The sequence below is a fragment of the Loxodonta africana genome, chromosome 2 (assembly GCF_030014295.1).
Source record: "Loxodonta africana isolate mLoxAfr1 chromosome 2, mLoxAfr1.hap2, whole genome shotgun sequence".
NCBI classification, from domain to species: Eukaryota; Metazoa; Chordata; class Mammalia; order Proboscidea; family Elephantidae; genus Loxodonta; species Loxodonta africana.
The window spans coordinates 112,794,269-112,866,357 of record NC_087343.1 but is presented as its reverse complement, the minus strand read 5'-3'; positions in this window follow the sequence as shown (position 1 = coordinate 112,866,357).

Here is a 72,089-nt window from a genome sequence, read left to right as displayed (position 1 = left end):
GTTTTTACATCTTAAAAGCTGATGCGTACAAGGAATAAAGACAATTGTTTTTATTCTACCGTTCTTACAGATTTTAGAAGTGGCATGTCTTGGAAATTCACCATTTACCTTCTTCTCTTCTATGTATGGCTCAAGAAACTAAGGATTTAGAAGATAAAATTATTTGCTCAAATCAATTGAGACAATTGTGTTATTGTTGTTGTTAGGTTCTGTCAAGTCACCTCTAACTCATAGTGAATTTATTTATGTACAATAGAGGGAAACACTGCCTGGTTATATACCATCCTCACAATCCTTGCTATGTTTGAACTCATTGTTGCAGCCACTGAGTCAACCCATTTCATTGAGGGTCTTCCTCTTTTTCACTGACCTTCTACCAAGCATGATGTTTATCTTCAGGGTCTGGTCCATCATGACAACCTGTCCAAAATATTTGAGACAAAGTCTCACCATCCTCCTTTTTAAGGAGCATTCTGACTGTATTTCCAAAACAGATTTATTCTTTCTTCTGGCAGCCCACAGTATATTCAATATTTTTCACCAAAACCACAGTTTGAAGGCATCACATTCTTCTTTGGTCTTCCTTATTCATTGTCCAGCTTTCACATGCATATGAGGCCATTGAAAATACTATGGTTTGGGTCAGGCACACCTTAGTACTCAAAGTGACATCTTTGCTTTTTAACACTTTAAAGAGGTCTTATACAGTAGATCTGTCCAATAGAATATGTCTTAGATTTCCTGACTGCTGCTTCCATGGGCATTAATAATGGATGCAAGTAAAATGAAATCCTTGACAACTTCAATATTTTCTCTGTTTATTGTGATGTTGGTTATTGGTCCAGTTGCAAGGATTTTTACTTTCTTTATGTTGAGGTGTAATCCGTACTGAAAGTTGTAGCTTTTGATCGTCATAAGTAATTGCCCCAACTTCTCTTTGCTTTCAGCAAAAAAGGTTGTGTAGTCTACATATCGCAGATTGTTAACGCGCCTTCCACAAATCCTAATGCAGCGTTCTTCTTCATATAGTCCAGCTTCTCAGATTATTTGCTCAGCATGAAGATTGAATAAGCATTATGAAAGGACACAATACTGACACATACCTTTCCTGATTTTAAACCATGGAGTGCCACCTTGTTCTGTTTGAATGACTACATGTAGGTCTATGTATTGGTTCCTCATGAACACAATTAAGGGCTCTGGAATTCCCATACTTCACAATGTTATCCATGATTTGTTACAATTCACACAGTCAAATGCCTTTGCATAGTCAGTAAAATGCAGGTAAACATCTCTCTAGTATTCTCTATCAGCCAGAATCCAACAGACATCAACAACGATATTCCTTATTCCACATCTTCTTCTGAAGCCAGCTTGAATTTCTGGCAGTTCCCTGTTGATGTACTGCTGCAACTATTTTTGAATTACTTTTAGCAAAATTTTACTTGTGTGTGATGTTAATGATATTGTTTGATAATTTCCACATTCTGTTGGATCACCTTTCTTTGGAATGGGCACAGATACGGATCTACTCCAGTCAGTTGGACAGGCAACAGTCTTCCAAATTCCTTGGCGTAGACAAGTGAGTTCTTCCAGGGTTGCATCCATTTGCTGGTTGAAACATTTCAATTGGTATTCCATCAACCCTTGAGCCTTCTTTTTTTGCCAATGCCTTCAGTGCTGCTTGGACCTCTTCTTCAATACCATTGGTTCTTGATCATATGCTATCTCCTGAAATGGTTGAATGTTGACCAATTCTTTTTGACACAATGACTCTGTGTATTCCTTCCATCTTCTTTTGATGCTTCCTGTGTCATTGAACATTTTGCCATAGAATCCTTCAATATTGCAACTTGAGGTTTGAATTTTTTCTTCATTTATTTCAACTTGAGAATACTGAGTGTGTTCTTCCCTTTTGACTTTCTAACTCCACATCTTTGTACGTTTCATTATTATATTTTATTTTTCTTCTTGAACTGCCCTTCGAAATCTTCTGTTCTGATCTTTTACTTCATCCTTTCTTCCAATCACTTTATCTACTCTACATCCAAGAGTAAGTTATAGAAGTCTCTTCTGACATCTATTTTGGTCTGTTCTTTCTTTCCTTTCTTTTTAATGACCTTTTGCTTTCTTCACGTATAATGTCCTTTATTACATCCCACAACTAGTCTGGTCTTTGGTTATTAGTGTTCAATGCAGCAAATCTATTCTTGAGATGATCTCTAGATTCAGGTGGAATGTACTCCAGCTGTCATGGACTTATTTTAACTTTCTTCAGCTTCAACTTGAATTTGCATAAGAATAATTGATGGTCGGTTTTGCATTAGACCGTTGCCCTTATTCTGACTGATGATATTATTTCTCCATAGTCGCTTTCCACAAGTGTAGTCAGTTTGATTTCTGTGTAAACTGAGAGACGAGTGGTGATTGAGGCAATACCTCTTAGTAATTCAAATCTGGGTGGCACAAATGGTTAAGTGCTCCACCATTAGCCAAAAGTTTGGTAGTTCAAAACTACCCATATGCATTTTGGAAGGAAGGCCTGGCAGTCTGCTTCTGAATGGTCACAGGTTTGAAAACACTAGGGAGGGCAGTTCTACTCTTCACACATGGGGTTATCATTAGTTGAAACTGACTTGACTGGTACTAAGAACAATTCCTATGTTAGTACTTAACAAGGGATGACCTATGAAAAAATTGTCATTATAGGTACTCTAAGAAGAAAGATTTCTAGTCATATATATAAATGTGGGGAAGTATTTGAACTTACAACTCCTATTTGAAACTACCATATACTATATATATATATCTGTGGAAACCCTGGTGGCATAGTGGTTAAGTGCTATGGCTGCTAACCAAAGGGTCGGCAGTTCGAATCCACCAGATGCTCCTTGGAAACTCTATAGGGCAGTTCTACTCTGTCCTATAGGGTTGCTATGAGTCGGAATCAACTCAACGGCACTGGGTTATATATATTTGTGTATATGGAGCCCTGGTCACACAGTGGTTAGGAGCTCGACTGCTAACCAGAGGTGGCAGTTTGAGTCCACCAGCTACTCCTTGGAAACCCTATGGAGCAATTCTACCCTGTCCTATAGGAGCAGTATGAGTAAAAATCAACTCCAAGGCAATGGTTTTTTTTCTTTTTTTGGTCTCTTTCTATATACATACATATATGGAACCCTGGTGGTAAAGTGGTTAAGAGCTATGATTGCTAACCATAAAAGTCAGCAGTTTGAATCTACCAGCCGCTCTTTGGAAACCCCATGGGGCAGTTCTAATATGTCCTACAGTCTATCTATGAGTCAGAATCCACTCAACAGCAACAGGATTTATATACACATATGTATATTTTTTTATGTATATTTATAACTATATAAACTATTTTTAGTAGGTAAGATATCTTCATATTTTATATATAAAAAAATTTAACAGAATATAACAATGAAAATTCTTCATGTTATTCTTAACTCAGTCTACTTAGTTATCCACTGCATTTTTCTCCTGCAGCTGTTATAGCAAAGTACCACAAACTGAGTGGCATAATACAACAAAAATTTATTCTTTTATAGTTCCAGAGGCTAGCATTTCAAATTCAGGGTGTCAGCAGGGCCATGCATTCTCCAAAGGCTTTAAAGAAATATCCTTTTTTGTCTCTCCCAACTTCTTGTAGTCCCAGGTGTTCCTTTACTACTGGCAATATAATTCACAGGAATTCTTTCCTGTGTATCTCTCTATCTCTGTGTCTGTTCTCTTTTTAAAAGGACACCATTAACATTGGCATAACACCCACCCTACTCCTGAATCAACTCATGTTACCTCAACTGATAACATCTTTAAAAAAAACTATTGCCCAAATAGGATAGTATTCACAGGTACTAGAGTTCAGGACTTCAACGTATCTTTTTGGGAAACACATTTCAATCCATGACAGCCTCTAGGGCCCTACGTGCTTACCAAAGGTGCCAGTCTTGTTAGATTCATATGTATCCTTTTAGAGTGACAATGTAAAATCAGATATGGATGTGCATTGTTATTTCATTTCATTTACACAAATGGTAGTGCACTATTCAGATGTTCTGCACTTTTCTTTTTTTTTTCTCTAAACAATATTCCTGGTTGATTATTCCATATCAGTACACAGAGAGTTTCCTCATTCTATTATATAGCCACATTACTTTCTGCAGCATGTAATGGCAGGATATTTGTTATTTAAAATGTTTTGCTAATTCATACAATGAACCATAAATAATTTGTACATTTAATCATTTGGTACATATTTAGGTATGCCTAGAATAAATTTCTAGAAATATAATATTTGTGTCAAATGTACATATGTGTTTGTGATTTTTTTCATCCATAGAGGTTGTACTAGTTCATGATAGTACTTATTTCTCCATAAGTACAGAATTGACACACTCTAGGATTTGCCAATTATGTAGCTTTTTTTTCTTAAGAATATTTAAGTACTGTTTTAATATGACTATCTTTTATTAGGTGTGTAGCTAAGTATCTTGTTATATGTTTTACCTCCTTTTCTATAATTTACATAGCCAAAGATTAGACTTATTCTTCATTATTAGTCATTCGGTTATAAATTTCTAGAAGCATTTTATATATCTGAAAGAACAGCACTTTTTATTTGACAGGAATTTGGGATATTTTCAAGTTTGTTACTGTCCTTTGAATATGCTGATAAAGTTCTGTCATGTAGATATATTTTTTTAAATTGGTCATATGTATTAATTTTTTTGTGACTCCTGGGTTTACTTTCTCCAGATGTCTGTCTTTTATGGATTGAATTATGTCTTCTCAAAATATGTGTTTGATTTATAACCCCTATATATGTGGAAAGGAGCCCTAGTAGTGCAGCAGCTAAGTGTTTAGCTGCTAATCAAAAGGTTTGCAGTTCAAAACTGCCCAGCAGCTCTGTGGGAGAAAGAACTAGTGATCTGCTTCCATAAAGATTACAGCCTACCACTTCTAGGAATATATCCTAGAGAAATAAGAGTTGTCAGATGAATAGATATTTGCACATCCATGTTCATTGCAGCATTGTTCACAATAGCAAAAAGATGGAAACAACTGAGATGTCTATCAACAGATGAATGGATAAACAAACTGTGGTACATACACACAATAAAGAACAACAATGAATCTATGAAGCATCTCATAACATGCATGAATCTGGAGGGCATTATGCTGAGTGAAATGTCAATCACAAAAGGAAAAATATATGAGACCTTTACTGTAAAAACTCATGAAAAGTTTTACACACAAAAAGAAACAATCTTTGACAATAATGAGGGAGGTGGGGTGGGGATGGAAAAACACTACACAGACGATAGTTAAGTGGTAACTTTGGTGAAGGGTAAGACAGTACAGAATACTGGGGAAGCCAGCACAGCTTGACTAATGTAAGGTCATGGAAACTCCATAGATACATTCAAACTCCCTGAGGGACCGAATTTCTGGGCTGAGGGCTGTGGGGACTATGGTTTCGGGGAACATCTAGCTCAACTGGCATAACACAGTTTATAGAGAAAATGTTCTACTTTCTACTTTAGTGAGTAATGCCTGGGATCTTAAAAGCCCGTGAGTGGCCATCTAGGATACTCCACTAGTCTTACTCCTTTGGGGACAAGGAAGAATGAAGAAAACTAAAGACACAAGTGAAAGATTAGTCCAAAGCGCTAATGGACCACATCTACCACAGCCTTCACCAGACTGAGTCCAATACAACTAGGTGGTGCCCAGCTACCACCACTGACTACTCTGACAGGGATCATGATAGAGAGTCTCCGACAGAGCTGGAGAAAAATGTAGAACAAAATTTCAAATCAAAAAGAAAGACCAGACTTGCTGGCCTGACACAGACTGGAGAAACCCTGCAAGTATGGTCCCTGGACACACTTTCAGCTCAGTAATGAAGTCAATCCTGAGGTTCACCCTTCAGCCAAAGATTGGATGGGCCCATAAAACAAAACGAGACTAAAGGGGCATACCAGCCCAGGAGCAAGGACTAGAAGGCAGGAGGGGACAGGAAAGCTGGTAATTGAGAACCCAAGATCAAGAAGGGAGAGTGTTCACATGTCATTGAGTTGTAACCAATGTCAAAAAACAATGTGTACTAATTGTTTAATGAGAAACTAGTTTGCTCTGTAAACCTTCATCTAAAGTACAATTAAAAAAAAATATTCCAGCCAAGAAAACCTATGAAGCAGTTCTACTCTGTAACATGGGATGGCCAGTTGGAATAGTCTCAATGGCACCTAACTGACTGACTAACTGATACCTGTGAATGTAATGAAGAGTGCTCTAATCACTTTCCATAATGCAATGTAATATTATGTTAATAGAATATATCAGTGCAGGAAGTGTCCTAAATCTTATTATTTCTGAGTTATAAAAAAAGAGAAGATTAGACATACAAGTAAGCACAAATGTCACCTGAAAATTGTCAAATGGAGAAATGCCAGGACTACAGAAACTGAAAGAGACAAAGATCTTCCCCAGAGTCATCCACTTGTGATATTTGTTACAGCAACACGAGGAAACTAAGACACTATCCTTTTGTCGGAACACAATATAATTAATGCCCCATCTTTTCCCACAGATCTGAGATGCCATGTTAATCATAAAGTAAATTTGCACATGTAATAGGGTCTATTTCTGGACATTTTGTTTTGTTTAATTAGCCTCTCTGCAAGCTTATGTGCCAGTACTTCACTCATTTAATTATTAGGAATTTATGTTGTTTTATTACCTGAATTGTAATAAATAAAAAGATCTGTGGTGGCTTGCATGTTCCTGTGATGCTGGAAGATATGACAGCAGTATTTCAAATAAAAGCAGGGTCACTCATGGTTGACAGGTTTCAGCTGAACTTCCAGACTAAGACACAGTAAGGAGAAAAGCCTAGATTTACTTATGAAATTTGCCAATGATAACCTTACAGATCACAACAGACTATTGTCCAATACAGTGCTGGAATAGGAAGCTCCTAGGTTGAAAGCCACTACCCACTGGCTCCAATGATGAACTTGAGCATACCAATCTTCATGAAGATGGCACAGGACTGTGCAATGTTTTATTCTTTTATATGTAAAGTCACTAAGAGTCAGATCCAACTCGATGGCAACTAATAACAACAATGTCTACAAAAAAAGCTTACTGGATTTGATATAATTTGTATTAAACCTATAGACCAATTTGGGGAGAATGGACATTTTTACTATGTTGAATCTCCTAATCCACGAACATGGCGTGTCTCGTTATTTATTTAGGTTTTCTTTGTTTTCTTTCATCAGTATATTGTAATTTTTGACACATATGTTATGCACATATTATGTTAGGTATAAACCTGTATATTTCCTTTTCTTTGATGCTATTCTAAATACTTTTAATTCTATTTTTTCTCCACAACTTCACTGATTCTATCCTCTGTCATTAACACTCTACTATTGAGCTCATCCAAGAGTTCTTTCCCTGTTATTATAATATTCAAATTTAAAATTTCAATTAGTTCCTTTTTTGGAACTGCTAAATATTGTTGATATTTTCTATTTTTCATTTGGTTCAAAATAATCTTCAATGGATTATTAAAGCAATTTTGTGATGACAGCTTAAAAGTCCTTTCCAGAAAAAATGTTCTGCATCCCACTTTGGTGAGTGGTATCTGGGGTCTTAAAATCTAGCAAGTGGCCATCTAAGATGTATCATTTGGTCCCAACCCACCTGGAAGGAAGGAGAATGAAGAACACCAAAGACATAAGGAAAATATGAGTCCAAGAGACAGAATGGGCCATATAAACCAGAGAATCCATCAGCCTAAGACCAGAAGAACTAGATGGTGCCCAGCTACCACCAATGATTGCCCAGACAGGGAAGACAACAGAGAATTCCTGATGGAGAGAGAGAAAAGTGGGGTGCAGAACACAAATTCTAGTAAAAAGACCAGACTTGATGGTCTGACTGAGACTGGAGGGACCCTAGAAGACACAGCCCCCAGACTCTCTGTTAGTCCAGAACTAAAACCATTCCTGAAGCCAAATCTTCAGAACAAGATTAGACTGGACTATAAGAAATAAAATGATACTGGTGAAGAGTGTGCTTCTTGGCTCAAGTAGACACATGATACTAAATGAGCAGCTTTTGGCCAGAGGCTAGATGAGGAGGCAGAAGGGAATAGGAGCTTGTTGAATGGACTTGGGAAATACTGGGTGGAGAGGAGGAGTGTGCCGTCACATTGTGGGGAGAGCTACTAGAGTCACATAACAATGTGTATAAATTTTTGTATGAGAAACAGACTTGAATTGTAAACTTTCACCTAAAAAAAAAAAACTAATGCACGATAAAAAAAAAAAAAAAAGTCCTTCCTTCTCAGATAATTACAACACCTTACTTACCTAGGAATTGCTCTCAGTCGATTGTCTTTTCCCATTTGAGTTGTAATTTCCCGGTTCTTGGCATAACATATGATTTTTAATTCTATCCTGAGCATTTTATCAATTATGTTAGGAAATTTTGAGTCCTAGAATACCTGTTATTTTAGCAGGTAGTCACCCTATTACATGTAGCATGAATTTCATGTATCATTTTCGTGGACTGTTGTTCCAAGGACAGTTTAATTTTCAGAAACTTTGTACTGTTATTTTGGTCTGCTTTGTTTATGTGATATTGCTGGTGTTCTCACTGCTCCCAGCTGGATCCTGCTTAAAGGGGCAGAAGTGATTTCTCCAACTGGGTCCACCTGGTATCTCTTGGCGAGACAGGGACGTCTCTAGCCTCCAGGGATGAAGAGGCTTCCCTGGCTGGATGTTTGTTGTATCAAGGTCAATTCTGTTTGTGGGGAATGGAGAATGGTTCCTGGACATCTTGTTATTGTGTGATCTCCCTATATCAACATACGCCTCCCCCATCAGATTCCCAGGTGTCTCTGGGCTGAATAAGGGAATCTACACACCCAGCAAGCAATAAGAGCACACCCATGGCTGCCCATTTTTATTGTGACTCCTGATCAATCTCCTTTGTTGGATCTGCCAAGGTTCACCTGGCATTTTGGGCATGGCTCCCATTTGGTCCCAGAGAGTAATGAGCCTCTCTGGACTACATTCTCTTCCTACTTGGGTGTTGGAAAATGAAGGGTGTAGCTCACCTTTTTTTTTTCATAGGAGCATGTAAAATGCCCTGGCATTGTATTGTTCCTCTAATCCTGAGGATTAGTTTGTTTTCTTCCTTTTAGAGCACTCCTTTAGTTGTCTCTTGCATTATTTCCAGGATTTATAGTTTACTTAATGGGTAGGATCAGGAAAAAATGGGTATGTACCATCTTGTCATAAGCCAGGTTTTAATATATGTTAAGATGTACAATAAGTTGTATGGATTTCTCATATAGATGCTGCTGAACTTTCACTTCTAGGATATAATTGCATGGAGTACTAAAAATAAACTTGCAAAGATACTGGATATTATAGTGTTATTAGCATTCTTTGTTGGTAAAACAATTCTATATAATTCAAGGTTTTAGCCTGGTAGAGATAAGTAGAGGTAAATGTGGAACAATCTCTCTGATGATTCTCAAGAGAACAGCTATAGGGTTTCTTAGCTCTTATAGGATGAAGCTGTCTATCCTGAGCCTGAGACTGATAAAGTGAATAAGATTTGCCTGATCATTTGCATCACTCTTGTCAAGATATATATACCTACTTAGATTGTTGATCATATTTAAAAAAAAAAAACCCAGTGGTCATACTTAAAAAAGATTTACTTAGAGGATTATTAATCTTTATCTTTTAATCCTAAAGACTCATAATTATTTAGTATTTTGCCCAAATTCATAATCCCTAAATTAAAGGATAGCATTCATGTTTATGCACTTTTTCAATCAAGGAATAAGTTAAGTAGGTAATCAATTAACTACCATACGTGTTCATTTTAATTTTATCCTGAACCCTGTCCAAAGATCTACAAACTAAAAAACAAAAACTAGGCAAAAGATATGCTTTCTTTTCAATGTTTATATTTGAAGCAACTGAAAATGTTTTACTGTTTTGCAAATGAGCCAGAGGTTTTCATCATAGTCAGCTTTTCATCCTGTCATTTTTATCTACTTCACACAGAAGGTGTTAGTATTGTTTTACATAACACTCTAGAAAGTTTAAGATAAATGTGATAGTCAGAGAGATGCAGAGGAGGCTGACATAGATAGTTTCCAAAGGAAGAAACTAAAAAAAGAGCCTGGCTTCTGTGCACAGTAACTGAAACAGGAAAGATAGTAGGTGTGATAATAAAAATATTGCAAATGTGTCAAGAAAATCTTAGTATTATTTTCACCCCAAACTAAAATATTGTAAAATTAGGCTTAGGAGACAACAACATTTAAAAAAGAATTTAAAAAGTGACCCTGTAGGATGGTTTAAATCAATTTAGGCATATCATATTCTATTCCCTTTATTATTAAAAAACAGAATGACTACTATTCTGTATTTTTCTTTCACTTTTTTTTTTTTTTTTAATCAGCTTTAACCTAGCATGTTCCATTATCAGGACTCATTCTGTTCAAATATTAGTTTCTAATGAAAGCGGAAGTGAACATATATTTCACCATCACCTGCTTGTTGTTGTTGTTAGGTGCTGTCGAGTCTGTCCCGACTCATAGCGACCCTAAGCATAACAAAACAAAACACTGCCCGGTCCTGCGCCATCCTTACAATCGTTGTTATGCTTGACCCCATTGTTGCAGCCACTGTGTCAATCCACCTTGTTGAGGTTCTTCCTCTTTTCCGCTGACCCTGTACTTTGCCAAGCATGATGTCCTTCTCCAGGGACTGATCCCTCCTGACAACATGTCCAAAGTATGTAAGATGCAGTCTCGCCATTCTTGCTTCTAAGGAGCATTCTGGTTGTACTTCTTCCAAGACAGATCTGTTCGTTCTTATAGCAGTCCATGGTATATTCAATATTCTTCGCCAACACCAAAATTCAATTCTTCTCCAGTCTTCTTTATTCATTGTCCAGCTTTCACATGCATATGATGCAATTGAAAATACCATGGCTTGGGTCAGGTGCACCTTAGTCTTTAAGGTGACATCTTTGCTCTTCAACACTGTAAAGAGGTCCTTTGAAGCAGATTTACCCAATGCAATGCATCTTTTGATTTCTTGACTGCTGTTTCCACGGCTGTTGATTGTGGATCCAAGTAAAATGAAATGCTTGACAACATCAATCTTTTCTCCATTTATCATGATGTTCCTTATTGGTCCAGTTGTGAGGATTTTTGTTTTCTTCATGTTGAGGTGCAATCCATACTGAAGGCTGGGGTCTTTGATCTTCATTAGTAAGTGCTTCAAGTCCTCTTCACTTTCAGCAAGCAAGGTTGTGTCGTCTGAATAACGTAGATTGTTAATGAGTCTTCCTCCAATCCTGATGCCCCATTCTTCTTCAAATAGTCCAGCTTCTCGGATTATTTGCTCAGTGTACAGATCGAATAGGTATGGTGAAAGAATACAACCCTGGCACTCACCCTTCCTCACTTTAAACCAATCAGTATCCCCTTGTTCTGCCTGAACAACTGCCTCTTGATCTATGTAAAGGTTCCTCATGAGCACAATTAACTGTTCTGGAATTCCCATTCTTTACAATGTTATCCATAATTCGTTATGATCCACACAGTCAAATACCTTTGCATAGTCAATAAAACACAGGTAAACATCCTTATGGTATTCTCTGCTTTCAGCCAGGATCCATCTGACATCAGCAATGATATCCCTGGTTCCACGTCCTCTTCTGAAACCAGCATGAATTTCTGGCAGTTCCCTGTTGATATACTGCTGCAGCTGTTCTTGAATGATCTTCAGTAAAATTTTACTCGCCTGTGATATTAATAATATTGTTCTATACTTTCCACATTCAGTTGGATCACCTTTCTTGGGAATAGGCATAAATATGGATTTCCTCCAGTCATTTGGCCAGGAAGCTGTCTTCTATATTTCTTGGCATAGACGAGTGAGCACCTCCAGCGCTGCATCCATTTATTGAAACATCTCAATTGATATTCCATCAATTCCTGGAGCCTTGTTTTTCACCAATGCCTTCAGAGCAGCTTGGACTTCTTCCTTCAGTACCATGGGTTCCTGATCATACGCTACCTCTTGAAATGGTTGAATATCAAGTAATTCTTTATGGTATGATGGCTCCGTGTATGCCTTCCATCTTCTTTTGATGCTGTGTCATTTAATATTTTCCCCATAGAACTCTTCACTATTGCAACTCAAGGCTTGAATTTTTTCTTCAGTTCTTTCAGCTTGAGAAACGCTGAGCGTGTTCTTCCCTTTTGGTTTTCCATCTCCACCGCTTTGCATATGTCATTATAATACTTTACTTTGTCTTCTTGAACCGCCCTTTGAAATCTTCCATTCAGTTCTTTTCCTTCATCAATTCTTCCTTTTGCTTTAGCTGCTTGACATTCGAGAGCAAGTTTCAGAGTCTCCTCTGACATCCATCTTGGTCTTTTCTTTCTTTCCTGTCTTTTCAATGACCTCTTGCTTTCTTCATGTATGATGTCCTTGATGTCATTCCACAACTCGTCTGGTCTTTGGTCACCAGTGTTCAATGTGTCAAATCTATTCTTCAGATGGTCTCTAAGTTCAGGTGGGATATACTCAAGGTCACATTTTAGCTCTCGTAGACTTGCTCAGATTTTCTTCAGTTTCAGCTTTAACTTGCATATGAGCAATTGATGGTCCGTTCCACAATCAGCCCCTGGCCTTATTCTGACTGATGATATTGAGCTTTTCCATAGCCTCTCTGCACAGATGTAGTCAATTTGATTTCTGTGTGTTCCATCTGGCGAGGTCCGTAAGTATAGTCGCTGTTTATGTTGGTGAAAGAAGGTATTTGCAGTGAAGAGGTCATTGATCTTGCAAAATTCTATCATTCGATCTCAGGCATTTTTTCTATCACCAAGGCCATATTTTCCAACTACTGATCCTTCTTCTTTGTTTCCAACTTTCGCATTCCAATCACCAGTAATTATCGATGCATCTTGATTGCATGTTCAATCAATTCCAGACTGCAGCAGCTGATCAAAATCTTCTATTTCTTCATCTTTGCCCCTAGTGGTTGGTGTGTATATTTGAATAATAGTCGTATTAACTGGTCTTCCTTGTAGGTGTATGGATATTATCCTATCGCTGAGAGCATTGTACTTCAAGATAGATCTTGAAATGTTCTTTTTGACGATGAATGCGACACCATTCCTCTTCGAGTTGTCATTCTCAGCATAGTAGACTATATGATTGTCTGATTCAAAATGGCCAGTACCAGTCCATTTCAGTACACTAATGCCTAGGATATCGATGTTTATGCATTCCATTTCATTTTTGATGATTTCTAATTTTCCTAGATTCATACTTCGTACATTCCAGGTTCTGATTATTAATGGATGTTTGCAGCTGTTTCTTCTCGTTTTGAGTTGTGCCACGTCAGGAAATGAAGGTCCCGAAAGCTTTACTCCATCCACATCATTAAGGTCAACTCTACTTTGGGGAGGCAGCTCTTCCCCAGACATCTTTTGAGTGCTTTCCAACCTTGGGGGCTCATCTTCCAGCACTATATCAGACAATTGTATGCTGCTATTCATAAGGTTTTCACTGGCTAATACTTTTCAGAAGTAGACTTCTGGGTCCTTCTTCCTAGTCTGTCTTAGTCTGGAAGCTCAGCTGAAACCTGTCCTCCACGGGTGACTCTGCTGGTATCTGAATACCAGTGGCATAGCTTCCAGCATCACAGCAACACGCAAGCCCCCACAGTACAACAAATTGACAGACACATGACAGACTTTATTTTTCAAAATACAGTGGATTTGGCATAATTGGGACTGAAGATAAAACTTGGAACCAAGATAGAGAAGATGGCATGTATGTAGAAGGGCTGTTAAAAATGTAAAACTTGGTTGCATTACTTGTGGAGGCTCAAACTTGTGAAGGTTAAATACCATACTTTTTCCACTTGTTCTGCATTTTGATTCTGAAAAGAAAGCTGGCTTTGCCCATTTCTTATTAAAAACCTTGTGACCAGAAATTGGGCTCACTACTTTGTGTTCTCTTCCTCCACTTCTCCTTCTCCTTATTCTTATTTAAAATTTGCAGATAAAAATATACCTAAAAGAGGCTAATTGCTTATAGACTTCATAAATAAGAGTAGAGAATTTCAAAAAAAAATCTAGGCTTGCCTAGTCCAAGATGACCATGCCTTTTCTCCTAAAACATACTTCTTCCCATAATGTTTGGGCCCACATCACATCATTAACTAATTTCTTGGCCCTGAAAATCATTTTGGAACCCTAGACAATGTGTCTCACATGTGTATAGCCAAAATATTTCAGTAGAAAAAAGAAAAAAATAATTAAGAACCACTCAAGTAGAATAATGAGGTGTGAAACAGTGAAGAAGAGAGGACCAATTATTTTCACTAGTAAATATTGTTTCCTGTCCTGTAGCCTTATTTGTATCCAGTTTGTGAGGTCCTTCTCCCTAGCCAAGGTATCAAGAGCAGCCAATTCTTCAGGCAGAAACAACAAAAAGCTGTCAAGTCCTTGGCTCTTGCCACTGACATAGCGAGCACAATCTAACATTAGTATAATAGAGCTGTATGGCAGTCGCTCAGGCTTGCAGATTGCCCCGTTTCTATCTGCAGAGTTCCATTGAATACCTTTCATTGCCTATGTCCAGCTAGTTATTAATTATCTTTCTGGTTGCCTTCAAGGTAAGATATCCCTTTCTACTGTCAGGGACCAACAATTCTGGCCCTAAGCTCTTGCTCAGTTACCCCAATTGGCCACCTCAGTTGAACAGCCTGTACCACTCCCTATCCTGTCACCTTTGTGAATTAAAAATGGGGTCTTGGACCCATATCACTGACATAACAGTATAAAAGGACAGTTAGTTGGACCTGTTCCAGGTGATGCCAGACAAAATAATTTCAAAATCTTTTACGGAACCCATACAAAGTGGAACCCCCACCTTACCACATTTTCTTAGCACCCAACACCTATTTAAAACTATTTTTTATGGGACTTGGAAGTCCTTTTTACCTCTGAGCTTTTAATTCCACAACATGAATACAACTACCCTGTCTGTTATGGCCTGCATCCTTTCTGCAGGGAAGAGGATAATCTATGGTGGTACTCGAAGGGGCATTTTCCTATATTTTTCAATCCAGGTACATTTGATTAGCATTTTTATGAGAAAATAGGTAGTAATTAGCAGGTAAACTTTGGAGAGATGCTGTAAGGTCCATTGGATACATTACAGAATCAATTTTCTGATATAATAAGTGATTGCGTGGTTAAGGCACATTGATCTCTGGAAAGTTTTTCAAGAAAAATGTAGAAGTTATTTACATTAGTGCTGTTTTAATGATGCTGCCTAAATAAAGGCATTCATTTTGAAGCAATGAGGTGGAATAGATTTTTAAAGGATAAGCCCCTTTTTACCTTGATAAATAGGATTAAGTCATGGCTGGCTAGAGTTGAGAGGAATCACAGTGATCACATCAGGAAGTCTTTCAACTCAGAGGAGTAGAAATTGAGGTCAAGAATATGGTGAAGTATTCAGGAGCATGAACTGTGAAAACAGACTATTTGGATTTTATTCCAAATTAAATATCTGTATAGCACTGAGAAAGTGACTCGATCACTCTATATCTCAATTTATTTTCTTTAAAATGGGGATCATTAATAACAGTAATATTTGAGATGGCTTTATGGTTGTCAGATAAAATGCAGGATGCCCGGTTACACTTGAATTTCAGATAAACAACAAATAAATTTTTAATATAACTATATCCCAAATATTGATGGGACAAGCTTAAAACACAAACATTGCTGTTTACCTGAAATTCAAATATAAATGGACATCCTGTGTTTCTAATTGCTAAATCTGGGAGCCTGTGAAGATCAAATGAAACAAGAGCTACAAACACTTTATGGAAAAATGCTAGCCATACATTTTTTAAAGTGAGTTCGATTAATACTACTTGTATTATTTTTCTAGTGCCTACCTCTTAAGACCAGGGATAAGTTATAGTCCAGACTCATTACTTTCCATAAGGCTACACTATTATGACTTCATTTGTAAATCATATTCAACCTAGATTAAAACTGAGAACAATTTTCTGTATACCCAGTCCATTTTCTTGACCATTAATCTGTAGCAGCCCAGAAAAGACAGGCACACTTTGATGTCAGACAGATTTGAAGAGATGTTAGGTGAATGTGAGGTACACCCTCATACCCACAAAAATCAATATGTTTCAAATCCTAAGAGTGACTGTTGGTTTATCTGCTTTTAGTAGGTTATTGCCTGTGATTATTCTTGCCATAATCATGACTTCCGATTATCAGTGTGGGCACACAACGCTTGATAACCTGAAATGGTCCCCAGAAGCAGTTATGTCTGATTTCCCCATTTGAGACAATTATTCTCAATGCTGGTACCTGAATTCTTACATGATGACTGCATCTGGTAGATTAATTGTAGGGGAATGGTTAATGCGCTACAATAGTAGCCTTTCCTTTGGGTCCTTAAAAGGGTAATTTAGGAAGCAATCTGAATTAGCAAAAATTATGAATTGGAATATGAATTTGACATATGTTTATGTTGAAATACTTAGAATTATAGATGATAGATGTAGATGTAAATATATTGATGTGAGACAAATGCAAAATATACAGGATGGTAGAGAAGGAATTAGGCAGGATGGGGATGAAAGAGATGTGTGCCTCGCCCACCTCTCATCTCACTCCCAAACAATCATGGAAAAATAACTGCCAGTTAAGAGGAAGTGGACTAAGACTTGACCAGAAAATACTAGTATGTTCAGTTGTGTTGTGGCATCAGCTGATATTCTGGGAATTCTTGTGTCTCAGGAAACATGGAATTTCTGGCCTGTGTGTCAAAGCCATTAACTCAATTATGAGGCCAAGTGGCTGTGGTGTTTTATCTAACCTAACTGTCTAAATTACCCTGAGCACTCCAAATTAGGGAGGAACCTGCTAAGTTTAATGCAGTGATTCCTTTGAGTATGATAAGTGGTCAATACGCTTAAGTCCCTTTCCTTTTCCTTTATTTTGCATTATAGAGAGGAAACTCATGGAAAATACTGTCCTATTAAATTGCATTTTAATAATACAATAATCTAATATTTATTGAACATATTCTAGCCCATTGGCTTTGTTTTTAATAGATGTTATTCCTTATTACCAGAAAACCCTTCCAAAAATAGATATGGTTTCTCTTATTTCTAAATGGGGAGATAAAGGCCCAGCAACATCATTCACCAGGCCAAGATTAATCAATAAGGATTAATCAATAATATTAATCAACCTGTACCAGTTGCCACAAATTGATTCTGGTCCGTGGCTACCTGATGTGTGTCTGAGTACAGATGTGTTACATAGATTTTTCAGTGGCCGATTTTTTTTTTTTCCAGAAGTAGATCACCAGTTCTTTCTTTTGAGACACCTGTGGGTGGACTTGAACCTCCAACTTCTGGTTAGCAGCAAAGTCAGATACAATTGTGGGGCTGTTGCAATTCAAAGTCGATCCTTTTCCACTCTGCCACCTAGTTATTATCTGTGTTTTGACATTGAGTTTTACACTTGTAAAAATGGAAAAATAGCTTTAAAAAAACTGGTATGTGGCCCAGAGAGGGGGTAAAAAAATTATAATTTAGTAAATGGAAAACCAATGCTTGGACACTGAATTTTTTATTCCATAACCTATGATATTTCTGTTATACACAAGTAACCCATTATGTTGGATATCTCACTGTTTAGGGTTTGCCTCACAGAAAACCAATAAGAACAAATAATGAGCTAAGTGCCATCACACCAATTTATTATCTAGAATTAAGTAACTAAATTTATATGTTCAAAGAGCCGATGGAATGTGCATCATGAGTTTCATATTAGCAGTCATATTAACTATATATTTCACATAATAAAATCAAGCTGAAAATATCAGAATAGAGAGAAAAAAGCAAATGCTAGTGTTTCATCACCTATTTGAAGAAGACCTGAAATTTATATGTGAAAATTAAAACAGTAATAAAGAAACTAGAAATTTTTCTACCACATAGCGTATGTGTGAGTGATTATTTTAGAAATACTGACAATCTGAATTCATTTAAATTTATCAGCTTAAATTTCTGTATTAATCATGTAATTATATAATCAATGCATAATTTTAATTATAATTCAAAATATTAAAAGGCCAAAGCCATCAAATAAACATATACGTAGAAACAGGCACACATGAGACTATTTCTGTAGAAACTACTGGCATTTTTTTGTTTGAGTAAAATAGTTATATCTAGTAGCTGGTTTTACTGATAATTTTTTTCCATTTATTGACTATTTTGTAGTCCTCAAATAATGGCTCTAAGTTTTATGGCACTGGTACAAACTTATTTCCCTCAACTCTAAAATTTACAAGACAAGGGTAAGTAAAGATTTGTCATAAGCGAGGAGTTGCTAATGTGATTTGATTAACTTTCTTATAAAAGCCTCTCATTATAAGGAGGAGAAGTGGTAATATAATATTTGTTCTTACATTTATGACTGAACTTATTTTTAAAACAATGACTTTGGTTCAACAATGATGAGAAAAAATGACCATACCTTTGTCCTTAAAACATTTTGTAGAAAAACTTCCTGCAGAGACACCAACTGAAGCTTTAAGGGTTGTTTGGCATTCTCCATCACACCAATGAAAAAGTACATCATTTACTCCCTGCAGCTGGTCCTACCATCACTGACACAGCAACTTCTGTCCCTCAAAGCTGAGAAAGTGAAATCCGTCTCCTCCTGGGGAAACTGTTCCAGTGAAAGACGCATTAGTGGAAAAGAAAACAAGACAGCAAATCTTCCAAGGGGGATTGTTTTTTTTTTTCCTTTAAAACTAGGAGAGAATTCTTGGAGGAAACGTTAACAAGCAAGACAAAAATGTTATATAGTCACAAATCAATAATCCTTTACAATAAAGGGAACAGCATAAAATATCACACATCCACATGGAATGAAGCTCTCCTATTTAAAGATGAAGGATAGGTCAATCTTATTATTTTTATGAAATTTCTATCCACTACACAGAATAGAGCACAGAGAGCTTTTGATGGCTACTCACATCCAGTTGATCTGGTGTGTGCTGGCAGGAGAGTCCTTATTAGAGGTTCTCTACACTATTCAATCTACCACGTGCTTTTCTGATTCCTTTTTCCCTGCAATGTTAAGTAATTTCAACTTAAACTGCATTGCAAGAAATGATTCAGGGGATGGCATAGAAGGTCTTTGTCCTTCATTTCATTGATAGTATTATACTAGGCATATGTCAGTGGGAAAAAAGTGAAGAATCTATTTAGTCATGAATAATTCCTCTGTCTCACTACTGAGACATTGAAATTGTTTGATTCCTTTTCTTCCCTTTTTTTTCATCATCTGAACCTTTGGTACTTTTGGAAATTTTTCTTCAAGAGTAAATTTAACTGAATATGCTGGGAACCTCTCAAACAGTCTTTATATACTTCAAGCTGTCTTATTATTTCTCACAAGAACCAAACAACATTAATGCTATTCTCTTCTACGTAGTAATTCAATAATAGTTAAAGGAGATAGGTCATAGTGTATAAATATAAGACAGAATGCATTAATCATAATATTTTATTAAACTTTTTTTTTTTTACTTTTATTCTGTTTTTGATTGTCAGACATAATAAGGTATGCATATAAGATAACTCAAGTGTTTGTGTAAACTTATTTTGTGAACTCAGTTTAGCCTAATGGTGCCATGATTTATGAAGAAATCAGTCCTATAATATGAGCTCAAGCCCTGACTTAAATATCGTTCCGTGACTAGGAAATTGTCAGGGATTAATGGGCATCCACACTTCCTATTATCGCCAGCCTCCACTCACCACCAACACTTAAGAGATTTTATCCCTTTGCCCTTTCACTTTCTAATGTACTTCTAAGTCCTGTTACCATAGAAATAGAAAAGGAGTGGGTATTAATTATGCTGTTTCTATAGAGACAGGAGAATAGACTCCCTAGCTTTGTCCTTTGTCTCAGTGTGCAAAATTTTGGAGAGCCAAATGGATGTGTCCTCTAGTGTGTGTTTTTACACAAAATTGTTATAAAATCCTTTGCTTATTTTTTTATTTTTACTTTTTATTCTGAAAGTGTTGCTATTGTTTGTTTTTTATTAGAGGTCACCTGTCAAATTTAATGCTCTTCAATATGTTTCACACTAATGTCAGAAAAGAGATTTATTTTTTGAGAGTATAAAGAAACCCTGAAAGAATATTGAATTAATAATAGTCATGAGAGTAGCTTCCATATTAGTAAATTTTTCCACCCATACAGGAGCCACTTGTAACTTCTTGCTGCCCTATAAGCTTTCTCAAATAAGCTAACGTGCACATTTTGTTTTGCTGTTGATGTTGTCTGTAGCTTAGTCAGCCAACTGCATGGCAATTACATGCACAACTGAATAAAACACTGCCTGGTTTGGCATCATCCTCAGGATTGGATGGAGATAGCACCTTTGTGATCCACATGGTTTTCTTTTTGATTATGGAAGTAGGTCTTCGGGCCTTTATTCGTAGTAAATCTTAGCCTAGAAACACTGCTAAAATGTGCTCAGCATCATACTAATAGGTGATGACTACGCATGAGGCGCATGAGGTGCACTGGACAGGGATCAAACCAGCTTCTTCCACATGGAAGGCAAGAATTCTACAAATGAGCCACCACTGCACCATTCTATTTCACTAGCAGAAGTATTTCAGCTGCAGTAGCACATTTAGGACATTGGACAGTCTAAGTTTAGAGATCTCAAGTTTAAAAGTATGATGTAGTCTATGTTTGGAGATATAAATTTAGTCAACACACATAAGGAAGGCAATGGTAACCATATATGTATAAGTGCCATTTATGGTCAAGATTCTACACTGTGTTTTCTATATATATGTTGTTATGTTATGTGTTAGGTGCTGTAGAGGTGGTCCTGACTCACAGTGACACCATGAATAGCAGAACGAAACACTGCCCAGTCCTGCGCCATTCTCACAATAGTTGCTCTGTTTGAGCTCATTGTTGCAGCTGCTGTGTCAATCCATCTCCTTGAGGGTCTTCCTCTTTTTCACTGACCCTCTACTTTATCAGGCATGATGTCTTTCTCCAGGGACTGGTCCCTTCTGACAACATGTCCAAAGTACTTAAGAAGTCTCACCATCCTTGTTTCTAAGGAACATTTTGGCAGTACTTCTTCCAAGACAGATTTATTCGTTCTTCTGGCAGTCCACGGTATATTCAATATTCTTCGCCAACATCATAATTCAAAGGCATCAATTTTTGGCCTTCCTTATTCATTGTCAAACTTTCATGTGCGTATGAGGCAATTGGAAATGTCATGGCTTAGGTCAGGTTCACCTTAGTCCTCAAGGTGACGTCTTTGCTTCTTAACTCTTTAAAGAGGTCTTTTGCAGCGGAGTTGCCCAATGCATGTACATTCGATTTCTTCACTGCTTTTTACATGGGGATTGATTGTAGATTCATGTAAAATGAATTCCTTGACTACTTCAATCGTTTCTTCATTTACCATTATTTTACTTAGTGGTCTAGTTGTGAGGATTTTTGTTTTCTTTATGTTGAGGTGTGATCCATACTGAAGGTTGTAGTCTTTGATCTTCATTAGTAGGTTCTCCAATTCCTCTACACTTTCACCAAGCAAGGTTGGGTTATCTGCATATTGCAGGTTGTTAATGAGTCTTCCTCCAATCCTGATGTTGAATTCTTCTACATATAGTGCACCTTCTCAGATTATTTGTTCAGCATATAAATTGAGTAAGTATGGTGAAAGAATACAACCCTGACACATACTTTTTCTGATTTTAAGCCATGCAATATGCATCTGTTCTGTTTGAAGGGCTACCTTTTGGTCTATGTACAGTTCTCAAAAGAGGACAAGTACGGCGTCAACATTCTGAAATTCTCATTCTTCGCGATGTTATCCCTACTTTGTTATGATGCACAAAGCCAAATGCCTTTGCGTAGTCAATAAAGCTCAGGTAAACATCTTTCTTGTATTCTCTGCTTTCAGCCAAGATTCATTTGACATGAAAAGTGGTATCCTTTGTTCCACATCTTCTTCTGAATTCAGATTGAATTTCTTGCAGTTCCTGTTGACCTACTGCTGCAACAATTTTCAGTTATCTTCAGCAAAATTTTACTTGTGTGTAGTATTAATGATATTGTTTGATAATTTTGGCATTCTATTGGATAACATTTCTTTGGAATGATCACAAATATGAATCTCTTCTGTCCAGTGGCCAGGTAGCTATCTTCCAAATTTCATGACATAGAGAGGTGAGTGCTTCCAGCGATGCATGTGTTTGTTGAAACATCTCAACTGGTATTTCATCAATTCCTGGAGCCTTGTTTTTTGTCAATGTCTTCAGTGCAGCTGTGACTCTTTCCTTCAATACCATCAGTTCTTGATCATATCTCACCTTCTGAAATCATTTGAACATCGACCAGTTCTTTTTGGTACAGTGGCTATGGGTATTCCTTCCATCTTCTTTTGATGCTTACTGCATCATTCAACATTTTGCCCATAGAATCCTTCAATATTGCAACTCGAGGACTGAGTTTTTTTTTTTTTTTTCAATTCTTTCTGTTTGAGAAATGCCAAGCGGGTTCTTCCCTTTTGTTTTCTAACTTCCAGTTGCTGAATGGAAACAGGGGAATCAGGTCAAATACATCTGTGGTAAGAGACAATGAAGAAAATCAATATCATTAGTCAGAACAAGACCAGGGGCCTACTGTGGAACAAACCATCAATTGCTCATATACAAGTTTAAGTTGAAGCTGAGTAAAATTAAAAGGAGCCCATGAGAGCCAAAGTATGACCTTGAGTACATCCCACCTGAATTTAGAGACCGTCTCAAGAATAGATTTAACACACTGAACACTAATGACAAAAGAGCAGACAAGTTGTAGGATGACATCAAGGACATCATACATTAATGAAAGTGAAAGGTCATTTAAAAGACAAAAATGGAAAGACCAAAATGTATGTCAGAAGAGACTATGAAACTTACTCTTGAAGACAGAGTAGCTAAAACAAATGGAAAAAGATAAGGTGGAAGAATTGAACTGAATATTTCAAAGGCAGACTCAAGGAGACAAAGTATTATAATGAAATGTGCAAAGACCTGATGATGTTGAGCTTTCCATTGTCTCTTTCCACAGATATAATATATTTGATTCCTGTGTATTATAACTGGTGAGGTCCACATGTATAGTCGCCATTTATGTAGTTGGAAAAATGTATTTGCAATGAATAAGTTGTTGATCTTGCAAAATTCTATCGTTTGATCTCTGGTGTTTTTTTCTATCACATGTTCATGTTTTCCAACTACTGATTTTTGCTCTTTGTTTTCAACTTTTTGCATTCTTATCACCATTATCAATGCATCTTGATTGTGTGTTTGATCAATTTCAGATCTCAGAATTTGCCAAATATCTTCAATTTTTTTTTTTATCTTTGGCCTTGGTGGTTAGTTAGCGTGTAAATTTGAATAGTCATATTAATTGGTCTTCCTTGTAGGTATACGGGTGTTACTTATCACTGAAAGTGTTGTGCTTCGGTATAGATCTTGAAATGTTATTTTTGATGGTGAATGAGATTCCATTCCTCTTCAATTTGTCATTCCTGGTATATTAGATGATATGATTGTCCAATTCAAAATGGCTAATACCTGTCCATTTCAGCTCAGTAATGCTTAGGATATCGATGCTTATGTGTTCCATTTCATTTTTGATGACTTCCAGTTTTCCCAGATTCATACTTTGAACATTCTCCGTTCTGATTACTTAATGGTTGTTTGCAGCTGTTTCTTCTCATTTCTAGTTGTTCCATATCAGAAAATTAAGATCCCAAAAGCTTTACACCATACTTATCATTAAGGTTGACTCTACCTTGAAGAAGCAGCTCTTCCCTAGTCATATTTTGAGTGCCTTCCAACCTAAGGGTCTCATCTCCCAGAATTAAATCATAAATGTTCTGCTGCTATTCATAAGGTTTTCATTGGTTAATTTTTTTTAGAAGTAGATTACCAGATCCTTCTTCCTAGTCTGTTTTAGTCTAGAAAGTCCACTGAAACCTATCCACTATGGGAGACCCTGCTGGAATTTGAAATATCAGTGGCATAGTTTCTAACATCACAGCAACACACAAGCCACCATTGTGTGACAAACTGACAAAGTATTAGTGGCACAAAGTATACTGTGACCTAAATTGTGTATACTTGCCTGTTTTTTTAACAAGACTGTGAGGTACTTAAAGTCAGGGTCCATGTCTAATTCATTTATGGTAAATTCAGTATCTAGCTCAGTACTTTGCACAATAACACTTTCTTTTAAAAAAAAGGAGGGGAATAAATGATATATTTATCCAAATGTTATCAACTAACCAGGACTTTTATAATATGTACATCAATTTCTTTACCATGACACTCACAGTCATATTTAGACACCATACTTCCCAAGTTTGCTCAATCCCTGAATCAAGCTTTTATTAGAATGTCCTTAAGCTATAACTTTGTAACTTAAATGTATGCAATTTCCTCATGTTGATTTGTCATATCCATGGAAGGAAAGAGAACTTTAATAAAGGTTCAGACATAATTGAAATAACATTAATGAAAAAATAATTTCCACTTCCTTCTGAATGTATTGTCTATGAAAGCTAAGCATTCAGACTTTTGATTCACACTTTGGCAGTAGTAAACCAATTTCTTGAAACGCTGCAATTGTGAAAATACCGTCATTTTTAGATTTACTGTTTCTTAAATACACACATTAAGCAATGTGTTCTTGAGAAAAAATAACATGTCTCTAAAATTTTAAATTAAGCACATCCATTTCAAAAACAAAACAGAACAAAATTCTCCATCCCTACATCATAGACTTAAACTAATTAGCCCTTTAAATCCATTACGTTAGCAGAAATCATCTGATCTGATGTGATTGGAACCTGTGTAATTGATTATGTTATTAAAAAACATAATTTAAAGCAGGAAATCATTTTTAAAATTGCACAGCAACTTTGTATACTAACTTAAAAATACAAAAACTACATTTATTCATCATTTTTTAGCAGAGACAGAAGCACAGAAGCTTGTTTGAATGTACCCACTACAGGCCAGATTTCCATACAGAATTAATATTTGCCAATATGTTTTCAGATGGAATAGAGATATTTCCACCTCATGTCAATAGAGAGTATATGAGAGAGATTATACTATGTTAATAAAGAACTCTAAACACATTTTAAAAATAAGGAATTTTGAATTCATAGCTATATAATTTCTGGCACAAAACGTTTCAGCATTAAAACCCTGATGTGGTAAAGCCAAGGGGTATGCTTACTGGTACAACACACTAAATAAGACAACAAGTATAGTTTTGCCCAGTGCATGAACCATTTTTCAGCTCAGACTTCTTCTGAAATGTACTTTACCCAGAACTTTCCACGTAATTACAGGGGGAGGAGGGTGAGCAGAAGGACAAAATAATAGCTTCCTAGTCGTATAAAACATCCAGAGATAGCAAAATTCTGCAGCAGACATTGTTAACTATATTGAAGACAGAGGATCAGTATAACTTCTGAGAAATTAAAAATAGAAATAGAAAAAATATAAGCAATAGATTATACTTGAAGTGTGAACATTTTGCAGTTGTGAACCTATTTCTCTGCAAAGCAAAATGTCACCCTCAGATAAAACAGAGAAGTTTCCAAACAGTATGCAACGCAGAAAATGATAAGCTAAAACTGGACAGGGGAAGAGGAATTGGGAGAGAACAAGAACAAAGAAAATTTTCTTAAATAAACAAACAGCCACCAATTTCACTACTCTCAGGAATAGAAGTTACTGCTGGAGCAATGGGAGGTTATCCGTTGAACCCCATTACACTCTATTTATAACAAAATATTTATGCTTAATTTTACTGGCTTGTAAATTTGTATATAATTTTCATTTTTTAAAAATGTGTTTGGTTATTCTCAATCAATTCCTTGTGATTTTACAAAGCCTTGAGCTAAAGATGCTTTCAGTGATAACAAATGAGGTTCCCATCAGAATCCCAACAGAGTGTAGCTCAGTAGGAATTCCAAGCTGGGGAATATTAGATGACAGTCATTGCACAAAGATTTTCAAAATATGAATGGGAAATACACATTCTCTAATGATTTTTGCCTATTTATTTTCTTGTAGTAAGATATCCCATGTAGTGTCAAGCTTTACTTCTAAACAAACCTCAGCTTCCTCATCTGTAAAGTGGGGTGAGAAATAGAAATGCCAAAATATGATTGTGGATTCTGTCAAGCTTAGTGTTTGTTTTGGGCAAAAGTCTCCTGGTTTGGAGTGTAAATTATATCCTCTATAATTATGAGGAAAAGAAGCCCTGGTGACTCAGTGGTTAATATGCTCAGCTGCTAACCAAAATGTCGGCAGTTCCAACCCACCAGCACCTCGGTGAGAGAAAGATGTGGCAATCTGCTTCTGCAAATATTTACAGCCTTGGAAACTCTATGGGGCAATTCTACTCGGTCCTTCAGGGTAGCTGAGTCAGAATCAACTTGTTGGCAATGAGTTTGTTTGTTTTTAATAAGTAAAAAAAATATATGTATTTTTTAATTATTTAATTTTTAATAAGTACATGGCATGAAATATGGCATCCCCCACCCAAAAGAAACTCACAGCCTAGTAGGTGGTTAGACATTTTTCGCTATCATTTAGCAGGCAAAATTTCGACAATTACTGAAAGCAGTAACACTTCTTATACAGCTGATCTATTCCATTCAAACTGTACTGTAACACTTCTGACTATACTTACTATAGCAATAACAGATAGAGTTATATAGCACTTGTCTTGAGGATAAATTGCTTCAATTATTTTATTCTCAGAAACAATGAGAGTCACTCTGATGATCTTAGGGCAGTTACGAAAAACATCATTTTCACTCTTCAGACTATTTCACTGATCATAGAGGCCTTCTCACAATGCAATTTTACTAGTAGTCTTAAAGACATAATGTTTTTCTTTTTTTAGAATGTGTGGTCATTTTTGTACCTCATTTATGAGATATATGTCCTCTAATGTGAAATAGCATTTCTCCCAAAAGGAAAGTACGTGTACATATAGCGATTTTTTTAAATAATAATATTTCGAGTGGGTTAGTATTCTCTAACTTGCTCTACATCTAAAAAATTTTTAAAGATATTCTTACCTAAATTGTTTCCTGTGATAATGCTAAACATCAACAAAGGTCACAATAAATGTCTTTCTGCATCTTTATCATCAAAAAGTAAAGGAGTAGATTTTAAAATGTATAAGATAAAGGGTTTGTGGTGGCTTCTGTAGGCCTGGTCTACGAAGTTAAAGTGAATTGAGGCACTTTTAATACACTAAATAAAATTTTGTGGAGGCTTTATATTTGTGTTGTGATCTAATGCAATGTAAATGTTTGTTCTTTTTGATTATCGCTTTTCTGACAAGCAAAACTGCTATTTTCAGGTCTCTACTGCTGGCAGAGATGAGTAGATACTTGAAAGTAAATCAAAACAAACAAAAACATGGTTTGACCACAAACAAATTCTTTATTTAAGATTTTCTCTGTAATTTGTATTAATCATTTATTCGACTTCTCTGTTGAAAAAGTCCATTTTTATTTTCTTTCTACTTTTAGCTCCAGGTCTATGTATTTTGCATAATGAGTCACTTAAGCAACTGGAAATACCTGCTGCTCTGATTTACCTGGGAAGGTTTCATTAAGCTAGTGGGCCTGCCATGGGGTCTACGTGAGTTGGAAAGGACTTTGACAAGTAACAAGAAGTGAGCTTGTACCTAGCACAGTGCCTAACACAAAGCAGACCGTCAGTAATTATTTGAGAGGTTATCCAATTTTGTTATTTGATCATCAAGGTGAATCATGCCAGGTGAGTTCCTCAGGTGTATTAAATTAATGGCATTGTTAAGGAACAGTTAATATTTTGCCTGAATGTAAGATTCTTAATAAGATAGAAGATGGATTTTGCAATAACCTTATTTATATTTTAATTAAAATAAAAAAGTGTTTAATGAACCTGATTCTATAACTCTAAACATTTTAAAAATACCAAGTGTCACAATTCCTTCCTGTTGTTTCCTATGATTTCCGGTCACTATAATTCTTATACTTTCTCTGGTGTGGTATTTGCTGTCCTGTAGGAACAGTTAAGGGTCCCTGCCCGTTTCTCTTCAAAAGTAGAGAATTTGAAAACAAATCATTAGACTACTCCATCTTAAGTAGGTGGAAAACAGAGTACTTCTGTACATGCATTCAATAATCTTGCAGTTCAGAGCAAAAAGGTAGGTCTCAGTAGTAGTAGTTTTGTAAAAGCTGTCTATTTCAGCAGTCTCTTCGTGTTCAACTCTTCACCACAGAATAAATCCATTTAGCATAGGTGGCAAAGAATGAAGGCAGGAGAAGGGTTTACCTTAGAAAGTCCAAAGCTAGGCATGGAATTTATTTTATTCCTATGAAAAAAAGACATCCACAATTCTCTTGAAAACATTTTTTTATAAATATGTCTATTTCCTCGTAGTAGCACTGCTTTACTTATGTATTTATTTGATTGTAATTTAATGAATAAGTTCTTGACTATTTCTGGCTCTGAACACTCTCTGATTGGGCTTGAAGAGAATTTTACTTCACATTGAGAAATAATTGGCTACAGAAATGAACTTGAAGCAAAGAAAAAAAAACAGTGCTCTGGATTGATGTATGCATTTGTTAAACATTTTCTAAAAGGAGATGAAAACTACTTTGTTACCTTCATTTGAAATAGGTATTTTAGTGAAGACTTATGCTCCCGTTTTTGTTTGTTTTGATTACACAGGTCCTTTAACCTTCATTTTTTTGTAGTATTGTGATTTAGCTTTTTAATGTTTGAATGAATGTACATTTATACTGACAGATACTACTGTAAAACCAAACCAACCCGTTGCCATCAAATCGATTCTGACTCATAGTGACCCTATAGTGTACTAGTGTAGTGGGGATAAAATGTCATTTCAACAGAGGTGATATTCTCCTTTGAGAATTATATTATTTGGGAACACATTTAACTAGGCACTGTGGTTATACAAATGCTCAGATTGGAGAAAGGAAATACATAATGTACAAAACTATTAGAACTCCCTTGGCAACCCCAAATCACTGCCATTAGTTCCACCTCATAGCTACCCTACAGGACAGAGTAGAAGTTCCCCATAGGGATTCCAAGGCTGTAAATCTCTGTGGAAGTAGACTGCCACATTTTTCTCTTGGGAAGCAGCTTGGTGTATTTCAACCCACAACCTTTCTGTTAATAGCCAAGCACTTTAACCACTGCACTACCACGGCTCCTTCCTTTGACAAGGGCAAGGATTATTACAATGTTAAATGATTTTTTCTCCTCTGACCAGACCTCCACATGTGGGGAGGACTTTGGTGTGTACGTACAAGACAAGCTAAGGAGAGAAGAGGCCAAAGGGAACTTGTGGAAAGCTAAGGCTGCTAGATCTAAAACAAAAATATATTATTATTTTTTTACTGTTTTTTTTTTTTCCTTCCAAGCCACTCATGTAAAGTTGTCTTCAATACCATAGTCTGGTACTTAGGAAAATAAGCAGGGGGCTCTGTTATAATTGGATTGAATGGTATGGGAAGAGTTATAACATGCTACTGATACGTGAGGTTAGTGTGGCTCAGAATGAAAAATGTTGACTAGACCAGGATAGATTGTGAACCCAAAAACCTTTCCCGAAGATCTGCGAATCACACAGAGAATGGACTGAACTTGGGGTCTTCATGCAGAGAGAGCTCTTGGACAGCAGAAGTTGATAGCTAAATGGGGTGGCAACACTGCCTGAAAGCCAGATAGAAAATGTGGGGACATGGGGATTATAGAACTAAAGGTGATATTACATTGTGCGAAACAATATTAATTAAAATTACTTTCATTTTCTCCTTGAATTATGTAAGGCAGATGATGTCATAATCACTTTACATCAGTCACAATTTTTTTGTGTGTGTATAGAAGCATTAAAGGAGGAAGGTATATAGGAAAACAAATCCACAAAGAGTCGGGGTTTGGTGGGGCCTGCATGAAGGCCAGTGACTCTACGAGTTATAAAACTCAAGGGATGGAAATTCTGTACCTGAAAGGAGAAAAAACTCATCACATCTAAGCAATGAGCCTTGTATGTCCTAGCCTACAAGACTGTCCATTATAATTAAATCTTCATTACCCTTCCTCATATGAATTTAACAAGCATTGGAAGATCAATCAGGGTGACTGAATGTCAACCAGAAGATTTTGACTGATCTTTTTGTTTGCTGGATATCGTTGAAAGTCAGAAACGTATGAGAACGGTCCTTAAGACCTGATCAGTACAATCCAGTACTCACTTAGGCATCATTCAAAGTTTTTTGCAGTTAGGCTCTAGGTGAAATGGACATATTGGCTGAGGTTATCAATGTTCCAGGGATGCAAATCAGAAGATCCTTGAAAGTGTGCTGGGTGTCCAACCGATGTCTTAGAATACTTTCTGCTAATTAGATTATAGTAAAGGTAGCAGGCTGAGGAACAGCCTATAATATTTAACTCCAGCATATGTACACTTTTATGACTTCCCTTAAGATATTAATATTTAATTAATATATTATGTGTTATCAACATGAGGAGACTCAACATTTTTTAAAAATTCCAAATTTGGACCTGCTTAATTAGTACTGGTTTTAGGACCAGAAGAATATATACATATTTTATGCAACTCTCCAAAACTTTGATTTCATATACATGCAAGATAGAATAATACCATTGTTTTCATGTACATGCAATACTTTCAATTTGACTTACCTTGTATGTAACTAGAAGTCATTAAGTGCTCATTATTATAGAAATATTAGTAAATTGTGTTAATAATTTTCTGCATATCATGAATGCCTCCATAAAGTTTAAACATCTTCTTATATTCTTTTTTTATATAACTATGTGCCCTTTGATCTTTTTCACCGTATTTATTTTATTTGAGAAAAAAAAAAGTTGCCCTCAAGTTGATTCTGACTCATAACGACTCTATAGGACAAAGTAGACTGCCCCATAGAGTTGCCAAGGAGCAGCTGGTGGATTCAAACTGCCGATCTTTTGGTTAGCAGTTAACCGCTTATCCACTGCACCACCTGGGTCACATTTATTTGGTTAGCAAGTTTTGGCTCACAACCAAAACATTGCTAAAGGAGGAAAGGAAAACAAAAGATTAAGATATTGTTTTAAATTACCTATTTGGACTCAGAATAACCAAAGCTCTACTGTGATACTATAAACCAAAGCCAAACTCATTGCCATCAAGTCAATTCTCACTCATAGCAACCCTATAGGACAGAATAGAACTGCCCCATAGAGTTTCCAATGAGTGCCTGGTGGACTCAAACTGACAACCTTTTGGTTAGCTGCTGTAGCACTTAAACGCTATATCACCAGGGTTTCCTTGTGATACTATAGTCGTCTTTTAATAGATCATCAAAAGAGAATTCGTATCTTCAAAGGATAATCCATTCCAGTATTACCAACTCTCACAATCAACTGTCAAGACAAGTGGGATTACTACAAAATGATTACTTTTTGGTCCGTGAAACATTTCTTGCTCTTTTTTTTTTTTCAAATTTTTATTGTGCTTTAAGTGAAAGTTTACAAATCAAGTCAGTCTCTCACATAAAAACTTATACACAACTTGCTATATATTCCCAATTACCATCCCTGCCATGAGACAACCTGCTCTCTCCTTCCACTCTCTCTTTTCATGACCATTTTGCCAGTTTCTTTTTTTAAGCACCTCTACCCTCCCATCTCCCCTCCAGGCAATAGATGCCAACATTGTCTCAAGTGTCCACCCAAACCAAGTAGCTCACGCCTCACCAGCATCCCTCTCCAACCCATTGTCCAGTCCAATCCATGTGTGATGAGCTGGCTTTGGGGATAGTTCAACAGATCTGGGGGCCATGATTACTGGGGTCCTTCCAGTCTCAGTCAGACCATTAAGTCTGGTCTTTTTATGAGAATTTGGGGTCTGCAACCCACTGTTCTCCTGCTCCCTCAGGGGTTCTCTGTTGTGTTCCCTGTCAGGGCAGTCATTGGTTGTGGCCGGGCACCATCTAGTTCTTCTGATCTCAGGATGATGTAGTCTCTGGTTCACGTAGCCCTTTCTGTCTCTTGGGCTAGTTACTACCTTGTGTTCTTGGTGTTCTTCATTCTCCTTTGATCCAGGTAGGTGGAGACGAATTGATGCACCTTCTATGGCTGCTTGCTAGCATTTAAGAACCCAGACGCCACTCTTCAAAGTGGGACGAAGAACATTTTCTTAATAGGTTTTATTATGCCAATTGACTTAGATGTCCCCTGAAACCATGGTCCCTAAACCCCTGCCCCTTCTTCACTGATCTTCGAAGCATTCAGTTTATTCAGGAAACTGCTTTGCTTTGGTTTAGTCCAGTTGTGCTGACCTACACTGTGTTGAGTCTTGTCATTCCCTTCACCAAAGTAGTCCTTATCCACTATCTATTGAGTAAATACCCCTCTCCCAACCTCCCTTCCTCCACCATCTTGTAACCACAAAAGAGTGCGTTCTTCTCAGTTTAAACTATTTCTCAAGATCTTATACTAGTGGTCTTATACAATATTTGTCCTTTTGCAACTGACTAATTTCACTCAGCATAATGCCTTCCAGATTCCTCCATGTTATGAAATGTTTCACAGATTCCTCACTGTTCTTTACTGATGCGTAGTATTCCATTGTGTGAATATACCATAATTTATTTATCCATACATCCATTGATGGGCACCTTGGTTGGTTCCATTTTTTTGCTGTTGTAAACAGTGCATATATCTGTTCGTGTAAAGGCTCTTATTTCTCTAGGATATATTCCAAGGAGTGGGATTGCTGGATCGTATGGTAGTTCTATTTCTAACTTTTTAAGGAAGCACCAAATTGATTTCCAAAGTGGTTATACCATTTGACATTCCCAGCATCAGTGTAGAAGTGTTCCAATCTCTCCACAGCCTCTCCAACATTTATTATTTTGTGTTTTTTGGATTAATGCCAGCCTTGTTGGAGTGAGATGAAATCTCATTGTAGTTTTGATCTGCATTTCTCTAATGGCTAATGATCATGAACATGCCCTCATGTATCTGTTAGCTACCTGAATGTCTTCTTTAGTGAAGTGTCTATTCATATCTTTTGCCCATTTTTCAATTGGGTTATTTGTTTTTTTGCAGTTGAGTTTTTGCAGTATCATGTAGATTTTAGAGATCAGGCGCTGATCAGAAATGTCATAGCTAAAAACTTTTTCCCAGTCTGTACGTAGTCTTTTTACTCTTTCGGTGAAGTCTTTGGATGAGCATGGGTGTTTGATTTTTAGGAGTTCCCAGTTATCTAGTTTTTCTTCTACATCCTTTATAATGTTTTATATACTGTTTATTCCACGTATTAGGGCTCCTAATGTTTTCCCTATTTTTTCTTCCATGATCTTTATTGTTTTAGTCTTTATGTTTAGGTCTTTGATCTATTTGGAGTTAGTTTTTATGCATGGTGTGATGTATGGGTCTGTTTAATTTTTTTGCAGATGGATATCCAGTTATGCCAGCACCGTTTGTTAAAAAGACTATCTTTTCCCCAGTTAACTGACACTGGGCCTTTGTCAAATATCAGCTGCTCATATGTGGATGGATTTATGTCTGGATTCTCAATTCTGTTCCATTGGTCTATGTGTCTGTTGTACCAGTACCAGGCTGTTTTGACTACTGTGGCAGTACAATAGGTTCTAAAATCAGGTAGAGTGAGTCCTCTCATGTTGTTCTTCTTTTTCAGCAATGATTTGCTTTTCTGGGGCTTCTTTCCCTTCCATATGAAGTTGGTGATTTGTTTCTCCATCTCATTAAAAAGTGTTGTTGGAATTTGGATTGGAAGGGCATTGTATATATAGATGGCTTTTGGTAGAATAGACATTTTTACAATCTTAAGTCTTCCTATCCATGAGCAATGTATTTTTTTCCACTTGGATAGGTCCCTTTTGGTTTCTTGGAGTAGTTCCTTGTAGTTTTCTTTGTATAGGTCTTTTACATCTTTGGTAAGATTTATTCCTTAGTATTTTATCTTCTTGGGGGCTACTGTGAATGGTATTCCTTTGGTGATTTCCTCTTTGATGTTCTTTTTGTTGATGTAGAGGAATTCAACTGATTTTTGTATGTTTATCTTATAACCTGATACTCTGCTGAACTCTTCCACTAGTTTCAGTAGTTTTCTTGAGAATTCCTTAGGGTTTCCTGTGTATAAGCTCATGTCATCTGCAAATAGAGATAATTTTCCTTCTTCTTTGCCACTCTGGATGCCCTTTATTTCTTTGTCTAGCCTAATTGGTCTGTCTAGGACTTACAGCACAATGTTGAATAAGAGTGGTGATAAAGGGTGCCCTTTTCTGGTTCCTGTTCTCAAGGGAAATGCTTTCAGGCTCTCTCCATTTAGGACGATGCTGGCTGTTGGCTTTGTATAAATGCCCTTTATTATGTTGAGGAATTTTCCTTCAATTCCTATTTTGCTGAGAGTTTTTATCATGAATGGGTGTTGGACTTTGTCAAATGCCTTTTCTGCATCAATTGATAAAATCATGTGGTTCTTGTCTTTCGTTTTGTTTATGTGGTGGATTACATTAATTGTTTTTCTAATACTGAGCCATCTTTGCATACCTCATATAAATCCAACTTGGTCATGGTGGATTATTTTTTTGATATGTTGTTGAATTCTATTGGCTAGAATTTTGTTGAGGATTTTTGCATCTATGTTCATGAGGGATATAGGTCTGTAATTTTCTTTTTTTGTGTTGTCTTTAGCTGTTTTTAGTATCAGCGCTATGGTGGCTTCACAGAATGAGTTAGGTAGTAGTCCATCCTTTTCTATGCTTTGAAATACCTTCAGTAGTAGTGGTGTAAACTCTTCCCTGAAAGTTTGGTACAAATCTGCAGAGAAGCGGTCAGGGCCAGGGCTTTTTTTTGTTGGGAGTTTTTTGATTACCTTTTCAATCTCTTTTTTTGTTATGGGTGTATTTAGTTGTTCTACTTCTGTTTGTGTTAGTTTAGGTAGGTAGTGTGTTTCTTGGAATCCATCCATTTCTTTTAGGTTTTCAAATTTGTTAGAGTACAATTTTTCGTAATAATGTGATATGATTCTTTTAATTTCATTTGGGTCTGGGTGATATGGCCTATCTCATTTCTTATTCGGGTTATTTGTTTCTTTTCCTGTATTTCTTTAGTCATTCTGACATATGGTTTATCAATTTTTGTTAATTTTTTTCAAAGAACCAGCTTTTGGCCTTGTTAACACTTTCAATTCCTTTTCTGCTCTCTGATTCCTTTAATTCTCCTCTAATTTTTATCATTTGCTTTCTTCTGGTGCCTGATGATTTCTTTTGTTGCTCTCTGTCTATTTGTTCAAGTTGTAGGGACAGTTCTTTGATTTTGGCTCTTTCTTCTTTATGTATGTGTGCATTTATTGATATAAATTGACCTCTGAGCACTGCTTTCACTGTGTCCCAAAGGTTTTGATAGGAAGTGTTTTCAGTCTCATTGAATTCTGTGAAATTCTTTATTTCCTCCTTAATGTCTTCTATAACCCAGTCTTTTTTGAGCAGAGTATTGTTCACTTTCCAAGTATTTGATTTCTTTTCCCTGATTTTCCTGTTATTGATTTCAACTTTTATGGCCTTGTGGTCAGAGAAGATGCTTTGTAATATTTCGATGTTTTGGATTCTGCAAAGGCTAGTTTCATGAGCTAATATGTGGCGTACTCTAGAGAATGTTCCATGTGCACTAGAAAAGAAAGTATACTTTGCACCTGTTGGGTGGAATGTTCTGTATAATTCTATGAGGTCAGGTTGGTTGATTGTAGCAATTAGATCTTCCATGTCTCTATTGAGCTTCTTGCTGGATGTCCTAGCTTTCACCGAATGTGGTCTGTTGAAGTCTCCTACTATAATTGTGGAGGTGTCTATCTCACTTTTCAATTCTGTTAAAGTTTGTTTTATGTATCTTGCAGCCCTGTCACTGGGTGCGTAAATATTTAATATGGTTATATCTTCCTGGTCAATTGTCCCTTTAATCATTATGTAGTGTCCTTCTTTATCCTTTGCGGTGGATTTAACTTTAAAGTCTATTTTGTCAGAAATTAATATTGCCACTCCTGCTCTTTTTTGATTGTTGTTTGCTTGGTATAGTTTTTCCATCCTTTGAGTTTTAATTTGTTTGTGTCCCTAAGTCTAAGGTGTGTCTTTTGTAGGCAGCATATACATGGATCGTGTTTTTTAATCCAGTCTGAGACTCTCTGTCTCTTCACCGGTGTCTTTAGTCCATTTACATTCAGTGTAATTATAGAAAAGTATGAGTTTAGTGTTGTCATTTTGATGCATTTTTTTGTGTTTTGTTGACAATTTCATTTTTCTACTTACTTTTTTGTGCTGAGAAGTTTTTCTTTGTAGAATGTATTTCCTCCTTTTCACAGCAGTTGAATTTATTTTTGCTGAGTCTTTATGTTTTTCTTGGTTTTTATTTTGAAGTATGGAATTGTTAGACCTCTTTGTGGTTACCTTAATATTTACCCCTATTTGACTAAGTAAAGACCAAACTTTTATCACCCTATATCACCTTGGTTTCCTCTCCATACGTAAGATCTATGCCTCCTGTATTTAGTCCCTCTTTTTTGACTATTGTAATCTTTTATATAATGACATAAATGATTCTCTGTTTTGAGCATTTTTTTTTAATTAATCTTATTTTGTTTTTGTGATTTCCCTATCTGAGCTGATTTCACGATGTTCTGTTCTGTGACCTTGTGTTGTGTTAGTATCTGAGATTATTGATTTTCTGACCAAGGAATTTACTTTAGTAATTCTTGCTGTTTTTGTTTGGTTTTTGCAAATTCTCTAAGCTTGTGTTTATCTGTAAATTTCTTAATTTCATCTTCATATTTGAGAGAGAGTTTTGCTGGATGTATGATTCTTTGCTAGCAGTTTTTCTCTTTCAGTGCTCTGTATATGTCATTCCATTGCATGGTTTCTGCCGAGTAGTCCAGACTTATTCTTATTGAGTCTCCTTTGTAGATGACTTTTCATTTATCCTTGGCTGCTTTTCAAATTTTCTCTTTATCTTTGGTTTTGGCAAGTTTGATGATAACATGTCTTGGTGATTTTCTTTTAGGATCTGTCTTGTATGGGGCTCGATGAGCATCTTGGATAGATATCTTTTCATCTTTCACAATTTCAGGGAAGTTTTCTGCCAACACATCTTCAGCTTTTCTCTCTGTGTATTCAGTTATCCCTCCCTGTTCTGGAACTCCAATCACATGCAAGTTATTCTTCTTGATAGAGTCCCACATGGTTCTTAGGGTTTTTTCATTTTTTTTTAATTCTTTTATCTGAGTTTTTTTCTAAGGTGTCAATTGCCTTATCCTCCATCTCCTCCACTCTGCATTCCAATTCCTCGATTCTGCTCCTCTGTCTTCCTACTGAGTTGTCTAATTCTGTAATTTTATTGTTAATCTTTTGGATTTCTGAATGCTGTCTCTCTATGGATTCTTGCAACTTATTACTTTTTCCACTATGTTCTTGAATAATCTTTTTGATGTCTTCAACTGCTTTATCAGTGTGTTCCTTGGCTTTTTCTGTAGATTGCCTTATTTCATTTCTGAGGTCATCCCTGATGTCTTGAAGCATTCTGTAAATTAGTTTTTTATATTCTACATCTGGTAATTCCAGGAATGTATCTCTGGGAATGATTTTGATTCTTTGATTTAGGGGTTTGTAGAAGTAATCATGGTCTACTTTATGTGATTTGGTATCGACTACTATCTCTGAGCCATCTATAAGATATCATAATATTTTCTTTTACATTTGTTCACTGAGTCTTATCTTCTTGCTTTGTTTTGTTACAGTACACCCAAATGGGCTACTAGATTGTGTTATCTTGATTGCTGTAGCTTTCGAATCACTTATGTCCTATTACCAGCTGGTCTGAGCTGTTACCAGCTATATTAGCCTATGAGTCCATTCAGTATTCTTGAATAGAATCAGCTCAGGTGTTCTGATAGCAGGTCACTGAGTGTGTGGTATAGGTTCTCAGCTATTAGAGTAGTGATGGTAATGGTTGTATGTGCCAGTTTCTAGTAGCGACAGGGGGTCACACTCCAAGAAGGGCAGGATGCTGACAGCTTTCCCCCAAGTGTCAGAGAGGTAGGAGTGTCTCTATTCTCTAAAGTGCTCTGGTGGGTGGGCTCTGCAGCTGTACCTTAGGCACCCAATGCTTGTACCTCTATAGATTGGTAGGCCTCACTATCCTCAGACCCCTTTAGCAGGTGGTTAGGTGGAGCCTCGGCCCTCAGTTTCCTGGTGTGGATCAGTGAGGGCTCTGTTTAATAGGTAGAGAGGTACCTGACCTCCAAAACTTACCTTTCCACTGTTCAGCTAAAACAATTACAGTCAGATCTCTATCAGAATTGCCTTTGCGTTATAATAGCCACCTGGTTGACTGTAAGGATGAAAGCCAAAGACTGTAGTCTCTTATCCCTGGATGGAGTTGGTTCTGTATTGTTATTCCAGTTTTGAGAAGTCAGGGAAGGATTTTTCCTTTGATTGTTAAATTCTGCTTTGCTCAGGCCAGAAGAATGGATTAGAAAAGAAAGAAGAAGAAGAAGAAAGCTGGCAGTGCACTTCACTCTCTGGCCCAGGAAATTCCAATGTTAATGAAGCCAGCTAGGGCAGGGATCAGATAGGTAGTAGAGAGTAACATGGCAAGACAGACAAAGTTACTTATCTTGTTTAGTGAGAACCATTTTTTCTGAGATTCCAAAGGGATGTGTAGCTTATGTGCGCTGGCTGGATCCCCACTGAGACTGTCCCAGATTGTTAGGGCTGTGTCCCATGCTTGCGCCATCTCAGGAAGCCACAATCAACTCCTGCACACTTAGTCCAAAGCCCAGTGCCAAGGTTTTTTGTCTGGGAAGCTGCACTCCAGGCTCCAAAACCAGTCTCCGCTTCCCTGTGGTTTTTCGTTTGCCTGTCAGCCATGTCAGTGTGCAGACTGCGTGCACTGGCTGAGCCCCCTCTGAGGTTGGTGCTGAGGGTTAGGCCTACGTCCATGCTTACCCCATCTCAGTAAGCCACAATCAGCCCCACCACTCTGGCACCAGGAAACCGTGAGGGCTCAAGGCTACGGCGTGGCACACTGGCTCCGCAAGTGTTCGCTGCTTCAGCGTGTGGCTCTTTGTTCTCCTGTCACTCAGGTCAACTCTTTAGTTCTGTGTTTGATGGTCAGGGCTCATAGATTGTCCTGTATGTAATTGATTCACTTGTTTTTTTTGAGTGTTTGCTGCAAGAGGGATTAGTGGTAGCTTCTACCTAGTCAGCCATCTTGGTCCTGCCAAAACATTTCTTTATTAATTCATTTAACTGATAGTAAATTCCTTCTGTAGACTATAATCTCACTGAGAAATTATATCCTCATCTGATTTATATTTTAGTTTATATAATATATGCATACAACACAGTATATAGTTTATATCTTAGAAAAAAGTGAGTGAATATCCATTTACACAAAATAGAAATTATTGGGTGTAACTGAAGGTAGGCAAAGTGTTGAAGGGGTTTGTTTCTCTGTATTTCTTGTTCAGGATGGGATGAACAAGAGCATGCACAGTGATGGAAAATCTATGGAAGTGAGAGAATAGCTAATAACATGGGAGAGAGAAAGTGCTGAAGTTAAGCTCTGGAGTAAACAAGAAATAATGGGATGCAGAGCAGAAGTAAAGGGAAGAGGCTTTGATAAGAAGAGAAACACTTCACTCTTATAGGAGGAAGGAAATAATCAGAGGAATAAAGATGGTGATAGGAATATGAGGGTTGTTGAGCCTTATAGATCTCTACTTCTCATTAAGGAATGTGTCAAATCAGAAACTGAGAATGAAAGTTAAGGACGTGTTTCAGAAAAGTCAAAAAAGAAGGTATGAGTAGTTTTCACAAAAGTGAAAAAATGATTCTTCTAAAGAAATATAATAGGACCGATTAGTACATTGAGTGATAATTCATTTTGAGATCATGAATTTGAATGAAAACAGTTAGCTTGATCTATATATATATATACATATATATATATATATATATGTATATACATATATGTGGGTTTTCCTGAAATGCTCAGCTACTTACGTGATATTCAGAAAAAGAGAGACAATGGAGATGAAGGTCAAGAGAATAATTGGAATGCTGGACTATGGAGCTTGTGCTGGACAAGCAGGAAATTGAAATCTAAGTGTTGAGATAAACCAAACCAAAAACCAAACCCAATGCCATGGAGTTGATTGCAACTTATAGCGACCCTGTAAGGCAGAGTAGAATTGCCTCATATAGGGTTTCAAAGGTTGTAAATCTTTATGGAAGCAGACTGCCATATCTTTCTCCTTCAGAATTTCTCGTGGGTTTGAATTGCCAAACTTTTGATTAGCAGCCTAACATGTGTTGGGATAGAGGGAGAAAATGGAGAGAGTTCTAGTAATGATGGATTGACTATACTGATAAGCTAGCTGAAACATGGTAGAAAATTCAGAGGATTTGAGGGTAGGGATCTTGAGTAGAAATCTGTCACTTATTAGCTACACAGTATTGGATAAGTCACTTCACCCTGCTGCATCTCTCCTCAAGGCAGAGAACAGTATGCATGTATACTTCAATGGCATAATTTATGTGGCAGAACTGGATAGAGTGTAAATAATGAATCACGTTTAATTATGATTATTGCCAAATGTATGCAATGCTTCAGACTCGGGTACACTTTCCCAATTTAATACAACAGTAAATATTTTGATACTGTGTAAAATTTATGTAGAAGCATAATGAAGAGAATTTTAACAAAGGGATAAAAGTTACAGAATGTGAGGATCTACCTGATTTCTGACTATTCATTTTATCCTGGAATATTCTTTGGCATGCTTATAAAGGAGTGAAAAGAAACTTACTTTCAAATACTTAAGTATATTCTCAATGTATAAGAGATGTATTAGAAACCAAATCCTATATAAAGACTTTAAATGAAAATGTCTCTATTTTAAGCAGTTAAAAATGTGAGGACATGTGAAGGACAGGAATAGACCAAAGAGATTAGCATGTTATCAGCTTTGTAGAGTATGAAAAGAGTGTTTGAAATTTATTGATTATCTGATTTATATCAGATAAAAAATATTGGGAGGACAAAATAAGCTAAAAAATTTGGTACAATCCAGTTTAATACAGTTTGTAATGTGTAAGGCAGCTTGTGTAATACATGAAAGAATGTTATATCTGAGATCAACGTGAGTTATTTTTTCAATTTAATTCTTTATGCTGTGTTTAAGTATAGTAAATTGTTTGAGACCGAAACAGACATTGGACAATGTTTTAACAGACAACTGAACCAGAAATTCTTCACATCATGGAAGTTTTGGTTATAGTCTTTACAGAAATTAGAAAATGTAAATTATCTTGAAAGAACTCAGCTTTTTAGTTTTATATAAAATTAGGCAGTCCTCCAGAAAAAATAACTCTTCAGAGAACCATAGTATGAAAGCCTAACACTTCATTTCTCAGCAACTATTGCTGCATATAAATTTTGGCTAGCTTAGTAGGGTTTATAATACGATGTTATCTCTAAAAGTTGTGTCATATTCAAACAAACTAAAATTAGGTTCAGATGAGTAGATCTACAGAGCTCAAGGGGAAGAGCTATAGCGTGTGTAATGTGATCTGAAGGCAGATTTGAGAAATCCTAAAGGAGCCAGGAATAGTATTAAGAATAAAGACAGAGAGGAATCCATGACTACATAATATGTTAAAAAAAAACATGATTCAGGATAGGGGAATAGGCAAGGTTGTTTTGTACTGATTTTGTCTAGCTAGTTCATGGCTGTTCAAATGCTCACACGCTCTAAGAATTGGTTTTCACAGAGACTCAGGAAATCTTAAAAGTACCATGAAAAACACAGCCCCCTTTTTGGCAGAGTTGTTGTTGTCGTTAGGTGCCATTGAGTCAGTTCCGACTCATAGTGACCCTACGTACAACAGAATAAAACACTGCTCAGTCCTGAACCATCCTCACAATCGTTGTTGTGCTTGAGCCATTGTGTCAATCCATCCACTCAAAAATTTGAATATAAGCTGTCAGAAGTTTGGCTTTGGGAGCTGCTAGCCTCTCTCAGTGCAGTCATGATGTTGACCTCCACTTATGACATAAAAGATAAATAGCAAAATCAAAATGGTAATTACCAAGTACTAAATCCTCAGTCACTTAAGACTGATGAGACCGTGAGCCCCATTATAATCAACAATGACAACAAAAGTCTGCTGCCAAAAAGGTAAAATAAAGAAGTGTAACTTTAATTTTTAATCCCAAGGCTTTGTGTAACGTTCCACAATGTTTTCTTTAATATGATAATATCTCACATCATTATAGATTCAAACAGAAAATGAAGAGGTTTATAAAAAGAAAAGAATAACAATTTAAGTATAATTGTTCTCTATTAAAAAAAGATTCAAGAAAATCACCTTAAAATAAGCATTTGACTATTTAACTGTGCATTTCTCTAATCCTTGTTTTGTTTGGAATACAGCTTACACTTGATAAATCTCTAATTGTTAAATGCGTTGAGAAAAATGGCTGGGAAAATGTTATCATAATTTGAATTCATTGTTCATCACAATTCTGTGCTTTGAACTAAAAAAAAAAACTAAAAATTGTCATAGTTGCTTTGCTAACTATACAGGGTGAAATACATACCATTTCTAAGGGTTATTTTAAAAGAACATCAATCTATGTAAAGAAAGATTACTTTATTGCATCTTTGCATTGTTTAGTACATAGTCCCCTGAAACATTATGGACAAAAGTTCATGTCCAATCACAACTTGACATCTGCCTTTCAGAAGACATAAACTAACAAAGAATGCTTTGATTCTCCCAGTTTTGGAGATTTTCAACCTTCAGAAGTACATCTTAAGAAGTATACTATGTTTTAAAATCTACTGTCTGAAATATCTACCACAATGTGACAAATATTTATCTAAAATTCCCCACTTCTTTTTTAGATATTTTCTATTAATTTTAAATGAAAAAAAGAAATTGAGCCAAAATCTAGTATTAAAAACTACTCTCTACACATATTCTTAGAATTCTCTGCACTTATCAGTAAGATAGAAAAATAACCAAAAAAAATTCTTAAATCTTGTTGAAGAAGTTCATATATACAAAAAAGATTTGAATTATCTTTACTGATTTATCACACTTTTCATAGCCCCAATCCATTCCAGAGACCATTGGAAATGCTGTCACCTGACTGAACTCTTAACTGCATTGGTTGTAAAGCATCACTTATGTTAATGGTCATAATTGTTTACTTTTTGGCCATTTCTTACTCTGAGATTCTTGCAGACCCAAGCTCATGCAATGTACAACTACAGTTTTTGTCAAGTCAATGTGAACACCCAGTTAGGTTGATCCAGGTTAAATGTCTATTTTCCAGTAGTACTGTTCCTTTCTGTTTACTATTGTTGGGTACACATACCTCTTGATCAATTTCTTCACAGTTTTGTAAGATCTTTAGCTCTACATGTTATGAGACTTAAGAACTTACTCATTTTGGTCTTATCCATCACTTTCCACTTCTCCAACTCTCACCCATATAGTTGATTCATTAGTTTGTAGATAGAATAGTACCTTAGTTACTAATAGATGTTTTGTTATTTTATTTGTTTATTTGTGGCAATGTTTGAGATTGTATCACATAAAGGTTAGGGTATGAACTTTGTAATAAAAATAGGGTTTTAGATCTGCCTGTGCCACTTAATAGCCATGTGATATAGGGGAATTTAAGTCACATTTTTAATCCTCTGTTTCCTCTTACATAAAAGGGGACTAAAATATTACATATTTTTAAACTTGTTGTGAAGGTTAAATGAGGATGGTACATGTATTGTCATCAAAATGAAAATAACTGTTAAGAAATTTTAACACTCTTGCCATGGTTATCGTAAAATGTGATTTACTTCCATGGTCACAAGTTTAATATTTTAATTATTATTTAGTCTGGGTATGCTAAATTATGCTGCACTAATAGCTTCAAAAACCTTAGGGAATTAAAAACAATTATTTCTTTTTCAGACATGCGACATGTCCATTTCAGGCCAGCTGCAGGGCCCTCCTCAGTGACATCATGTTCTTACTCAGGACTTAATATTGACATGGTAGCTATGATCCAGAACACTGCAGACCACCACTGCAAAAGTAAAGATAAACAGTACATGTAAGTGCACTGTCTCTTAAAACTTCCTACTTAGAAACAACATGCTTCACTTGTCACATGTCATTGGCTGCAGCAAGTCACACAATCACATTTAATTTAAAGGTGGCAGGAAAATTCAATCTTACCATTCATCTGGGTACAGGCAGAAAGGGAAATATTTGATATATAATGCAGTATCTACCATAGATATCATCTTTCATTTTCCCCCAGATACTGTATTAAGAAATAAGTTAACAAACTCATGATTTCTAGGGTGGTGACAGTCAAAAGAAACACTGTTTACCTCAGAGGAACACCTTTTTTATTTACTTTGAAATATTTCTGAGAGAAAAATCACTCACACTGTACAGTGATGTGGATTTCTAGAGCCCTGTAGAATGGGACCTTCCATTAGGGAAGCCATTAAGAAGCACTTATTACAGCTCACACTTTTATTCAAGGCTGTTATTTCTGGCTGTGTGTCAGACCACTTGTGAAAATTGTATTTATTTATTTTTAACACACACATGTTTGGGGTTCACAGAAGACCTAATGACATAAGATAATTAAACAGTGATTGTACTAGGTTGTCAAGAAGTAAAGGTAGTACCTTATTCAAGACCAGGATTCAAATCACTTTATTTGATTTCTAAGTCATTTCCATGATATTCTTGGTTATATGAAAATGAAACATATGAATGATAAAAATTGAAGGAATTCTGTTAAAATTACAAGTACATCACATATGCACAGAAATATGTATACATATATACTCTCTCACACACATATGGAAACCCTGGTGGTGTAGTGGTTAAGTGCTATGGCTGATAAGCAAGAGGTCGGCTGTTCAAACAACCAGGCACTCTTTGGAAACTCTATGGGGCAGTTTTACTCTGTCCTATAGAGTTGCTATGAGTTGGAATCGGCTCAATGGCAGTGGTGGATTCCACACACATATAAAATGTATATAAATTGACATTTAATCAAATGTGTGTATACTTTTAAATATTCGTAATATATTTTCTTTATACTAATTGTAAAGCTTGGGAAACAGTTGTAAAAACAGGACTAAAATATTAAATATACTAAAATATTAATTTCTGATCTTTATCATAACCCTGTTGCCATCGATTTGATTCCTATGCTTAACAAACCTATAGTACAAAGGAGAACTGCCCAATAGGGTTTCCAAGGAGTACCTGGTGGATTTAAACTGATAACCTTTTGGCTAGCAGCTGTCTTAGGCTGGATTATATATATATACATAGAGAGAGAGAGAGTGACAGAGAGAGATAGATTTATATCAAGGAAATGGCTTACGCAGCTGTAGAGGCTGGAACATCCCAAGTCCATGGGTTAAGATATAGGCTTCTCCTGACTCGTATAGTTGCAGGGGCTTGCAAACCCAAGATCAGCAGATCTGACAGCAGGGCTTTTGGTCACAGGCTGCAAAGATCAAGGAATCCCAAGTTTGGCAGGCAGACAAGATAGGAGGTAAGGTGCTAGCTCAAGTCTCAAGAACTGAAGGTCAAACAAACAGGAGCCAGCTGCAGGATCCAGTGCCAGCAAAAGCCCAGAGCTTTGCCAGGAGGCCCATTTATATTTGATGCTGGACATACCCTCAAGGAAACTCCCTTTCAACTAATTGGCTGCTCACAGCAGATCACATCATGGGAGTGATCACATTATCTCAAATCTCACCATGGAAGTAATCACATCATCATAGCTGCCAAACCACTAAAAATCATGGCTGGCCAAGTTGCTACACAACCTTAACCATCACAGCAACTGAACTCTTAACCAGTGTGCCACCAGGACTCCAGTCTTTACCATTGTAGGAACGTATTTCTCTAAAAGTCTATCTACGAAACTTCTGGCAGTATGTCATACTGTGGTGGCTTGCATGTTGCTGGGATCCTGGAAGCTATGACTCTGGTATTTCAAATTCCAGCAGGGTCACCCATGGTGCACAGGATTCAGTGGAACTTCTAGACTAAGACAGATTAGAAAGAAGGACTTGGTGGTCTACTTCTGAAAAAATTGGTCAGTGAAACCTTATGAATAGCAGTGGAATATTTCTGATATAGTGTGTCAGAAGATGAGCCCTCAGGTTAGAAAGCACTCAGAATATAACTGGGGAAGAGTTGCCTCCTCAAAGTAGTGTTGGTTTTGGGACCTTCATTTGCTGATGTGGCTCGACTCAAAACGAGAAGAAACAGCTGCAAATATCCACTAATAATCAGATCATGGGATGTATGAAGTATGAATCTAGGAAAACTGAAAGTCATCAAAAAGGAAATGGGACACATGAAAATTGATATTCTAAGCATTAGCTGAAATGGATTGGTACTGGTCATTTTGAATTGGATGATCATATTTCTACTATGCTGGGTATGACAAATTGAAGTGGAGTGGCATTGCATTCAACATCAGAAAGAACATTTCAAGATCTATCCTGAAGCACAAAGCAGTCAGTGATAGGATAATATCCATACACCTACAAGGAAGCCAGTTAATACCACTGTTATTCAAATTTATGCACCAAACCCTAAGACTTAAAGCACTTATTGATGAAGATCAAAGGCTACAACCTTAGTATGGATTAGACCTCAACATAAAGAAAACAAAAATTCTCACTATTAGACCAATAAGCAACATCACAGTACGTGAAAAAAATATTGAAGTTGTTAAGGACCTCATTTTACTTGAATCCACAACGAATGCCCAAGGAAGCAGCGGTCAGGAAATCAAACGACGTATTGCATTGGAAAAATCTGTTGCAAAAAAACCTGTTTAAAGCATTGAAAAGCAAAGATGTCACTTTGAGGACTAAGGTGAGCCTGACCTAAGCCATGATATTTTCTATCACCTTATATGTATGTGAAAGCTGGACAATGAATAAAGAAGACTGAAGAAAAAACTGATGTCTTTGAATTATGGTGTTAGCAAAGTATATTGAATATACCATGGCCCTCCAGAAGAATGAACAACTCTTTTCTAGAAGAAATGTAGTCAGAGTGCTCCTTGGAAGTGCGGATGGCAAATACTTTGGACATGTTATCAGGGGGGATCCGTCCCTGGAGAAAGACATCATGCTTGCTAACATAAAGGGTCAGGGAAAAATAGCAAGAACTTTGACAAGATAGGCTGACACAGTGGTTACAACAATGGGCTCAAATATAGCAAGGATTGCGAGGAAGACGCAGGACCCTGCGGTGTTTCATTCTGTTGTAAATAGGGTTGCTATGAGTGGAATAGGCTCGGTGACAGCTAACAACAATAGCCTAGGTCTATACAATAGATATTATTATTATTGTGATTTTATAGATGATGTACCTGAGGCTCATAGAAATGAAATATTTTGCTCAGAATCACACAAATGGGCAGTGACAAAGAAATAATTTGCAAATCTGAAAAACATCAGACTCCAGAGTCTGTGATCTTAAGCATGGAACTCTTGCAGGATTGCTTGTCACAAAATAGTCAATAATCTTTTTATTGTTATTTTAGTGTTGCTCAATTATGTCATACAGAGAACATGTTTTTACTTCTACATGAAGATATGAAATATAGCCATGATTTCAATTAAAAAACTATGGAATAAATAACTAGCCAAGATTATAGGTCCATTTAATTTTACTACTACAAAATGGGGATGAGAAGGAGAAAGATTCCTTAAAAAGTTATTACTTTCATTGTTATTTAATAAGATTACATATTCACTATGGAGCAATAGGAGTCAAATTAGAGCAAGATAAATATACAGAATATAAGAGATATATATGTATTAAATAAAATTAGTTGATTAAAAAACAAAACGGCTTCAAATATATATACAGTCAAGTCATACTGAAATCATAAGAAACAATTCAGGTCTTACAAAACTTATTTGAGAGAATACAAAAGGACTGTAGTTTGCTCAGCTCATCTTATGATATTAGTGTATCTTGAATTCAAAATCATACACTTATTAGTCAGAATAGGGTATATTAATCTTCTGTGTAACAACAAAAATTTCAAAGTCAGTTGTTTATATAACAAAGGTTTATTTCTTGATCATGCTACATGTTCATGGAGGATTAGTTGGGTTTTCTCTCTCAGGGACAGTGGAAAAGAAAAAATATCTAATAGAGTAACTAACCAACATTAAGGGAAAAGGGAAGGTCATATGTACATAAAGAAATATATGTTTCTCTAAAAAAATAATAATACTTATTCAGAAACTAATATATAGGAGGAGATATTAAGTGCTTCTGCTGCTAACCAAAGGGTCGGCAGTTCAAATCCGCCAGGCGCTCCTTGGAAACTCTATGGGGCAGTTCTACTCTGTCCTATAGGGTCACTATGAGTCGGAATCGACTTGACGGCACTGGGTTTATATAAGATAATAATAATTCTGTAAGTTAAAAATACAAGTACAAGGGCAATTAGTATTCATAAGAGAACAATAAAATAAAAAGACACATTAAAACTTTATATTATCTATTGGTAGAGAGGAAAATGAAAGTGGTGGAGAGCTTAATAAAAATGTTATATTATCATAAATATACTTAGTAACTAGCTTTAGTCAATAATACGTGAAAATTCTTCCAGATTAACCAGTATTCATGAACTATTTTATTTCAAGCACCAAATAGTATCCCATTTTTTGAGATCAAAATGCATATAAAACACACTACTGATGAAAATGTAAATTACTTCCTTCTTTGTCCTTTAGAAACAATGCTGCAATGTATATGCTTTAGCTGTATATTCACACGTTTCTTGAATGTTGTCAGAAAGTAGCTTCTTAATTGTTAAAATAATACTAAAATGCATAAAAGCAAGCAACAAACTTTCCCTATTGACTACAGGTTGAACACAGTTTTGAGTTCGAATACTTGAGATTGGATTTTGACAATCCTGGTTATAATGTCTTTGATCCAGGTTCCACTGTTTAAATCCTGTCACAGTGCTGGAGAAAGACATACAATTCTTATCTATTCATGAAGTGGAAAAGCCTTGAGAAATTTAAGATATTTTTTCCTAGTGTACAGGGATAATTTTAGGATAAAACTCCTATGTATAGTAATTTATTCCTTCATCCCTTTACCCATAATATAACTCTTCCTCTTTTAAGCAGATCTGTGGTGGCTTGCACTTTGCTGTGATACTGGAAGCTATTCTACCAGCATTTCAAATACCAGCAGAATCACCATTGGTGGACAGATTTAAGCCAAGCTCCTAGATTAAGACAGACTAGGAAGAAAGGCCTAGCAATCTGCTTCTGATAATTAGCCAATGAAAACCTTATGGCAATAACAATGAAAAATAAAATCTAAAAAGGAAAATATATAGACCACAAAGGAACATTTTTTAACTGTTTGGACACATCATTAGGAGGGAACAATCACTAGAGGACATCATTTTACTGAAGTAGATTGTGAGGAGGGTGTGGAAGATAGACTGGCACAATAGCCGCAACAATGAACTGGAACACGGTGGCGATTGTGAGAATGACACAGAACTGGACAATGTTTTGTTGGACTTGACTAGATGGCAGCTAAAAATAACAACAATAATCTTAAGCTAAATATAAGTGATTAGTGCCTCTCAGGAAACCCTGCTGGTATAGTGGTTAAGGGTTCAGGTGTTAACCAAAAGGTCAGCAGTTGAAATACACCAGGTGCTCCTTGGAAACCCTATGGGGCAGTTCTACTCTGGCCTGTAGGATCACTATGAGTCAGAATCAACTGAATGGCAATGCATTGGGTTTTAGGTTAGTGCCTCTCAACCCTGTTCACTGCTAAGGAAAGCTACCCTAAACCATTAATTGATGACCAGACATTTCAAACTTTTTTATACCCTTTCTTTCCTTGTGCTGTTTCATGCTTCTTATACAACCTTCATTTTTTCCTGCTATTCCTCAAAACATTATCAAATATGAAATGCACTGCCTTTAAAAAACCTAAAAATGTGCCTCATAGACAACTTCAGAATATTCCCCCTGAATGCAGCCAGAGTTCTAGCTGATGGCCTATCTTTGGTCTAGAAAGCAAAGAAACTGGAATCTTACCTCTGTATTCCTCACCTCCCTCTGACACATCTCCCACAGGTATGCACCAGTGGAGACTATTTTTTTGTTGTGATTTGTTTGCTTACAAAAAGTCTACTGCAAAGCTGCTGTTTTTGGCAAAGGACAAGAAAACTGGGTAAAACTTAGCATGTTGACAATTTTTCTATGGGCAGTATAACAGACAAAGCAAGAAAACATGGCATACCTATTAGGTTTTTTTTTTTTTTAGTTCAAACTTGCAAACATTGTACCATATAAGTAAAAATTTTTTATTTCAGGTTAATTTTCATATCATCAACATAGAGAATCAGAAAAGGAAAAAAATACTGAAAAAAGGTGACAGTGAAAAAGCACCCAATACTTTAATTGTTCAATGTCTCCTTTGAATGTCCCATCACTTATTACATTTTACAAAAAATATGCGTTACTGAAGTAGAAGTATTGGATGGATGTAATGACTTTATTACAATTTACTGTTAAGTTTCTCTCAGTTGATTCAAGGCCTTTTGAAGGCTTTTTCTGAAGGACATTGGAGACAATGTATATTCCTTTGTTTTCTATGAGCTCTTCAGATTTTCACAAATGCTTAATGTCAGCTATTGAATTTTATCTTAATTTTTCTAAATCTCATTTTATTCTCGCTCTTTATTTACACGAAACTGGTTTAACAGTTTGATTTACTTCTGTGTTGCAAACACGAGATTGTCTTATTTTGGAATACATCTGGTCAATTAGCTGCTGTATGGATAACTAAGCCTGCTTTATTTGATTTTGGATTTCCATGTAGTACATAAGAGCTTGTCAGTGCCTTCAGTTGACTCTCAGAAACTATTTTCAGACTTGATACATTTGTTTTCAAGCCCCTAACTGGCCCTTCATAAGATCTACTGTAATTGAACTATTACTGAATCTCATCATAGCGCACACTTTTCCCTTCAGGTTGATGAGCTAATCCACACGTGGCTGTGATTTGATTTCTTTATCACTGACTTCTGTACATTGGTCTTATCTCTAAGGTTTATTTCTTTTACTGTCTCTATTAATTTGAAAATAAAATGACTGTACCACTAATACACCTATAATGCACTGATTAGATAAACAAATTTAGAACAGCTTCAAGAAAAATGATCTTTTAAAATCAGATGAAAATATATTTTAGTTCATTTGCAAAACGATTAATACAGCTTAATTGCAACTGAATTTGCAGAATCCATTGGCATTTAGCATTGCTGTTATTTGATATGAGATAAATATATTCACTTTGTTTTATCCACTCAGCTGGTTCCAAGGCCCTTCTTAGCTTTAAATTTCATTTTCTTACTACTTTGACAACTCCTTCAACCTCTAAGCTTGCCAAAGAACGTCACTTTTGTCACAAAAATATCTCCCCAAAGCCTAACTCCTCTGTAGATTTTTTCCTGTACTTTGGATTCTTCTCTTTCTACCATTGGGAATGTATTTAATTATTTACACTTATTCTTGCACCTTTAATTTCTCCTCTCTACTAGTCCTTAGCTTGGTTGTTTTAAACCCGTTCCTAACTTTTATAGAACAATAACAAAAGTAAGAGAAAGTGAAACATTCTCTTTCTTAGCCACTTGGACTATTATTCTTTTTGTCTTCTTTTTACCACAAAGCTCAAAATACTAGCTGAAAATCAGGGCCTTCTTTTTATCGAATCTGTTTTCACCTGCAAAATTTTAGTTAAACTGCTCTTTCCAGGGTTACCAGTCAGGTTGTCAGTTTCATCTAATATCTAATGCCTTGTTTTCATTCATTCTCCTCAATTTGAAGACATTATGCTCCTTACAACTTCAAGGAAATCAGCATTTTAAATAGTTAACAGGAGAGTCCTAGCAGCCAGATTTTCTGTATTTGAATCTTAGCTCTGCCATTCGTGGCCTCGATATCTTTATTGTAAAATAGAGATAACACAGTACTTACCATATAAGACCCTTTTGAGGTTTAAAGTGAGTTATTATGTAAATAAAGAACTTGTCCATATACACATGAAAACAGAGACCCAAAACACATGAAAGAAAAACTGACATAGCCAAAAGAGTAATTAAAAAATACAAAAACCCATTGCTGTCTAGTGGATTCTGGTTCATAGCGACCTTAAAGAGTAACGGACAATTCAAACATAATAGTTGAAGAGCTCATTAATCCTCTTTCGATAACGCATAGAACAACTAGGCAGAAAATCAACAAGGAAGAAAAAGACTTGAAAAGGATTGCAGATAACTAGATGCAGTGGTTAAAACGATTGACTGCTAACCGAAAGGTCGATGGTTCGAAACCGCCAACAGCTTCTATGGGAGAAAGATGCGACAGTCTGCTTCCGGAGAGATTCACAGTCTTGGAAACCCTATGGGGTTGCTATGAGTTGGAATCAACTGGGTGGCAGTGGGTTTGATTTTGGTAACAGATATCCATAAAACACCACACAACAACATCAGAATCCATATTCTTCTCAATTGCACATGGAACATTTTCCAGGATAGGTCCATATGGTGGGCCATAAGACAAGTCTCAATAAATTTTAAAAGACTGAGATCATAAAATGCTAATTCTCAGATCACAATGGAGTGAGATTAGAATTCAAAGAAAGAAAAAAAAAAAAAGGAAAATTCACCAAGATATAGAAATGAAACAACACACTCCTAGATGATCAATGGATCAAAGAAGAAATCACACTGGATATTAGAAAATATTTTGACATGAATGAAAAAGAAGATAAAATATACAAAAGCTTATAAGATGTACCTGAAAAGGAGAAAGATTACAAAATGTTAACCTAATCATGCACTTTAACATACTGGAAAAAAGAGCGAATTAACTCAAAGCAAGCATAACAAAGGAAATAATAAAGAATAGAGTAGAAATAAATAAAATATACAATAGAAAAATAACAGAGAAAATCAACAAAACCAAAAGTTGGTTTTTTGAAAGATCAACATGTTGATCTTTCAAAGTGTAGCTAAATGACAAATATTTAGCTATACTGACTGACAAAACAAAAGAGAAAAGATTAAAATTACTAAAATCAGGATCTAAGGAGGCACATTGTTAACTAAAAGAGACTATAAACGAATCCTATTTTTAAAAACTTTATAAATTCATGAAATATGCAAATTCCTATAAAGACACAATAACTAAAATTTTGTTAAAAAGAAATAAAAAATCAGGATAGACCTATAACAAAGAGATGGAATTAGTAATTAAAAAAAATAAAAACAAAAAACTCCCACAAATTAAAACCTAGGCCCATACGGCTTCACTGGAGAATTCTGTCAAACATTTAAATAGAAATTTATACAAATTCCTCATATACTCTTCTTCCACTTCAAAACAAACAAAACAGAATAGGTGGGAGCAACTTCCCAACTCCTTTTATGAGGCCAGCATTACTCTGACACTACAATCAGACAAAGCCATCACAAGAAAAGAAAAGCCCAGCCTAATACCTCTTAGGAACATAGATGCAGAAATCCTCAACAAAATCCCAGCAACTGGACTCTCGCTTCAATTACAACCTGAAAAAAGGCATGTATACAAAGGCTACAACTAACATTCTGGATGATTTCCCGCTGAGATCAGGAACAAAACAGGAAGGTTTGTTCTCACCAGTTATTTTCAACATTGTACTGGATGATCTGTGCAGGACGTTTAGGCATAAAATGAAATAAAATACATTTGGATTGAAAAGGGAGAAGTAACACTATCTCTATTTGCAGATGATGGTATATTGCATACAGAAACTCTTAAGGAATCCATTAAAATTATTGAAACTAATAAAAGAGTTCAATAATGTTTTGTGATACAAGATCAATACGCAAAGTTATTTGTATTTCTCTATACTTGCAATGAACAATCTGAAGATGAAATTAAGAATGCATTTCTTTTAAAAGAGTATCAAAAAGAATAAAATATGTATGAATAAATTTAACAAAAGAAGTGCAAAACTTATACTCAGACATCTACAAAATATTGTTGAAAGAAATTAAATACCTAAATAAATGGGAAGACAATCCATTTCCATGGATAAGAACATTTAGTGTTATTAAAATGGTATTTATGGATTGAATTGTTCCCCTAAAATATGTGTTGGAATCCTAATCTTTTATACCCGTGGATGTAATTCTGTTTAGAAATTGGGTTTTCTTTGTTAGATTAATGAACCATGTCAGTGTAGGGTGTGTCTTAAGTCTAATCACGTATGAGTCATAAAAATAGTAGAATAGATGCAGATGTAAGCACAATGGGGGAAGACAAATGTCATCTGAGTGTCATCTACCAGCCCAGGAACCAAGAAATGCTTAGGGCTATCAACAAGGAAGGACTCAACAGGGTGGAGACCCTGATTTGGACTTCTAGCCTATAGGATTGAAGATTTTCCACTATAGCTAATGCCCTGACTTCAGACCTCTAGCCTCCTGAATGGTGAGAAAATAAGTTTTTATTATTTAAAGACAGTCACTTGTGATAATTGTGTTACAGCAGCACTAGGAAACTAAGACATATGGTCATATTCACAGATTGTTCTTCAGATCCCAAGCAAAAGCTGTCAAAATCCCAACTGGTTATTTCTCAGAAATTGACAAACTGGCCCATAAATTCATATGGAAATTTAAGGGACTAAGGACAGCCAAAATGACCTGGAAAAAGAATAATAAAGCTAGAGGACTAACACTTCCCTATTTTAAAACTTAACACAAAGGAATAGTAAATAAATACTGTATGGATAGATGCATGGACTTGGATTTAAAGGAAGAAGTCTAGAAATAGAATTGGAGTCTACATTTATGCATAATTGATTTTCAAGAAAGTTGTCAAGACAATTCAATGGGACACATAATAAACTATTCAATAAATGATGTTTGGACAACTGGATGCTCACATGTAAAAGAATTACTTTACATGAATACCTTCCACCATATATGAACATTAACTAAAAATGGGTCAAAGACCTAAGTATAATAGCTAAACCTGTAAAAATCTTTGAAGAAAACATACATAAAAATAGTCATGACCTTGGATTAAGTAATACTTTCTTAGATGTAACACCAAAAGCACAAGTATCAATAACAACAAAAAATAGATAAACTGCACTTCATTGAAATTAAGAAACTTTTGTGCTTCAAAGGACACCATGAAGAAAGTGAAAAGACAACACAAAGAATGGGAGAAAATATTTCCAAAATTGTTTGATATCTGATTTCTGTTTCCCTGATGCTTAATGGTGTTGAAGGTCTTGAATACGCTTACTGGCAATTTGTATACCTCCTTTTTTGGAGGATGTCTATTTGCCCATTTAAAAAAAAAAAATATCGCGCTTTAGGTGAAAGTTTAGAAAACAAATGACTTTCTCATTCAAAATTTATACACAAATTGTTTTGTGACATTAGTTGCAATCCCCAGGTTGTGTCAGCATTCTCCCCTTTCTCTTTCTACCCCAGGTCCCCAAGGCCATTCGTCCAGTTTTCCTGTCCTTTCCTGCCTTCTCCTCTTTCCTTTTGACCGAGTGTTGCCCATTTGGTCTCGTATACTTGACTGAACTAAGAAGCACGTTCTTCATGTGTGTTAATGTTTGTTTTATAGTCTTATCTAATCTTTGGCTTAAGGAGTAGCTTTAGTTCTCAGTTAACAGGGAGCCTGGGGGCTATAGTCTCAGGTGTTCCTCCAGTCTATCAGACCAGTAAGTCTGATGTTTTTTCCTTTTGTGTATATGTGGATTTGAATTTTGTTCTACGTTTTTTCTTTGCCCACTTGTAATTGTATTATTTAGGGATACATATATATATATATATATGGAAACCCTGGTGGCATAGTAGTTAAGTGCTACAGCGGCTAACCAAAGGGTCAGCAGTTCGAATCTGCCAGGCGCTCCTTGGAAACTCTGTGGGGCAGTTCTACTCTGCCCTATAGGGTCGCTATGAGTCAGAATCAACTCGACGGCACTGGGTCTGGTTTTTGGTATATATATATATATATATATATATATACTTATACATATACATATTTTTATTACTACCTGATAAAGCACGCTTCAGCTTAGTAATAAGTAAAACAAACAAAAAAACCCTAAATAATACAATTAAGAGGGGTAAAGAATATAAATAGACATTCTCCAAAGGAGATGTATAAAAAAACGATGCAGGCCCTTCAAGTCAATCCCAACTCATAGCGACCCCATAGGGTTTCCAAGGCTGACTGGAAAGCAGACAGAAGCAGATTTCCATATCTTTTTCCCACAGAGCTACTGGTGGTTTTGAACCACCAACCTTCTCCATTAGCAATCGAATGCTTTAACCAACTTCATTAGTCATCAGGGAAATAGAAATCAAAAACATAATGAGCTACCACTTGACACCTACTAAAAAAAAAAAAAAAAAACCTAGCACAGTGTAATAAAAATGACAGATAATGACAAGGATGTGAAGAAATCGGAAATCTCATACCCTGTGGTGGGATTGTAAAAAAAGTGTACTCACTTTGCAAACAGCCTGGCAGTTCCTCTAAAAGTTAAACAGTGTGTTTCAAAATAACTGACCAATTCCACTCCACTATATATTCAAGGGAAATGAAAACATATGTCCACACAAAAACTTGTACGCATTATTCGTATTAGCAAAAATGTGAAAATAACCCAAATGTAGATCAACTGATGAACTGAATATTAAATGTGATATATCACACAATGAAATATTATTAAGCAATAAAATTAGTGAGGTACTGATACTTCAATACTGAGGAACCTTGAAAACATTACGTTAAATAAAAGAAGTCATTCACTAAAAACCACATATTGTCTGATTTCATTATATAAAATGTCCAGAATAAGCAAATACATAGAGACAAGTAGTAGATTACAGGTCACCTAGGGCTGGGATGTTGAGAGAAATGGAGAGGAAGAGCTAATGGGTGTGGAGTTCTTTTGGGAGTAGTAAAAATGTTCTAAAATTAATTGTGATAGTGGTTGGACAACTCCGAATTATTGGAAATCATTGAATCGTACACTTTTAGTGGATGAATTGTACAGTATGTGAATTTTATCTCAAAATAGCTTTTTTTTTTAAGAAGCAGCTACATGCTTTTAATTGGTTAAATAATCTTGGAATGATGTTTAAACATCCTGGAATATATATAGAAAAAAATATATTCCTCAATCCTCATTTCCAAACTGAAATATTTTCTGTGCTTTAGTAACATCTTTAAAAGATTCTATTGAAAAACTTCATTTCTCTCCTTAGCTCAGCTTTTCTAAAACAGACTACTTTAAAAAAAAAAAAAGCTCACTTTCTAATTTGCCTCTTTTTAAAGCTCACTTTCTAATTTGCCTCTTTTTTCTTTTTTTTACTTTTATTATCAATTCAGGGCTGAAATCTCTACAGATCTGTGTTCTACCTCTCTCTCTTCCTTTTCCACTCTTCTACCGTGAATGACATATTCTTTCACTTACCCCTGCTTTTCTGTCTTGCTGCCAAGACTTTAATCCACCTTCACACATATAGAAAGATATGAACAGTGTAAGTACTATAAACAGTATAATTGTTTTATAAAATATATCATATCTAGTTATGTAAATTAATTGTATTTTATCTCAACTATGTTTCACTTGCACTTAGAATCCTTTAACATTCCACCTATAATTGGACAAGAAATCTTCCATATAAGTCTTCTTAGCGTATTCATGTCACATGGCTATAATTTTCTGTGTTTAGACTACAGCTATATTAAGGAGGAAAAAAACAAATCACATTAGACATTTTTAAAAGAAAATATTTCATGCTGTTTGTACCTTTGGAATGTATAAAATCTACAGTTCGTGATCAAATACTAATTCAAATTTTTCAGACTATAAGTATATATCAAGGGAAATTTAGTAACCGATCTGCTGATGTATTAATTTTTATCTTGTCAACTTATTGTTTCTTCCAGAGCTGCATGATGTTTCAAACCCTGGCTTATTCTTAAGGGAGACGTTTTAATGTTTTTCCTCTTAGAAACAAAGATGTATCTTGTAGAACATAAGGGAAATTAAGAAATATCAAAGTTTGTTTTGAGAACTTGGACCCCTAGTGTGGATTTGACTTTTCAATCTCATATAATTCCCCAGAAAGTATAGCAGGTAATGCTATAATTTTAATTCACATTCCAGTGTCTTTTTAAGAGATGTATTGGACTGGGCAAGCCAAGATCTAAGACATGCCTTAATATTAATTAATACTTAATATTATAGCAAATGTCACAGTTTAGCATTACTTTGAGCAACACAGCTCAAGGTCAGTAATATATGAATACAAAAATAGCCAAAAATGTTCTATCTCTGGCCCAAAGAATTATTATTTTCTTAATTAAATATTCAGAGACATGTACATTCAAAGAAACTGTTCAGACAGAGATAAATTCGGAAAATATTTCTAATGTGCATAGATAAATGATGAAAATCAATTCACAGTGTCCCAATTGTTGTGTGCCGTCCAGTCGATTACAACTCACAGTGACCGTATAGCGTAGCTGTTATGGCTAAAACATGAATATTTGTTTGCTAAAGTATTAAACTAAATTTATAAGAACCTCCTAAATTTATTTTGATATAAGTAATCATATACAATTTTTAGATGTATTCCTGTGATCTAAATTCAATCCTTTCTTATGCAAACTTTCTGAGGCACAATTAATAATGAGAGTTGCCCTCTTAAAACTTTCACATGTGAATGTTACCATCTATTCTATAAGCAGTTATGGATGTGTTTATTGCCACAGTGTATATACTTTCCTTTTTGTTGCCAAATAGCAATGAATATAAAACATGACTTATTTTATTAAGAACTTATAAAAAGTCTTCCTGAAGAAAATGTATTTAGTTGCTAACAAATATTATTCGTAGATGCAGACCAAATATCATAATTTCAGGATGATGTGATGTGGTGTCTAACGAAAAAACAATCAAATAAAAAGAGTCAGGAGGGGCTAGTTGCAGGTCTGCTTCAAACTAGTTCTGTTATATTGGGTAAATTATTTCCCATCTCTTGGCCATCTCGTTTTCCTATCTTTAAAATGAAGCTGAACAATGTCAGCTCTATGCTTCTCTTCCCCATCTATCACTGTGTGTTTTTTGATGAGTTTTAATTAATTTCATAAACCGAATGCAAAACATTGCAGTAAACTATCAGTAAAATAAATTGTGGCATATGATTGTATTTATTTTCAGAATGGTTAAATATTTGAATATTCAGAATGTAATTTGATTGATGTAAAACAGTTCTATTCATTTGCTGCTGAAACTTGATATAAAAAGAATATAAATATACAAGAAATAGGTTAACTAATCACCTGGTGTGATATAATGGATAGACATTGTAAATTCATTACATTTTCAAAGGCTCAACTTGCCAGCCTGTGAGCAAATGCAGGAACTATGATAAACCAGCCTAAGGGTAAGCCTTGATCTTGTCTACCATTGTAAATTAGCTTATCAACAACTCACACTAATATGGAAATGTCAGTGAAAAATAAATCTCAGCCTCTGCATTAATTTTTGTTAGGAAACAAGATGAGATGCTTTCTAATGCTGACATCACACTTGATTTTTAATGACAGATAAAATAAATTGAAAGAGTGTATTACGAATGAATGTAAATATAATGGTTCATGTGCTCTTATTTTGGGTCTCAATACACTTCATTGCTGGACATAAATCTACTTTAATCTCACAATTTCAGATTTCAAAAATCACCTTGTGTGAAGTGAGAGTCCAAAAAAAGCGATTGAAAAGTGAAGAAACATATAAAGGAGAGTAGAAGAGAGAGCATTAGAAAGAATGGGATTAGCATGCATTAAAAGAAAGACAGCAGTGTGATGAAAGACTGAATGGGGAAATAAAATGTGTGTGTGTGTGTGTGTGAAGGAGACCTGGTGGTGCAAGGGTTAAGCACCGGGCTGCTAACAGAAAGGGTAAAGGTTTGAGCCCTCTAGCCACTCCTTAAGAGAAAAGACCTGGCAATATGCTCCTATAACAATTTCATTCTAGGAAACCATATGGGGCAGTTCTGCTCTGACCTGTAGAGTCTCTATAAGTTGGAATCGAGTCTATGAAACCCAACAACAACAACATATATATGCATATATAAATATATTTAATTCACACAAGGAGGCTTGGCAGCACAGTAGTTAAGTGACAAATGCTAACTGAAAGGTCAGCCGTGTGAACCCACCAGCCATTCCATGAAAGAAAGAAGAAAGATGTGGCAATCTGCTTCTGTAACGATTTACAGCCTTGGAAACCCTATGGGGCAGTTCTACTCTGTCCTATAGGGTCATTATGAGTTGTAATCAACTTGACTGCAGTGGGTTTTAATTTACACATTTAAATTAAGTTAAAATATGTCTATGGTGGCTATGAGTTGGAATCTACTTGACAGCAACATCTTTCGTTTTGTTTTGGTTATGGTGGCAAATCTGCTGAAAAGACCTCTTTAAAGGATTGAAAAGCAAAGATGTCACTTTGAGTAATAAGGTACACCTGACCCAAGCCATCATGTTTTCAATTACCTCAAATGCATTTGAAAGCTGGACAATGAATAAGGAAGACTGAGGAAAAATTGATTCATTTGAATTATGGTGTTGGCGAAGAACATTGAACTGCCGGAAGAACGAATAAGTCTGCCTTGGAAGAAGTACAACCAGAGTACTCCCTGGAAGCAAGGATGGCAAGACTTCATTTCAAATATTTTGGACACTTTATCAGGAGGGACCAGTCCTTGGAGAAGGGCATCATGCTTGGTAAAGAAAAGGGTCAGTGAAGAAGAGGAAGGCCCTCAACAAGATGAATTGACACAGTGGCTGCAATAATGGGCTTAAGCATAATGACGATTGTGAGGATGGCTCAAGATCAGGCAATGTCTTGTTCTGTTGTACATAGGGTTGCTATGAGCGGGAACCAACTTGATGGCACCTAACAACAACAAAATCAATGGTGGCATTATTTAGTTACAAAGCAACAAAGATTTCTGGCACCTGATTAATAGCAAAATAGAGTTCTTCAGACAGATTAGAGATGTACCTTCCCAGTGTCTCATCTTTACATTCCAAATTCTCTCTTTCACCAGAGAGAATTTCTTTATATTCCAGAGTAATAATAAGGCCTCTCTTTTCTGTGTATGCAGATGGGAGGAGGAGTGGCTGAGCCACCTGTCCTATAAAACCTCTGGTAATTCATAATTTCAGGATTCCCTGGATGACATAAATGGTTAAGTGCTGGAATACTAACCGAAACCTTGGCCATTCAAATCCACCCAGAGATGCCTCAGAGGTAAGGTTTGGCAATCTGCTGCCAAAAAGTCACAGCGTTGAATATTCTATGAAGTAGTTCTACTCTGCACACTTGGGGCACCGTGAGTCTGAATCGACTTAACAGCAACTAGCAACAACAAGAATTTCTAACTTTAGGGTTCTTCTGCTTTGGGATAAACCCCTGTGCACCAGGGTGTATCAGTTCCTCAGTGTGTTACCTTGTCGGGGATTAGGGCAGGGGAAACTGGTACTACATTAACAATGTAAGTAAAGACAGAGTCTGCTCTCTGATCTGAAAACCTCATGCATTCTGTCAGGATCAAGAAATAAATAAAGATATATAAACTTAATCTGAAACCATGTTGAGGGTAGATCCTGCAGCCCCAGATGCCACAGCCATCACTATCTGGATCAGAGACAAACTGCCTAGTTGAGCCATTCTTGAATTTTTGATCCACAAAATCATGTATAAATACAATGGTTGTTTTAACCCCATAAGTTTTGGGATAGCATTTACAAACCAATAAATAATTTGAAAATGGTGGATTGTCTAAATACTACCTTTTTTTCCTATGGTCTTGTCAAGACATTCTTTTTCACCGCTTATAAAAAAGTCTTGCGTATATTTGTACATATGAGAAATTGTTTTATGGTAAAAGATAACTGCACTTCCATTTAATCTATTTTCTAGTTATGTTCCAGTTTTTCTTTCCTCCCAGCAGATGCTTTAGAATCTTCAAATTGCCCTTATCTTTTGTGTATAAATTCCATGCCTTTCCTTCTATGTACGTAGTACTTATGTTTGTATGAATGTATGACTGTTTATATGCATGAATTTATATATGTATTATGTATATATATATTCATTTATTCACATGTTTATTTATGACTGTGCTAGTTTATTTATTTATAAAGTAATTTTTATGTTTTGCCATTCCAGAATGAATGTGATGCATACAACTTGCAAGGTGATTCGATGTAATACATTAGAATATGTTTCTAAGTTCAGGATGGAGACAGGCCATCTGAATAGTGTAACTGCGGGTACCCTTAGTTACATAAAATAGGATTAACCATGTGAATCTTCTAATAGAACCCAGAAAATACTTGGAAGCACATAAATATTAGTTTCTTTCCTTATATGGCACCTATATTATCATCATAACTGGATCAAAACTGCAATATTACAGTGCTATCTCACTAGAGAAAGCAATCACATAAGTTAAAAAAGGAAAACAAAAATTGTAAAACCTACTAGTAACCTTAGCAAAGCGAGCTTCTTATCCTGACTCTGTTTGTCTGAGGGACTTTCTGCAGACAATGGGAAAGTCATTCCAGAGTGTTAGTATTTACTTTCTTCACATAAAAATAGGGAATAGTCTATGAAGGAGTAAAGTTCTATAGTCAATGAATTTTATTCCTGAGAGTGGGATAACAGAAAAATGCAAAGAGCAAAAGCTGTCCTCCATAGAAGCACATCCTTGAGAGAGTGCTGGAGAGGAAATGAGTGAGAAACTATCAAGAAGAAGTGAGAGTAGATTTTTTTTTTTTTTTACTTCATATTTCAACCTAGAGTTGACAAGGAGGAAATTAGTTCTCAAAATAGGCTATCCCCTTGACAAGGGCCCAACATTTAGCTTCAGAGAGGGAAAAATAAATGCCTGATGATCACCCTGACTTTGAAGGAATAATTATGAATAAAGGAATAGATTTTAAGTAGGGATAGTAAGAAATTTAAAATGGAAATAATGTTATACCATGTAAAGAATTTCTTATCAGATGTTGTTAATCCTGAGATCATGGACCCATGAGCTTCAAATTGCCCATTAATCCCCTGAAATTCTATGCAAACTCCAGTGTGGATGTGTGCATGTGAATTTTTTTGTTTTTGGCGGCAGGGGAAGTTTTATATATGTTTTATCAGATTTTCAAATCATCTCAGTCAGAAATAAAGACTCTCCACACACTTCTTCAAAATAATTCAAAAGCATTGAGTATAAAGATGGTACACTTGGGGGGCAGCTTTATAAACGGGCCATGCTCATTTTGCTTCGTTTCCTAATGCTAAATATGCAAATTTAAAACATAAACTTACTTTAAAATATTACTTATATAAATATGTTTCCACATTAAAAAGACAAAATGGGAACCATTAACTAGACTTAATTGTATATCATCTTTGCCCCTTCCAGGAAAGTCAGGGTTTTGATACAATATCATATACACTGCTATACCTGTTATAATAGCAATAAAGAAAAGTGCCAGTTCTGTGGAGATGGTCCCCTTAGGTGCAAGTGTTGATTTAGTATAGGCAGATATGACCTCAGAAAGTGTGTACCTCAATTTCTTGAGGTAGGGATATAACTAATATATTTGGTTTACAAATTCTACTATCAGATCAGTTATTGTTAAAATGCTGTCATTTGTTAAAATAAATAATATAAAGGGCCGTTGAAATTTTTTAGAGAAAAAAAATCAACTTAAATTTTTTCCTACAAAAGTCTTAACTCTGAACCCTGATTTCAGTGATTGGATATACAAGGTTAATGTCAGGATGATGTTGAAAGGACAATTTCATCAGTGAAAAATTAATAAATTACTCCCAGCAAATGTTGAATACAGTCCAATTCTAGTTATTGGTCTCTTCACAAAAATGGGAAGTTATTTTTTTAATGCATAATTACAAGAATGCTTGTTATGGATTGAGTTGTGTCCTTCCAAAAATGTGTATCAACTTGGCTTGGCCATGATTCCCAATACTGTGTGGTTGTCTACCATTTTGTATTCTGATGTGATCATCCTATGTGTTGTAAATCCTAACCTCTATGATGTTAATGAAGCAGGATTAGAGGCAGTTATGTTAATGAGAAAGGACTCAATCTACAGGATTAGGTTGTATTTTGAGTCAATCTCTTTTGAGATATAAAAGAGAGAAGAGAGGAGAGGGACCTCATACCACCAAGAAAGAAGTGCCAGGAGCAGAGCACCTTCTTTTAACCCAGAGTCCCTGCACTGAGAAGCTCATAGACAAGGGGAAGGTAAATGACAAAGACCTTCCCCCAGATTCAACAGAGAGGAAGCCTTCTCCTAGAGCTGGTGCTCTGAATTTGGACTTCTAGCTTCCTAAACTGGGAAAGAATAAACTGTTTGTTAAAGCTATTCGCTCGTGGTATTTCTATTACAGCACACTAGATAACTGAGACAACGCTATTTGCAAGGCACATGGGTGATAACTATAGTATGTGCTTATATTAAATAGTTAATGTACTTTCAGCAAAAAAAAAAAAAACAGTAACAGGCAAACCACTATTAAGTAGAGGATATTACTTGGATATTTTAATAAGGCCTTGTTTTTAGGCTTAGTATTTCTTGCCCAGCATAAATGGTACAAATTCTACCTGGGTACAGAGAATTTTTGACTTTTATTACTTGATTAGAATAAATAGATATTGTGCCTCATCTCTTCTTTTTTATTGTGATCCAGTTTTTACTTGTATGTACATTTCATTTATTTCATTTTCTATCATAACTTCCAAATAAAACCAAAGTTGTTTTGTGTGTAATGTTTTCTTGTAAAGTAATATTATTACTCTATCAGCACTCAGTAGGCAAACATATTTTTCAACATTCTTCTTTTAATTAACTTGTCTCACAAACAAAGGCTACCAGATAAACACAATTTATCCACAGCATGTATTTTCAGCTAGGAGGCAGATAATTATTGTTCACTGCAGAAATAGTGTTCTCCTACTTGCTCATGTAAAACAAACTTTAAATGTCATTTTACAGCAATAAAGATTACATAGCACAGGGCTATCTTATGAGAGGACAATTACCCGGAGGAACTTCTCATTAACCTGAAAGTCATGGGTGAGGGATGATCACCAGCTCTGGCTAATACTGACCTAAATTGCCCTACTCTAAATATAATGCCCTCATAATCACAAAAGTGGGCGCTGTAAAGACTAACCAACTACTGTGACACATTTCTAAGTGAAATTATACCTTCTGGAAACCAGCTCGGTACCTGCAACCTTGGCCCTTATGACTGGTAATCTGACCATAAGCATCATTGGATGGGATAAAGCTGCTCTGGAAGGGAATTGCCTCCTTCAATAAACTAGTGGCAGCTCCACAACATTTAAAAACATTGTTTCAATTAATCACAGCAATTGCAAAGTGATCCTCAAGCATTAAGAGAAAATTGTGCTTTCAAACAGAGTGCCTCAAGTCAGCCAACCATGCTCAGCTGCACTATGGCATTTCAGCTATGTAGCTAATAGAGAAAATCATGCTTCCTCATTTTTAAGCAGTAAATTAATTTCCTACACGGTGAATTTCTTAAACTTCTTTTGCAAAATGAGGTCATTTGTTTTTTTAACCTAATCATTAACCCTTTCCCCAAAACTACAAAAAATTTTACTTCTATTTGCAGTAAGTCCTACCCAGACTAGAAGAACTCTGCTTCTTCAACTCTAATACTCCATAAAGTGTCAGACAAACTAATCATTTCAGGAATCATTTCCCAGGGGGAATATGAGGAGAGAAAGAAATCCTATCCCACTACACACATTAATTACTGACCTGTTGAACATTTAGTGCCAAACAATTCATTCTTTATGAATGTTTGGGAGAGATTGGTTGCTGTCTAGGATCAGTCCAGCTGGAGGGAAAGGTCTCAAAAATACGATTGTTGCCATACTATCTGTGAAGGCATTACACACTGATATAAACAGAAAAAAAAAAAAAAAAAGCTCTATGCAGTAGCGTGTAAAACAATTTGCTAAATTAAATAAAGGCTTTATGGAATGATATAGATTAGTCTATTTAACTTAATAACAGAAACAAACTATTTCTTGGAGCAATGAGAAACCTAGAAAGGAGATTTATAAAGCTGGTTAGCACATCCTCGAGGTTAATCTTCCTGGATGAAGAAGGGCTCAGAAAAAATTAAAAGAGATACTTTTTGATTAATGTGAAATAGCAGCCACTTTGTAAAGGAAATTAAAAGAAGCCCTACAAATGGCTTTGGGCCTGAAATGTTTGAAGGGCAGTATGCTTATCAGAAGGAGCCCTGGTGGAGCAGTGGTTAAGAGCTCAGCTGCTATGAAATATCAGCAGTTTGAATTTACCAGCTGGTCAGGAAAGAAAGATGTGGTGGTTGGCTCCACAAAGATCACAGCTTTGGAAACCCCAGCTCTACTCTGCCCGATAGGGTTGCTATGAGTCAGAATTAACTTGATGCCAATGGCTTTGATTTGGTTTTGGACACTGATGGAGTTGGAGTTTCTCACTCTGCTGTATTAAGTACCGGCTAATTGGAAAGCATTTAAACATTTTAATTGGAAAGCATTTAAACATGAGCTTCAGGAGTATATTCCTGTAGTGATATTCAGGGCTTCGAACTCATTTTTTCCTGTTGAAACCCCTGCTGAGAATTTGAATTTCTAACAAGTTCTCTGCTGAGAATTTGCATTTCCACCCTAGAGATCCTGAATCAGAATCCACAGTTTAACAAGATCCCCAGGTGATTCTTATGTATAACTTCCTAAGAACGTCTTAGAACTGCAAAAGGTTAGCTCAGATGAGTAAGAAATCTTGATTAGCCTGTAAACACATTGTTAAATCATAAATATGGTGGTGAACAATAGGAGTCTAGAGGGACTTTTATAATGATGAGTCCCATTTGTTTATGAAAATGAGGTCAGAAAACAATAATAAGCTGAAAGGGTAGCCATAATGGTTTTTAACTTAATCAATTAGTATTACTTTCAGAATATTTTTAATTAACAAAGGCATTAAAGAGGCATAAAAGATAAATGTTCTATTTTTTAAAAACAAATTGTTAATTTGATAATCTGGTAAGTATGTGTGATATTGTTTGAGGTTTTATTTTGTTGTTGTTGTGTGTGTGTGTGTGTGTGTGTGTTTTAACTGACCTCTGGAGGGTGGAGCGAGAAGTGCCTTGCTGAGATGAGGTAAGAGGGACAGGTTAGGCCCTAAACAAATACAGTGATAGGGCCTTGCCCTAGAACTAAAGGTCAGCTGGAAGTTGAAGAGAAATATAATTTGACCCGGCAGAGGTCTCTTATTTCCTCTTACTCTGAAACAAACCTTGTTCCAGGGCTTCTTGAGTGATGATTAGCTGATTTTTAAACCTGTTCGGCTGGTAAAAAACCAAATCAAACCCATTGCCGCTGAGTCAATTCTGACTCATAGTGAAGTTGCGAAAATGCATTTTCTTTAGTGTTTTAATATTAGAGAGAGAATATAATTTTCTCATTTGTTTTACTACAGCTGTATAAGTTGTGATTAATCTCTAGTCCTTGGAAAATGGTGCAGGCTGTGTTCAAAATATAGCTGAGCAGCCTGTTCTACTCTTAAACATAACAAACACCCTAATACCTTACAACATGTTTTCCCCTATTCAAAATAGGTGATTGAGAGCTTGACATGACTAACACCATAATGATCCTCTAAGTAATCTCTAAACATTTTTTTTAATTGCACCAGTTGCACCGGTCACTTCCAAAGGGGTGCGAAGCTATCTCAGCTCCTGTGGCCTTGGTCTCTTTTCTTCTTTGTTCTCTTGAGAAATGGCCTTCAGCCTGCAAACCAACAGAAAGGATTTCTTTCTTGCTCCCTATCTCAGCCACAGTGGACTGGGCAAAACGGGCCCATTAACCGAGAGAGTCTTATGAGAGTTTTTCAGCCTGTTGTAAATATACTGATTAGAGTCCAGATGGCTGACATGTTTATCTTTAGTTTAATAAAGTTTTTGTAGTTGTTTTGTGATATGTAAGACCATCTGTGGACTACGTGCTCAAAACATTAGGTAACCCCGATCTTTCTCATATAAAAGTCCCCCCTCAACCCTTTAGGGCAGACAGAATTTGGGAGGAATTTAATCCCCTCTGTCTTCTGAATACCGGTATTCAATAAATCCTTCTTACTGCTTACCTCCTGCTCTCTCAATATTGGCTTTGCTGCAGGTGGCTTGAACCCGCAATTTGTAGTAACAACAGCGACGCTACAGAACAGAGTAGAACTGCCCCACAGGGTTTCCAAGGAGCACCTGGTGGATTCGAACAACTGAACTTTTAGTTAGCAGCCATAGCACTTAACCATTATGCCACCAGGGTTTCCTTGTGCTAGTAAGCTGATAAGGAATGACTAGCCGCAGAATGAATCTGGTTCTACTTGACGTATGTTAGCTATGATTACCCAGCAATACTACCTCACACTGACTAATTAATGTTTGTGAACAACTGGGGGGAATTCAAGTCAGATAGATTCCTGCACAGCAGGCCGTTTTGTGCATTTGGGCCTGTGGCTGGAGCCACACGTGTCTAGGAGCCCCTTTCTCATACCAGGTAGGGGATATGCACCTGTAGACTCATTGTGTAGTCTCCCGGTGCACTCACAGCACCCAGGTATGCTTTGACCCTTCCCAGGAGGGTCACATTCTAGTCACAATGTAAACATGCTCCTGGTTTCTAAATTCCACCCCAATTTAACAATTGTGGATGAAAAAATAATTCCAATTTTATAGAGGGTTATAAGATGAAGTTTTTTTTTTTTTTTTTAATTCAGGAAATTGGAAGAAGTCCTCTGAGTTTTTAAAGAACTTTAAATAAACTTACACATTTAGTCAAAAGTTCCAATATGCTGCTTTACTGTAGTTTCTCATACAGACCACATTGACCTATTTTAGCCACCTTTGGAAAACTTTCAATGCAAATACCTCAATCTGAGGCTAAGTCCTGTGAAAGCATCTTATTTAAATTTGAAATAAGCACATAGAATTTGATGGATGAAATCATTATACCAATACTTTTATCTCTGTCTTCATACATTACACATAAGAAAACATTATTGATTAAAATAATTAAGCATATAATTTGATATGACACTAGAATGTGTCCTGGAGTGAAGAAAATTAAAAGTAACCCAAGTACACGTTTTAGCCAGTTTGGCTTAAGCACATTTGTACACATCTAATGTAAGTTTTACCCCTCTCCTTTTAGTAAACTGTGCAAGATATGTTTGTGTGCTATAGGATGTGCTGACCTTTTAAGTTAAAATACATTGAAACAGTTTCTCATTTAAGCAAAACTTTTTCTTATCCAAGGAGTGGCTTGAAGATTTGAACCGCTGACCTTTTGTTTAGTAGACAAGCTCTTTAACCACTGCACCACCAGGGCTCCTTCTTATATATAAACCAAAACCAAACCCAGTGCCGTCAAGTCAATTCCGACTCATAGCGACCTTATACAAAAGGGGAGGTTAGTTAACCAAACAGTGAGCAACAAATACAAAACATGTAACATGTCCAAAAAACACCATCCCATGGTCATCGCCTGCAGCTCACTTTCAGAGATCATTCAGGAAATCGTGTGCTTCCATAGTCTGACTAACTCTGCTATGTTTCTTCATTTGGGGGGGGCGGAGGCAGAAGGAGAGGCTTTTACGTTTGGTCATTTGTTGTTTGCTTTGTACATTTGTTCCAATAGTGCCTTTTTCCACACACACAAAAAAACTTCCTTAACTAGCAGAAGAATTGGAAAAAAACAAAAACATCAAGAATAGATTAACCTGATTAGTAGTCTAAAATACCCCCATGTTAAGTAAACAAGGCTTTGGTTTATTATGCTAAGAATAAAATGTCTTTCTATCCTTCTTTCTTTCCTTCCTTTCTTCTTCCTATATTTGGGAAATATTTCAAATAACAATTCTTTGGAAAAGTTAAAGTTGACATAGAAAATATAGCAGCACTGTGTAAACTGAGCTTTGAAGTAAAATATGAAAGCTGGTTAGTTTGCCCATGAATAGTGAGAGGTGAAGAGAATTTTCTTTCCTGCTTATTTAGTTTTTCAAATATCATACACACCTGGGATATTTAAGTTCGTGTACCTCAGCATTTCATTATTGTGTTTGTACATGCTCATTAAGAACCAATAAAGTATCTAAATGGATATTTTATTATTTGGGCAGTTGAAATAATAATAGAGCAGTATTAATTTTTTAGTATTAAAGTAAGGAGTCATCAAACATGATGTATTTTGAATATTCTATAGATTAACGACAAAAGATTAGAATCACATATTATAGGCAGTGAGGTAAAAAATATTCCCCCAAGATTGATTAAGAGTTTGTATTGAATAATTATTGTTTTTAGCTTCCGTAGCACCCATTTTACATTACCCCACCAACAGCCTCAATTTTCTTTTATGCATTCTCCTCTTCTCCAATCCCAGCCCACATCATCTAGGTAAGGCTTTGCCAGAAGCTCCAGAGGTGACCAAGTGATATAGGCCTAAAACAAACAAACAAAAACCCGAACCCGTTGTGTTAAGTCAATTGCAACTCATATAGGCCTAGCATATCCTGTAGTCTTGGCTACTGGCATAGAATCTGAGATGAGTATGTATCTAATCAGAGTCAAGGAGACACAATGAAACTGCTAGAAATCTTGGATGACGTTTAGCCACATATTGCCATTAAGCTTAGACATAAAAACAGGTAGAATCAGGAGCTGCTGCACCCATCTTAGCATTATGTGACATCCAACAACAGAGCCAGTTCAAAATGAATGGAGGACAGAGATGGAGATAAACTGGGCCTGATGGTCTCATTGAAGTCCTATTTTTGGTCTTGCCCAAGACCGCTTATTTATTAGTTCATATAATTGCCTTTGAGTTCATATAACTGCTGTTAATTCAATTCCAACTCATAGCGACCCTATAGGACAGAGTAGAGCTGCCCCATAGAGTTTCCAAGGAGCGCCTATAGATCTGAACTGCTGACCTCTTGGTTAGCAGCTGTAGCACTTAACTACTACGCCACCAGGGTTTCCTTCCTGGTAATATGACCTAGTAAATCTCCTTTTTGCTGAAGCCATTTTAAATTTGTTTTAGTCATTTAAAATTGACATAATTTTTTTTAATTGTGCTTTAGGTGAAAGTTTACAGCTCAAGTTAATTTCTCATACAAAAATTTATACACATATTGTTTTGTGTCAGTAGTTGCAATCTCCACAATGTGACAGCATACTCCCCCTTTCCATTCCAGGTTCCCTGTGTCCATTCGATCAGTTTCTGTCCCTTCCTGCCTTCTCATTCTGCCTATGGAAAGAGGCACCCATTTGGTCTCCCGTATATCACTGAACTAAGAAGCACACTCCTCATGTACATTATTTCTTGTTTTATAGTCCTCTCTAATCTTTGTCTGAAAAGTGGGCTTT